Source organism: Apium graveolens, chromosome 5 (assembly GCF_009905375.1).
Source record: "Apium graveolens cultivar Ventura chromosome 5, ASM990537v1, whole genome shotgun sequence".
Lineage (NCBI taxonomy): Eukaryota > Viridiplantae > Streptophyta > Magnoliopsida > Apiales > Apiaceae > Apium > Apium graveolens.
In genome coordinates this window covers 44,240,479-44,312,567 of record NC_133651.1, presented here as the reverse complement: position 1 = coordinate 44,312,567, position 72,089 = coordinate 44,240,479, and the positions used below count along the sequence as shown (strand labels likewise).

General features: G+C 35.6%; 1 non-coding gene across 1 annotated transcript; it reads left to right on the top strand.

Moving 5' to 3' along the window:
• Positions 1-49,798: 49,798 nt before the first annotated feature.
• Positions 49,799-49,905, top strand: LOC141663451 (small nucleolar RNA R71). Its single transcript, XR_012551521.1, has one exon. It is a non-coding gene; the product is annotated as a small nucleolar RNA R71 (small nucleolar RNA).
• Positions 49,906-72,089: the final 22,184 nt, after the last annotated feature.

The following is a 72,089-nucleotide window of genomic DNA, read 5'->3' as shown; positions in this document are numbered from 1 at the left end:
GGTAAGTCACGTACCAAATTTAAATCTCATCCATGAAGGTTTCAATTTTATAAAAATGTTTGAAGTTGAGGATAAATAGTAACTCCGAAAATCACCAACTTATTTTCTTGATTTTTCATGGAAGTTTAAGGCTCCTAAAGCTAGACCAAGGCTTCATCAAGGATATTAGGACTTTATTAAGTATTAAAAATATTCAAGGAAGGTATAACATCATCCACCCTTTGAATTACTTGAGTTATAAAATTGAGTTTGAGTTATGTTTAAGTACATGTTGATTCATTGAGTTTGGATTGTAAAAAGTTAGGTTTTGATGGTTGATTGTTATGGATTGATGTTGGTGATGATTTCATATAGTTTAGGGACTGATCTTTCAAAAAAAATGAAGGAATGGGTGTTTGATTTGTTGCCAGAAAAATTAACATAGTTAAAACCGGTAATCGTTACGCGTATAGTCGTCGTAATGTCCGTTTATATTTAGGACTGTTTTAATCAATTAATACAAACTGTAAATTTAATATCTTTATACACCACTATACATGGATGTAAATTTATCATTTTCTATTTTGTAATCATATAAAGATCGTGCCGAGAAAATTTACGGATTAGGAGAAAAGTTCATTTTAGTGAACGTAGTCGGGAAAACCAAACGACTACCTAGTTTTGACTTTCAGGGTATAATTGAGGCCTTTAAACATTGTTTAAAATCATACAACTTTGTCTGTAGATTAATTATACAATGAGGAAGCCCTCTTTAAATTTCAGCTAAAGATGTTATTCGATTTTATAAAAATGTCGGAGCTGAGGTCGTATAAGGAGTCATCACCAAGAACAGCTATTGTCATTAAACTGTTCCTTCAGGATTTTCACCCCTTTTACCAGAAAACCATTCTCAAATAATGTGTTCTAAAGTTTTTCTAGATCACGCACGTGAAAATGATGCGTCAATTGAGTTAATGGTTTGAGAGAAAAAAACGTTTTAGTGAAAGTCGTATGAATAGTAAAACTCCGAAATTTACCGAACTTTTAAAATGCTTTTCACCTATTTTAATTCATAATTTCAAAATGAAAATTTTATGATAAATATTAAAAACACTCAAGAAGGTCGTCGAAGTGATTTCGTATTAAAATATTAATTTTTCGATTTATTAAAAATGCTAGAGTGCGAGTCGCGTAATAGTAACATTCTGTAAAGTCAACTCTAGAAGACCACTTTGACCGTCCGTTTCGACCAAGGATTGATACTTATTTCGAGTCGGTCGGATATTGAAAATTATGAAGTATTATACTTATTAGAAATATAAGTCAGTGACGGGATTACGAATACTGATTAAGATTTTGATATTTGTTAAATACAAAACCCGGAACGAGAGGAAGTCGGAAAATGTTTCTTGGACTCCAGGCAAGTTTTCAAACCCTACCTTTTGTTTTCAAATAAATACTATATATACATGATGTTGTATTAAGATATTTTACGAATTGTGATATATAATATCATACGATTTGTTAATAATTTTGGTATATGAATATTACCAAATTTCAATCGATAATGCTAGAGAGTAGCTTTGTATATATATGAAGTGTATATTTTAGACCGAGGATCGGTCAGTATAATTGATAAAAATCGGAAGTATTCCGGAGGTGTTTTATTTAAGAATATTAACGCTACAGTAGAGCGTGATGTACAATTGTAAGACCGAGAGGAGGTCAGCTTTTATAAAGTATAAACCCGGGAATCATCCCGGAGACGTTTTGGACGATTAAAAGTCCGTATCTATTTTATTTCAAGGGACTCGATTCCTCTTACGATTTATTAAATACCTCAAATTTTATTTAAAAATGATTTCTAAAGATCGTATTCCCTCAACTCTATTTAATTACCCAGCAATGAATATTATTTCAGATATTATTTAAAAATTGAGAAGTATTCTCCTACGTTTATTTATTTTAAAACCAATTATTTTATATTATTAAAGATTAATTTTATTATCTAAACATAAATTATTTGAGAAATATAATTTCAATTATTCTTTTAAAATATAATTATTCGAGATTTGATTATTTAATAATCATTATTAATTATTAAAATATTTATTAAATGATTTAATATCATTTAAAAATCATAAAACCTATTCTAAAATATTTTCTGAGTTTCAGAAAATCATATAAATACTTTCAGAACGTCGAAGAATATTATCTCGACATACTTTAAATAATTTGACTATAGTTTCAAAAGGAACTCCCATTTAAATAATTATTTGTTGAAACCGGTCAACTCACATTATCTTAGTGCTTCCTCCGAAAATTCTCGGAAGTACACATATATATATATAAACAAGAAGAGTTGTGCCTATCAACAAGAAAAACGCTTGGAGAACTTCGATGTGGTTTGAGTTCTCGGGATATGTTAGGAATCTTCCAAGGACAAGGAGGGGTACACCCTAGTACTATGAGTACTAGGAAGACTACCAAAAGTACCATAGGCAAAGGTACTCATACTCAGGAACCTATGAAAAGGTACCGCAGGCGAAGGTACTTTGTGTACTCAGGAACCTGTGAAGTGTGTGCATACCCGAAATGGGATACATAGCCCGAATGCGAAAAGGGTGATAACCGGGATACAAAGGTGTTGCCATTCTACTAGTATAAAAGGTTACAGATTTCCGCATTATGGCTGATCATCGTATGCGGTGGCTCCGATGAATGTCCTATTCTTCCAATTGGAATTGAGATGCAATACCGTAACTCAAGCCTAGGCGTTGGGTTTGCCATTAATGTATTTGCATACTAATAAGTCAATCAAAGAATTGTTTTGAAAAGAGGTGTGTATCACCAAGAAAACTACTTTGAATAAATACATATCCTTATATGGATTAATATAATTTTTTAACAGTCTTTTCATAATGTTGATTATTATGGCTGAGTATTATTGCTCACTCTTCCTTTCTTTTAAATGTCACAACACAACAGATTACCAGTATGCCGGCGTGGGACTTAGTCACTTGAAATCGTGGGGAGAATCCCTTACAACTTTGTATCAGGGGAGAATCCCTTACTTGCCGGCGTGGGACTTACAAATAATTGTTTAAGATCCTGTAAGGTACATTTGAGTTGTAATAAATGAAGATTACATTGTGTACATCGTTTCTAAGGATATAACTTATGTGTGTGTGTGTGTGTGTGTTTGTGTTAGATTGGGGGTGTATGATATAGAGTTATTGGATTATTAAGTTAATACAGGTTACACATGAATGAAGGATTACGTGACGACCCAGATTCCTGACCCCGGATTTAAGGGAGTTATAGAAATAGTATCAGAGCATTAAGTAATATTACTTAGAGACGTGAGTGTTAAGAGTTTTTCTAGATGCGAGATTGTGTAAGAGCTCATATAGAGTTCATCATTGGACTACCGGATGTAGCCCCAATGTGTGGGTTAGGATATGTGTATATTTGAGGTATTAGAGTATGACTAATAGAACTATTGGAGATTATCAGCATGATGAGAAGAAAAATTAGAATCATATATGATTTGGCAAGGGTGTGGATATAGAACTCGGACCTGTGTCTCTAGGTCATTTGGGGTAAATATGGTATTATCAACACCATATGTTCATTTGGATAACACGAGCTTTGTTACTCACAGTTCTTTATAGGTTACCCATGAAGGGGCATCATATGTGAGAACCATGAAGTCTAATTATTAATATACAGTTGAGGTTACTACCCAAACTAGTTGAAGGTATTATTTTACCAATGAGGATATGAATGCAGAGATAGTGTCCAATATACCCTTGAGGATTTTATTTCCATTAAGGAAGATTTGAACGTAATATACGAATGTTATCGTAAGACGTGTACACTACATATTATTATTAGTGAGCCTAACATATAAGGTTATAATGGTTCAACTCAGAGATGAAGAGCGTCGAAAATTGATGGCATGTCTACAATTAAATGGCGTAATATTACAATGAGCGATGATTCAATCTTAGAACCTTCTAAAAGGATAGACCAGTGAGTCTAGAGAGGAATTATTTGGTAGAAATGATGTCAAAGACTACGTATATATACTCGTAGACCTCTAATATATTAAGTAACTTATGTTCAATTATACACACATGCCACCGAACTTATGGACTGCATTGAGATCCCTGAGAGATCTCTTTGATATGTTCCCATGGGGAACTGGCCACTTGTAATTAGTAATGGATGCGTGTAGCAGGTCGATATCACCTTAACAGATGCTTTTGGAATAATTCTGAGTAAGGACTTCGAGGTAAAACACCGGAATGACAGATATACTTGTAAAAGTCAAGTTAGTAAGCAACTTTAAAATGATGTTAAGGGAGACACACTAGTTGAAATATGAAATTACGAAAACGAAGAGATGGGATCATCCTCGGACGGATAATGACGAGGGTTAGGATAATCAGTGAATTATTTTGGCATCTACGCATCGTCGCACTACTCCCTCCAAATTGTTTATCATTCACATTGCCTTGATAAGTCATATCAGGCAATCCTTTTAGTTCTCTACTTTGAACTTTTGATATGACCAATAAATTAAATAGTCTTTCTCCACATCAGGACTTGTTCAGTTCTTTATTTGAGTTATGAACTTCTATTTAAAGTTTATGATTATCTTGTTCAGGCTCAGACCTGTTATACATTCTTTTAAATTATCCAAGGAATTTCTTTAATTAACTTCTTGAGTTATCGCCGAATATTCTTTTGAGAATATTAAATTTTGATTTCCCTCATACTTACACTCTTCACTTGAGCGGTATTTATTATTTATTTAGGGGAATTGACCATCTAATATCCATAGACTCCTCGGGAATCCTTTTCTTCTATTCGGGATGAGATTGTATATTGAACTTTAAAATCATAGTAAGGGTATCAATTTGATATTGGTATTCCGAACTCAATTTGATTTGAGAATCTGATAAAGTATGTGAACGAGGGCACCTCTGAGTGTACCATTTTATTGGCAAGAAATATTTGATGAGGGGCTATCGATTATTCCGATGACCAAGACCACTCGATTCAGAGTTATAATTTCCTTTCTCGGCCCAAATTTGAAAACTCTTTATTTTGAAATCGTCATCTAGGTAGCCACAAATTCTTTAGTGGTTATGATGTTGAGATTTTCTTCTTTTTTTCGAACAAATTGAAATATGGTTAGTTGCGTATGTTCTCATAAATGACTAGTTAATTGTGCTAACTAGTCAAAAATATAATTATTATGATGGAAACCTAGCTAATCGTTCTAGCTAGTTGTTATGTGCCAAACCAATTGAGTTGGCCATTTTCTTAGCCGGTTGATAATATTGTTTGATATGGACTAGTTATTATTTGCTAGTTCCACTTCCAATCAAATCTTTATTATTACACAATGCTTTATATATGCAAAATTAATTATTGATTAAATTTTCAAATAATGATTTAATTGAGACCTAACTAGGTCGCCCACTCGAACGTGGATTCATATCTAGTTTTATGAAATATTTTGTTCATGAAATGTTCTATTCTTTCATTTATATAACGAATATCCATTAAAATCATAAAGTGATTACAGAACTATATACTTCCTTATTTGTTAATCATTGGATAAAACATCATTTTGAAACCTCAATGGTTAATCTTTGGTTGAGGATGTTATTCAAAATTTATTTCATTATTCGAAAAGAAAAGTATTCTTTCAATGGGGAAATCTTACAAGTATCATTCGTATGATATTATTATTCAGCAATCATTGCTATCAAGGGATATTCTCTATAATATCATAATATAAAATTCTAAGGACATGGAATGATAATCCTTGTTGTATTCTTTCTTCCAAGTTATAAATATTTTGAGTGTTGCGACTCTTTTATTCAGAGCTCATTATTTCTTCAGATATTAGATTTTGAAATCTTGTAAAGATTGTTTAAATTACATCGATATCATAAAAATCATTCTTCCAAGGCTGAATTCCTTCCGAACAAAGAGGGTTATAGTTGAGAACCGATTGTTGTAATATGAGACTGAAAACTCAAAGCTATGATGGTGCAATCGGAACATCATGATGAGTAAATTGTTTTAAAAAGGGAATACCATTTTAGTTATTATCATAAGGATCTTTAACATGGTTATAGAAGAATGATAATAGAGATACCAACGTGATTATTTTAGTGAGGTACGCTTCTATGAAACATTATCGGGATAGGTACTAATGAATTCGGGAAAGACCAAACATATATGAATTCGTGGAATAAATTTTTCAAAAAGTGAAGGTAAGATTAGTAACAACCCCGTGTTGGCAATACTCAACGATAAAAATAGGACTTTGTGTGAAGTGTAATGATACGTCTACGTAGCTTAAGGACCATGACATAAGGTGTCCTAATAATGATCTAGAATAAGCGCGATAAGGTTCGCACTGAAAGGGACAAATAGTTTAAATTATGAGGAAATTTGGAATTTTTATTTTAATTTTTTAGTGTATACCTACACTAGACACGAGGTAGAAGTTTTAGTCAAATTGATCAAGGTGTATGATTGAGAGATCTATTATCATCAAGGAAAGGCCAATACGGTGTCCGGAACTTTAAGTAGGAAAAGATATATTGAGGATGACAAATTTCAGAACAACTGATGAGAAGGATTGCATGAATGAATTTTGAAGTTGAGATAATGTGAAGAGACCCCTTTATTATGTAAAATAAACACTTAAAGATGCCTAAAAATGTAAGTGGATATTAGTCATGACCAAATATGAAAGGGATGTCATTGACTAGGAAAGTAAGTACTCGATATGGTTGAAAATAAAAACGGGACGGTGATCGAGGATTAAAATTTCGATGATTGCGACTTGTAAACGACCTGGATGGGAGTAAGAGTTTATTATAATAAAATTGTGAAGGAGGATTATCAAGAACTAAATTATCCATCATGCTATTTGGGGATTATGAGTTATAGGTTAAATAAAACTGCTTATTTTATTATGCAAACAATAGATTTCCACTCGACGAAATTGTTACAAACACTAAAAAAATAACTGATGACAGAGAGAGACCCCGTGGCAATTATGCCAGGAAAGAACCCAAGATTTAGTTTCACAAATGTATTTTTTTCCCAAAAATATTTTTTGAAAAAGAACGAACAGAGGCACGACTTAGAGTTCTCAAATTGACAAGAAAGGCGAGAGAACTATCTAGACCATTGAAGATATGTCTAGCGGCTTGCCTTTTATTTGGAACGGTTAGGAGAATTTCCTATCGTTGACAGAAAATTCGTGTAGCTATACTTACCACGCGAGTATACGAAAAATAGCCGTCGATATCCCTTATAAAGGACAACGTGGAAGAATGAAGGATGTCATTATTATAGCTGACAGAAGGCAAAGAAGATCGTACACGCCCTTTAAAGGCCACTGGTAGCAGTTCCCAATAAACGCGAATACGTCTAAAGCGCTAGCGAGAATAACAAATACGTCATAGTACTATAAATATTATACGGGAAATAATTAAGGAAGTCTGACCGATAGCGGAAGCTGAGCGTTCCACGATTCTAAAACGTATCAATCAATTGCGTATGAAATGGTCCTTCCTTCAAGATGGCAACAGGACCACGATGTGCTTTACATTACTACAGGAAGAAATGTTAAATATGGAGTTAAGCGTGTAACAGGAGAAGAGCGTGTAAAAATGCAACAAGAACTTCTTACATAAAGTAATTGACAGAGATAATGCACCGAAATGAGAAAACATTAAGAAAAGAAACTCTAGCACTAGTAAGAGTGATGGACGGCAACGAATAAGTTGAAGGACCATTCCAAACACTAGAAGATGCGCTAATGGTCCACATTTTAGATTTTTAAGGAAGATAAAATGACCAGCGACGTTAATTAAATCCCCGACAACAATGAGTTATCATGCGGGCATTGGAATGGCTATAAAGCTTTGTACGAAAGAAAGAATCATTCTCCCTTAGGTTGGGAAGAAGTTGGTAAGCGTAGGATACTTGGACCATTGTTGAGTCAACAAACCAAAGAAATTCCTAGAATTTATCAGAACCTGAATATTGGTAGCCCGGAATGAACAATAGATATTCGAACCAGAACTATAAGGACAGAGAGTACGAAGTAACATACCAAGTATTGTTGAAAGTGTTTTCCTAGGAGGGAGTGATGAGATTTGAGAGGATGGCAAGGTTAAGAACAACGATTATTGGACCAGTTGAAATCTTTAAAGGACTAAGAAAATTTGCTTATAAATTAGCACCATCTTCGAACAGTCGCCAAGTTTATAACAAGTACCACGAATCGGCGTTAGGAAGTTTAACCGTCAATGCCAGACATATGATTGAAAATGAGCTAATAAACTTGCAGCTAGACTTAGCGTGTGTGGAGTAACGTGTAGAGATCATAGGTCTACAAGATCGAGTACTCTGAAATATATTTGACAGACGAGTGGAAATTTTATGAAGAGATCAAATACTGTGAAGTCAACATGAGAACTCCAGTTTGTCATGTGAGAAGCGTATCCCCGCCTGTTTCCAAACTGATTCCGGGATGGAATCATTTTAAGGGGGAAGACTATAAAAACCGGAATTTTTAACATCGGTAAAAGACCTTTATGTATAGTAACCTTGCGGTTTAATAAAAACTTTACGACCACATCATATACGAGTTTTTAATTTAAGATTCAGAGTTGATATTATGATTATAGGTACCAAATAAGTGTATGTAAAAGCCATTCGTTTTCGGAGAAAATGAACTTTGTAAAATGACCTTATCTTACGAACTATCGAGGAATACGAGAATCACATTACGATTAAGAATTTAGAATTCTAAAAATTAAAATCCAAGTACAATGTTTCAAAGCATAAAGGATTCATAAGAAAGGATTTACCCCATGAATAGCTGAGAAAGATTTACCACGAAAACGAATAAGCGACTAAGCGAATACGTAAGCGAATAAATAAATGAACCAAGGCCATGCAAATCCAATGTAGATTAATTAGAAATAAATTATACTAGCTAGCTAATTAAATTAAGAATTAAATGAAAGTAAACATTCCTTAAATAAAGAATTCATGTTTTATAATTTAAATGCCTAGTCAAGTGTGGTGTGCAAGCTAACACATAGGCTTGAATTCGAATCATATTATTGAACACATCTTATACATACACAATACATATCATAAATATCATCCAATACTTTCAAAGGAATCCAAGACAAGCAACTCTCTCTCTCTCTCTCTCTCTCTCTCTTCAAGAATACAATGCTGATTTTTAAGAACAAGGAGGAAAGAAAAATTCAAAACTCGCATTCTACTCATTCAAAAAATTACCAAATTTTTATTAAACCTCCTTCATATCATGGGTAATTCAAGTACCAAATTTGAATCCGATTCATAAAGTTTTCAAGTTTAGAAAAATGTTTGAAGTTGAGGGTGAATAGTAACTCCGAAAATCACTAACTTGTTTTCTTGATTTTTCATGAGAGTTTAAGGCTCCTAAAGCTATACCAAAGCTTCATCAAGGATCTTAGGACTCAATAAGTATTAAAAATCTTTAAGGAATGTATAAACATCATCCACCCTTTGATTTACTTGAGTTATAAGATTGAGTTTGAGTTATGTTTAAGTAAATGTTGATTCATTGAGTTTGGATTCTAAAAAGTTAGGTTTTGATGGTTGATTGTTATGGATTGATGTTGGTGATGATTTTATATATTTTAGGGAATGATATTTCAAAAAATATGAAGGAATGGGTGTTTGAGTTGTTTCCAGTGAAATTAACATAGTTAAAACTGGGAATCGTTACGCGTATAGCCGTCGTAATATCCGTTTATATTTAGGATTGTTTTAAGCAATAAATACAAACAGTAACTTTAATATTTTTATACACCAATTTACATGGATGTAAATTTATTGTTTTCTATTTTGTAACCATATAAAGATCGTGCCGAGATGATTTACGGATTAGGAGAAAAGTTCGTTTTAGTGAACGTAGTCGAGAAAACCAAAACTACTACCTAGTTCTGACTTTGAGGGTATAATTGAGGCCTTTAAACATTGTTTAAAATCATTAAACTTTGTATGTATATTAATTATACAATGAGGAAGCCATATTTAAAATTTCAAATAAAGATGTTAATTATTCAATTTTATAAATATGTCGGAGTCGAGGTCGCATAAGGAGTGATCACCAAGAACACCTACTGCCATTAAACTGCCACTTCGGGATTTTCACCCATTTTAATATAAAATCATTTTATAAAATGTGTTCTAAACGTTTTTTATATCGCGCACGCGAAAATGGTGTGTCAATTGAGTTAACGGTTTGAGAGAAATCAACGTTTTAGTGAAAACGGTATGAATAATAAAACTCCGTAGTTGACCGAAATTTTAAAATGCTTTTCACCTATTTATATTAATAATTTCAAAATGAAACTTTTATGATAAATATTAAAAATACTCAAGAAGGTCTTCAAAGTGGTTTCGTATTAAAATATTAATTTTTTGATTTATTAAAAATGCTAGAGTGCGAGTCGCTTAATAGTAACATTCGTAAAAGTCAACTCTAGAAGACCACTTTGACCGTCTGTTTCGACCAAGGATTGATACTTATTTCGAGTCAGTCAAATATTGAAAATTACGAAGTATTGTACTTATTAGAAATATAAGTCGGTGATGGAATTAGGAATATTGATTAAGATTATGATATTTGTTAAATAAATAACCCGGAACGAGAGGAAGTCAAAAAACGTATCTTGGACTCCAGGCAAGTTTTCAAACCCTACCCTTTTAAAACTGTTATGTTGTGTTTGTTTTCAAATAAATGCTATATATACATAATGTTGTATTACGATATTTTAAGAATTGTGATATATAATATCATACGATAAGTTAATAATTTTGGTATATGAATATTACCGAATTTCAATCGATAACGCTAGAGAGTAGCGTTGTATGTATATGAAGTGTATATTTTAGACCGAGGATCGATCAGTATAATTTGATGAAAACCGGAAGTATTCCGGAGGTGTTTTACTTAAGAATATTAACGGTATAGTAGAGCATGATGTACAATTGTAAGACCGAGGCTCACTCAGATTTTATAAAGTATAAACCCGGGGATCATCCCGGAGACGTTTTGGACGATTAAAAGTCTGTAACTATTTTTTTCCAAGGGACTCGATGTCCTCTTAGGATTTATTAAATACCTCAAATTTTATTTAAAAATGATTTCTAAAGATCGTATTCCCTCAACTCTATTTAATTACCCGAGCAATGAATATTATTTCAGATATTCATTTAAAAAGGAAGAAGTATTCTCCAACGTTTATTTATTTTAAAATCAAATATTTTATATTATTAAAGATTAATTTAATTATCTAAACATAAATTAGTTGAGGAATATAATTTTAATTATACTTTTAAAATATAATTATTCGAGGATTAATTATTTAATAATCATTATTAATTATTACAATATTTATTAAATGATTTAATATCATTTAAAAATCATAAAACCTATTCTAAAATATTTTGAGTTTCAGAAAATCATATTAATACTTTAAGAACATCGAAGAATATTATCTCGACATACTTTAAATAATTTGACTATAGTTTCGAAAGAAACTTCCCTTTAAATACTTATTTGTTGACAACGGTCAACTCACATTATCTTAGTGCTTCCTCCGAAAATTCTCGTAACTACATATATATATATATATAAACAAGATGAGTTGTGCAGATCAACAAGAAAAACGCTTGGAGAACTTCGATGTGGTTCGAGTTCTCGAGATATGTTAGGAATCTTCCAAGGACAAGGAGGGGTAGACCCTAGTACTATGAGTACTAGGGAGACTACCGAAAGTACCAAAGGGGAATGTACTCTATGTACTCAGGAACCTATGAAAAGGTACTGCAGGCGAAGGTACTATATATACTCAGGAACCTGTGAAGTGTGTGCATACCCGAAATGGGACACATAGCCCAAATGCGGTAAGGGTGATAACCGGGATACGAAGGTGTCGTCCTTCTACTAGTAGAAAAGGTTACAGATTTACGCATTATGACTGATCATCGTATGGGGTGGTTCTGGTGAATGTCTTATTCTTTCAATTGGAATTGAGATGCAATACCGTAACCCAAGCCTAGGTGTTGGGTTTACCATTAAGGTATTTGCGGACTATTAAGTCAATAAAAGAATTGCTTTGAAAAGGGGTGTATATCACCAAGAAAACTACTTTGAATAAATACATATCCTTATATGGATTAATATAATTTCTTTAACAGCCTTTTCATAATGTTGATTATTATGGCTGAGCATTATTGCTCACTCTTCCTTTCTTTTAAATGTCACAACACAACAGATTACCTGTATGCCGGCGTGGGACTTAGTCACTTGAAATCGTGGGAAGAATCCCTTACAGCTTTGTCTCAGGTGGATCAGAGTGTTCAGATAGGTATAAGATGTTAGTAGTAATTATTATAACTTCATGTAGAGGTTACGAATAATTGTTTAAGATCCTGTAAAGTACATTTGAGTTGTAATAAAAGAAGATTATATTGTGTACGCCATTTCTAAGGATATTACTTGTGTGTGTGTATGTATGTATGAGATTGGGGGTCTGTGATATAGAGTTATTGGATTATTGAGTTAATACAGGTTACATATGATTGAAGGATTGCGTGACGACCAAGATTCTTGACCCCGAATTTAAGGGCGTTACATATTTTAACCCCGTAACAGAGCCCAATCAATGAAATAACTGAAATAACCCAGCTCCAACTAACAGATTCACATAGAATTGACGGAAAGGGGTAACTTGTAAGTATCATAGGATTTCAGTATTTCAAGTGGTGATTTTCGAATGTGAGTATCCCAAGTGGTTTGATAGTCCAAGTGTAAGTACATAAAGTGCGGTTTACTCTCCCTTTAATGCTGATCTTATTTTTGGCACGTATATTAAAATATATAAATATATTTATTTCATAATATTTTATAAAAAAATTCTGAATAAAAGTTTTTGATATTTTTAAAAAATAATATTTAAAAAGTGTTATTTCTAGAGAACTAACAATGAGATTTACAGAAGGGGGGTTAAATGTAAATCTCAAAACTTTTTCAAGTTTTGAGCAGTTTATAAAGACTGTGTGTTCAATATGAACAAGTGTGTGAATTGCTTTAAGCTGATACAGACAGATATATATTCAAACACAAATGTAAAGAACACAATAAACCTTTAAAAACTTTTCTGGTGGATTTGTTGTTCCACTAGAGATGGTATTTCAGAAATTCTGTGATCTAAGAATTTGATCACAGCTGCATCCTAGTACAAACTAGATAATTTTTCTCTCAAGATTTTTCTAAACAGCTCTGGAAAAATTCTTATCTAATTACTAGCTACTACTTGGTTTATATATTACCAAGTTTACAAGTGAAGACAAGGATATATAAAATAATAAAGTAAGATCTCCACTTGTTTCTTCTCCAGTTCACTCCAGTACTTTGTTGACTTAATGTCTCTTTATACTAGAGTAGAACGGCTGCTTTTTCTGATGTTCCTGAAATTAGGCTGCCACATTTCAGTTATCTCTGTTCACCCACGTGCCTCTGTTTGTAGGTACAACTACCACTTATCAACGGTTAATCAACAGAACATCCGTTGAAGCTTTCATCCATTGATGCACTCATCCGTTGAAGGATGTTATCCGTTGAAGCTTTAGAGACATCCGTTGAAGCTTAGCTTCTCATCCGTTGAAGGTCTTTAGGTCATCCGTTGATACCACTTCATTTATACAAAATTACAAGGCATGAAATATCTACAATTGGCCTTCCTATCTGCATATCTTCTAGTAGTCAACATGACTCATAGTTTCTCTCAACTTCTAAGAATTATATCTTAAATACAGAGACTGAAATATGCTACAACACTAGACTTATTTCTAAGTAAAGCTACACCATCAACGGATAGCCAAAGTGGTCTTATCCGTTGAGGCTACAGACACTGAATTTCTACTTAAGTGTTTTGTTAAACATATCATCAAACTAATGCACATATATTCCTAACAATCTCCCACTATTTATGTCTATAAGAATTGTAGGCATAAATTCAGGGTTAACTTGATGATAACAAAACACTTAACAGATATATGAATTGAAACTAAGTAGAAATTTGAAAATGCTGCAAAAATGTATGTACTAGGAGGAAATTGAAGATTTACAGTATTTCCAGGGATACTCCTTTAGCCTGAGCAAATCATCTTTTTCTTCTTTGTTCCCTGGTTTTCTTTCCTAGCCCTTTGTCATTTTCCTCAATTTGGAGTTGGAGTTGTCTGAAGAATTCAGCTTCATCTTCAACACTGATATCCAACTTAGATTGCATTTCCTTGAGAGTTTCATTGCTGGCAATCTTGAGTTGGTCTTCAAGTCTGAAAAATCTTCTGACTCCTTTATCATCTCTAAATTCCATCAACCAATGAGGTGATTTGTGAATTGTAATTCCCCTTTCTTGAATGAGTAAAGTCCTGGGTAAAGCATTGGGCTCCCTCCAAGTTTTCCTTATATTGGCAATCTTGTTGAGAATTTCAGTCTTGGCAGTTCTGGTAAAGCCAGAATCCTTTTGTATAGCTGAAAAGACTCTAATCAAGGTAGAGTAGCCTTCATTCAGAATCCTGTGGAGAGGCCATGTTCTTTCCCCAGCTCCTTTGTATCTGAACACTAATCTCTCTGGTAGCTGTCTGTAAGCAGCTATTCCTCTTACATCCTCCAGCTCATCCAGATAGAGTTCAATGTCTGAAATTTCTTTTATGTCACAAATGTGAACATAATCATCTTTAGAAATGGATGGCTTAGGCTTAGGCTTTTGTTTTTGAGTGAATTTCTTAGAGGTTATGGGAGGTGTAGATTTGGGTTTTCTTTTCTGTTTCTTTGGTAGTGGAAGAGTGGTTAGAAAGGTAGGCAATTTGATGGTGTCCCAATCAATAGGTTCCTCTTTTGGAATGATTGGTTCACCATGGATGTTTATAGTGGGATTAGCAACAAGAGGTTCAGGTATGGAAGGTAGTGGTTTAGATATAGATTTGGTTACTTCAGTATTATCTTCACTCCTTCTATGTGCCTTGGCCTTTCTTCTGTTTCCCTTCTGCCATTCCTCTCTTTCTTCCATACTCTCACCAAATATACTCCCAAAAACCTCATCTAGGTTTGCAATCTTGTCTTCACCCCTGACTTCAATTCCTTTCTCTTCTTCAACTTGACTTGACTTTAGCTGTTGTTCAAGCTTTGCTTGTACTCTTTTGTCAGCCTTTAGTTGCTTGACTTCTTCCTTCTTGGCTATTGAGAATTTGGGATGTCCTTGCATCACACATATGCTATTTCCCTCTCTAGAGATAATAGCCCTATTTCTCCTTACAGCCTCATCCATGGTCTCTTTGAGATAAGCAATACTCCTACCTAAAAGCTTGTTCTCATCAGCTTTTGGAGGAGGAAAGTCCACTTCTTTTAAAGGATTCTTTGTAGAGTCCTTATTGGATCTTTTATTGGGCTTGAGAATTATAGCTTGTAGTTCTTTGGAAGAAGCTTCTCCATCCTTATGTCTCCCTACTAGCTTGAGCTCCATGTTGATTGGTTCAATCTTTATGCTATATTTCATAGATGTTGATTTATCTTGTGTAGAGCCAAACAACAGTTGCAACCTTTCATCAATTCTCCTCCTTTGCTCTTTCACTTGAATTTCAGCTGCTGCTAGCTGAATCAAATCAATTCCATCAGGCTTTCCTTTGATTTGAATGATTGGAGAAGTAGTGATGGCAGGAACTAGCACTTTAGATATTTTGATTTTTGTAGATGGCTCTCCTTCCCCTTCCCTTTTACTCTCCCCCTTTTTGTTATCATCAAGGAGAGGGGTCAAGCCTTGTGCTTTTGCCAGCTGCATTAGGAGACTGGTTTGAGATTGTTGGTTGTGAAGAATGGTGGCCACAGAATCTTCAATAACTTGAACTCTGTCTTCCAACTTGGCCAGCCTTTTCTCAGTAACTGATTCCTTTTTCAATCTCAAAACCAAGTCCTGCAATGTACCATAGGGCATGACTGAATCCAATTTTTCAGAACTGTAGGATTTCAAGTCAGCAATATCCTTCCTGAGATCATCCATACTCAGATTCTGCTTTACTTGCTGCAACTTCATGAGATGCAGTGAGTCCAGGTGAGCTTGAAGGATAGCCTTGATACTTGCATGTGAAGTGTTCTGAATGGCCTGTTGAATAGTGTTGATTTGTTTGACTAAGGAGACATTGAATTCCCCTGATCTATACTCCTTTGTCAAAGCCCATTCAGGTAGATTTGGAATTGAACTAGGGCCTTCATCTCCCCCTAAGTTCATGCTTCCATCAAAAGAAACAGAGTCATCATCATCAGAATTTACTCCAAATTCCTCAGATGGCTCACCAGCTGTAGGAGGCATCTTGTTAATAGCAGCTTTATCCCTTTGAAGAGATTCTGTTGTGTGTACTAGATGTAGTGTCTTTTCTGCCTCCTCATTGCCCTGAGCAGCCAACATTTGATAGGCTGACACAGGATGAGTAAAAGTGTCAGCATCCAAGGAAATGTTATCAATTACAGCTTTGTAATGTTGCTGAAATTGTCTTTCCTTTTCAGCATCATCCACAATCATTGACTCACTAGCAATGGCTGGTTCCACCCTTATATCTACTGTACCTGCCTTTCTCTCTTTTTCTCTATTTTCTTGCATCAGGGGCTCCCCCTGGCTCACACAACTCACTCCCTCACCTTCACCTACTAAGGTGGTACTCCTCTCACTTACTTTTGCCATGCTGGAAGAAATAGCATGCATTTTTGAGCTCTCAATCTCTCCTTTTGCCTGGGAGTAACCCAGCCTCTCACTCAAATTTTCACTCCCTTCCCTCAATCCTAAGAGTGATTGCACAGTATTCATGTCTTCTACACTTGGAATTGATTCAGTTATGTGTGGAGAGACTATCAACGGATGTGGAATATCCGTTGAAGGTGAAACTGATGTTATCAACGGATAACTGCTGTTAAGCTTATCCGTTGAAGAGCAACCACTTGTCAACGGATGAGTGATATCCGTTGAAGAAGGAAAAGAAGTTGAAATTGAAAGTGATATAACTGTTGAATCTGTGTAGATTGATTTGAGATGTGGTGACACAGATCCTTCAATTATATCTGAAAGAATTTGCGGGTGATCCAATAAATCATCTAAGAGATGATGATCACCTGTATTTGAGTGGGGCTTCTCCCTAAGTTGTAAAGAGGGAGAATCAGGAATTGATGGGAATAACATATCCACATCCAGAGATGGTGATGAAGTGTTTGGTGATTGATGTGTGATTATTGTGAGAGAATGGGGCTGTGACTCCACATTTATTGGAGCCACATCAAACTGAGTTTGAGAAGGCATAGATACAGATGGATGTATCTGTGCAGTGTGTGCACCCTGTGTAGAAGATTGGGTTCTAGCCTTCTTTCTTCTAATAAAAGCTTTTGTTGGTGAGTGTTTGGCTTCAGTGTCCCTCCCTCGTTTGTTCTGTGTTCCTGGTTGGGAACTATTTTCAATAGTAACATCCTTTTGGGAGGATGCAACTAGGGATGTGCTAGATACCTTTTCAACCACCACAGCTTTTTGAGAAACTGTGGCTTGGCTAGCTTGGGAAGCACTTAACTCTCCTTCCTTATCCTGGGGATTTCTTTGATGTTCACCCCTCCCCTCACCACTCACACCCTGTTCACTCCCCTCAGGGTTAATGGTTGGTGTTACAACTGTTGTCTTTTGAGAAACAACAGAGGTGGTTTTCTTTGTCTTTAATTTTGAAAGTTTAGTTTTGGTGACCTTGGTAGAAGTCTGTTGGGGCATTGTCACAGATTTCATGGCCACACTAGAAGATAAAGAAATAGAGGGGTTGGAAGAAGTAGGAGTTGTAGAAGCAATTACCTCACCTACCTGAGGTGCATTCATGATTGGTAAATATACCAATGGCACACTGCTGTTGAGATCCATTCTCAATAAATCTGCAAGAACTCTTTTCTCTTGTGCCCAGCACTTGAGTTTATTATTCTCATTGATTATGACCAAACCTTCAGCAACATGGTTAGCCAATAACATAAAGAATCTAGCATAATAGATGTTATTAGGTCTATTAGCTTTGTTACCTAATCTAGTACCCAATTCTAGCATCACATAGTTGCTAAGGTTAAAATACCTATCAGAAACAAGCATATAGAGCATATTAACAAGAGATGAAGTTATGGCATCAAAATTACTAATTTTCCCAGAGAAAACCTTTATAAAGGCATCCCCAAGAAAACTCCATTCTTTCCTAAGGCCTTTTCTTCTAATACTCCCTAAACTAGCAGAGTTAAGAGAATAACCTATGGAATCTAACATGCTGGATACATCATTATCAGTGTGTGGTGTCATGGCATTGTTCTCAGGTAATTTAAAACATGCTTGTAAATCATCACAGTTAATACAGTGATTTTTACCTTTGAGAGTGAAGGAGATAGTCATATCTTTGGAGTTGAACTCAGCAGTTGTCCAAATCTCCTCAACTACTTCACAGTAAATCGTTGGGGCTTCCAGCATTGCATAGCTAAGTTTACAGTTTTTGATGAAGTCCATCATTTGTGATAGTCTGAATGGGCTTCATTCTTTTCTACCAAAGCTATGAAATTGTTCTTCTCATAGATGAACCCAGATTGAGACATAATTTTCACGACTGGTGCCATTGTTGTGAGTAGAAATTGCAGAGAATAACTTGAAGGTTTTGCAGAGAGAAAATGGTAAATGCTTGAAATTTTAAGAAAGCGTAAAGTAAAAATGAAAAATCAGAAGGGCTTATATGCTTTCAAAAAAAAAAAATTAGTAAAAGATTAATCAATAAGTATATGTTAGTGAATTTCGGCCGTTTAAGAATAAACTGTAAGTATTCTAACAACTACCTTTAAAACCAATACATACAGATGTATGTATGAGTATCAACGGTTAAGAAAATAGAATCAACGGCTGTGAAACACCTGAATCGACTGATGTGACATTTCAACGGATAAGGCAAATTGTCATCCGTTGAAAGGTACTTCAGTTTTATCCGTTGACGGATAAAAATTCCAGAAATGTATTTGTCTTTCAACGGATAATGAATATCCGTTGATAGAGCAATTTTGACTTTCAACGGATAGGAAACATCCGTTGATGGTATAAACTTTGTTAAAAGTCAAATTTGTTCTAGCAACTAATATATTTCAGGCTTCAATTCAAATTACAATAAGGACATGAATTTTAAGAGTAATTAAGCATACCTAGCTCACTTACTAATCTTGTGAATGTTGATTCATCAAGTGGCTTGGTAAATATGTCTGCAATTTGTTGTTCACTTGGAACAAAATGTAGTTCCACTGTACCATTCATGACATGCTCCCTAATGAAGTGGTACTTGATATCAATGTGCTTGGTTCTTGAGTGCTGTACAGGATTCTCTGTTATGGCTATGGCACTTGTGTTGTCACAAAAGATAGGAATTCTATCAACATGAAGTCCATAGTCAAGGAGTTGATTTCTCATCCATAACACTTGAGAGCAGCAACTTCCAGCAGCAATGTATTCAGCCTCAGCTGTAGAAGTAGAGACTGAATTTTGCTTTTTGCTAAACCATGATACAAGCTTGTTTCCCAGGAATTGGCAGGAGCCTGTTGTACTTTTCCTGTCTATTTTGCAACCTGCATAGTCTGCATCTGAATAACCAATTAGATCAAAGCCAGATTCTCTAGGATACCAAATACCTAAATTTGGTGTACCCTTGAGATATCTGAAAATCCTTTTGATAGCTATTAAGTGAGACTCCCTAGGATCAGCTTGAAATCTAGCACACAGACATGTAGCAAACATTATATCTGGTCTGCTAGCAGTTAAATATAAAAGTGAACCAACCATGCCTCTATAACTTGTAATGTCCACAGACCTTTCAGTCTTATTTAATTCAAGTTTGGTGGCAGTGGCCATGGGAGTTTTTGCAGATGAACATTCCATTAAGTCAAACTTCTTTAAAAGATCATGAATATATTTAGTTTGACTAATGAAAATTCCATTACTAACTTGTTTAATTTGTAAACCAAGAAAATAGGTTAGTTCTCCCATAAGGCTCATTTCATAATTACTTTGCATTAGCTTAGCAAACTTTTTACAAAGTTTATCATCTTTAGAACCAAATATTATGTCGTCTACATAAATTTGAACAAGTATACTAGAGCCATTAACATTCCTAAAGAAGAGAGTTTTATCAACAGTACCTCTAGTGAAGTGATTCTCCAAAAGAAATTTTGATAAGGTTTCATACCAGGCTCTAGGTGCTTGCTTCAGTCCATAGAGTGCTTTCAACAGATAATATACATAGTCTGGAAAATTTGGATCTTCAAATCCTGGAGGTTGACTTACATAGACTTCTTCCTCTAATTTCCCATTTAGAAATGCACTCTTGACATCCATTTGATAGACTTTGAAATTGGCATGAGCTGCATAGGCTAGAAAAATTCTGATGGCTTCAAGTCTTGCAACAGGAGCATATGTCTCATCAAAATCTATTCCCTCTTGCTGAGAATAGCCTTTAGCAACCAATCTGGCTTTATTCCTTATGATAATGCCATTTTCATCCATCTTGTTTCTGAATACCCATTTTGTGTCAATAGGACTCTTGTTCTTTGGTTTGGGTACCAGCTTCCAAACTTGGTTTCTCTCAAATTGGTTTAGCTCTTCCTGCATAGCTAATATCCAATCTGGATCCAATAAGGCTTCTTCCACTTTCTTAGGTTCCTCCTGAGATAGAAAACTACTATACAGACATTCATCTTGAGTAGCTCTTCTTGTTTGCACTTTAGATGATGCATCACCAATGATCAGTTCAAAGGGATGATTCTTGGTCCATTTCCTTTGAAGTGGAAGATGTGCTCTAGATGAGATGGCCTCAGTATTGTCATGATGTGAGACAGAGTGTTGACTAGTTGAAACTCCCCCTGAGTTGTTGGTCCTTTACAGGGAACTTGGAGTTCTATCAACTGATGATGTAAATCGATTATCCGTTGATAAACTATGATCAACGGATGCTTCATTTAGTACTTCAACGGATGATACACCATGTCTTTCAACGGATACTGCATTGCCTCTATCAACGGATGCAGAATTCTGACTTTCAACGGATGCAGTATTTTGTGCATTATCCAAGGGCATGTTTTGAATCCCTTTTGAAGTGTTATCTCCATCAGTCTCCTCTTCACTATCATCACAATATATCTCAATGTTGTCAAATTTGAGTCTCTCATATTGTCCCTCATCTGTTAGTCCATCAATCTTTTTATCATCAAACACAACATGCACAGATTCCGTAACAATGTTGGTTCTTAGATTGTAGACCCTATAAGATTTTCCAGCTGAATAACCAACAAATATCCCTTCATCAGCCTTTGCATCAAACTTCCCTTTATGGTCAGATTGATTCCTTAGTATAAAGCATTTACATCCAAAGACATGAAGAAAGTTTAGAGTTGGTTTTCTTCTCTTGAACAACTGATAAGGAGTCATGCCTTTAGCTTGATTGATCAAAGAGATATTTTGAGTGAAACAGGCACAATTAACAGCTTCAGCCCAGAAATATGTTGGTAACTTTGATTCTTCAAGCATTGTTCTGGCAGCCTCAATTAAAGATCTGTTCTTTCTTTCAACTACCCCATTTTGCTGAGGTGTTCTTGGAGCTGAGAACTCATGCATGATTCCATTTTCTTCACAGAACAGCCTCATTGATAAATTCTTGAACTCAGTTCCATTATCACTCCTGATATTCCTAACCTTCAGGTCAGGATGATTATTGACTTGCCTGATGTGATTGATAATGATTTCACTTGCTTCATTCTTTGATCCAAGAAAATAGACCCATGAAAACTTTGAGAAATCATCTACAATCACTAAGCAATATCTTTTTCTTGCAATTGACAATACATTGACTGGTCCAAACAAATCCATATGTAGCAGCTGTAATGGTTCATCAATTGTTGTTTCAAGCTTCTTTTTGAATGATGCTTTCCTTTGTTTGCCTTTCTGACAAGCATCACACAAACCATCCCTTGAGAATTCAACAAGAGGAATTCCTCTTACTAGGTCCTTTTTGACTAGATCATTCATTGTCTTGAAATTCAAATGGGATAGCTTCTTGTGCCATAGCCAACTCTCAACTGAACTTGCTTTGCTGAAGAGACAAGTAATAGATTCTGCATTTGCAGAGTTGAAGTCAGCTAAGTACACATTTCCTTTTCTAACTCCAGTTAGAACCACTTTGTTGTCTTTCTTATTAGTGACAACACAGGCTTCAGAATTGAAGGAAACTGTATTCCCTTTATCACATAGTTGACTGATGCTCAGTAAGTTATGTTTGAGACCATCAACTAATGCAACTTCATCAATGATGACATTCCTTGTTGAAATCAAGCCATATCCCATAGTAAACCCTTTGCTGTCATCTCCAAAGGTTATGCTAGGGCCAGCTCTTTCTTTAAACTCTGTGAGCAGGGAGAAATCTCCTGTCATGTGTCTTGAACAACCACTGTCCAAGTACCATAGATTTCTTCTATTTCCCTGCACACCATAAAATCAATCAATTTGATTTTGGTACCCAAGTTTCCTTGGGTCCATTCTTGTTAGCCTTTCTCCTAGACTTCATTCCTCCTGCATCTCTAGACTTAGGTAACTTTGAGTCAACCTTGGTCTTGGATGTAGTTGGTTGAGGTGTAGGGTTAGTCACAGAATCATTTAGCACATTTGGAATATGATGAGGCATGGATTGTGCATACATGTTATTCCACATAGGCATATTGTATGGCATTTGAGGCATACTAAATGCAACAAGATAAGGATTGTTAAAATATGGCATGTTTGCAAAATGTGCATAAGGATTCTGTTGAGACATAGTAGGCATAGCATGTAGAGATGATGCAGACATGTTAGGCATGGAAGAGGGTACAGTTATGGGGGTTTTCTTAATAGATTTGCAATTAGCAGATAGATGATTAACACTACTACAATGCACACAGCTTTTTCTAGGAGCATACCTATCAGGTGTGTAATTGTTATGTTTGTTAACACCTACCTTCCCATTTCTGTTAGATTTTCTTTTAGTTTCCTTTTTATCCTCAACCATCTTGAGCCTATTATTTAACTGTTCTAAGGTCATGTGCCCTATATTCACCTTACTAACATCTTTGGATGTGCTTGCTTCTTCTTTAACAAAGTTCTTGGAAGTTGAACCAAACTTTTTGTTGAGTTTCTTTAGATTTTCACTAATAGAAACATCTGCCTGTTTTAATTGAGGAACCTTCAACGGATGCTCATTTTCTTCCTTCAACGGATAACCTTCATCATCCGTTGATTCCACATCCGTTGACAGCCCATCAATTAATTCCAGTTTCTTTTTGTTTTTATCCCAGGCAGTTTCACAGAATGATTCAATTCCTTGGACCTTGGCAATTTGAGCACTAACATCCCTAGATATTTTCCAGGCTTTAATCACCTCTTGCTCTCTCTTTAATTGATTAGAAAGTATTTCTACTTTCTTAATAGATTCAGCTAGTTCATTCTCAACAGATATACAATGCAGCTTGGTTTTCTCTAGGTCAATCAACTTATCTTCTAACATAGCATTTCTATTACTTAAAAACAGATTGTTCTCTTTAATCCTACTATTTTCTTTAGCAAGAGATTTAAGAGACACACGCAAATGATACAATTCAGTAGACATGTCATTAAAAGCATCATTGCACTCTTCTTTAGTAAGTTGTGTTACATCAGTAGTGATTACTTGAGTTGTTACCTGATTGCTTGATGAACTAACTTCATTTTCCTCAGAATCAGCCATGAGAGCTAAGTTGACATACTCCACATCTTCATTCTCTTCCTCTCCATCAGCTGCCCAATCTTTTTCTTGAGTAATGAAAGCCCTTTCCTTTTGCTTGAGCAGATCAAAATATTTCTTCTTGTAATCTACTTGGTCAAATTTCTTCTTTTCAGAAGTTGGCTTTCTGCACTCACTTGCAAAGTGTCCACTTATACCACAATTGAAACACTTGAACTTTGATTTGTCCACCATGTTCTTATGAGGTTTAGTGGCTCTAGTGTTTTTCTTAAACTTCATCTTTGCAAATCTCCTGGACAGAAATGCAAGATGCTCATCAACACTATCAGAGTCATCTTGACTGGAGTTGTCTTCATTCTCAGCAACTTGCTCTTTTCCTTTGCTTGATTCCTGTTATCTTGTACCATCTTTGGAGTTTGATGTAGATCTCACAGTTTCTTGTCTGCATTCCCTCTCATTTTCAGCTACCAATGCAACTGAACTTCCTTTCTTTCTCCCCTTCTCCAATACCTCATCCTGTTCCAACTCTAGTTCATAAGTCTTCAAGATTCCATATAATCTTTTAAGAGTGAAGTCCTTATAATCCTGAGAGTTTCTTAAGGAGACAGTCATGGGTTTCCATTCCTTTGGCAAGGATCTTAAGAATTTAAGATTTGAATCCTTCACCTGGTACACTCTACCATACAGCTTCAATCCATTCAACAGCTTTTGGAATCTGTTAAATGTGTCATTTAAAGATTCATTTTCTTCAAAATGAAAATACTCATACTGTTGAATGAGAAGCTGCATCTTGTTCTCTTTTACTTGTTCTGTACCTTCACACAGCAGCGGAACTGTGTCCCAAACCTCTTTGGCAGTTGAGCAATTTATCACATTATCAAACATATCCTTGTCAAGACCATTAAACAAAATGTTCATAGCCTTCTTATCCTTGTGGACTTCTTCTGTGTCTTCCATTGTCCATTCTGCTCTAGGTTTTGGAATGGATTGACCAACAGCAATTGTGGCCGTAGCAACTGTGGCTACTTTGTGGGGAATGTGAGGACCATTCTCAATACAGTTTACATAACCTTCATCTTGGGAGAGTAGATGAAGGTGCATTTTCACCTTCCAGTGGTGATAACTGTCTCTGTCAAGAACTGGGATTTTTACTCCAATATCCTTCTTACTCATCTTTGTTAGATTCCAAGATCTTTAAACTCTTTGTTTGTCAAGAGTCTGCTCTGATACCAATTGTTATTTCTAGAGAACTAACAATGAGATTTACAGAAGGGGGGTTGAATGTAAATCTCAAAACTTTTTCAAGTTTTGAGCAGTTTATAAAGACTGTGTGTTCAAGATGAACAAGTGTGTGAATTGCTTTAAGCTGATACAGACAGATATATATTCAAACACAAATGTAAAGAACACAATAAACCTTTAAAAACTTTTCTGGTGGATTTGTTGTTCCACCAGAGATGGTATTTCAGAAATTCTGTGATCTAAGAATTTGATCACAGCTGCATCCTAGTACAAACTAGATAATTTTTCTCTCAAGATTTTTCTAAACAGCTCTGGAAAAATTCTTATCTAATTACTAGCTACTACTTGGTTTATATATTACCAAGTTTACAAGTGAAGACAAGGATATATGCTACAACACTAGACTTATTTCTAAGTAAAGCTACACCATCAACGGATAGCCAAAGTGGTCTTATCCGTTGAGGCTACAGACACTGAATTTCTACTTAAGTGTTTTGTTAAACATATCATCAAACTAATGCACATATATTCCTAACAAAAAGTTATGTCAAAATAACGTAAAAACACATAAATGAGATAGAATGGGTTGATAGTAATTCAGGTAGTAAAACAATTATTTTTTCCCTCCAAGTTGTTCGGTTCGATTCTCGCATATATCGATTATTTATATGAATAATAGTGGAGGTCCCAAATTTATACCCAAAATAGATCTCAAATGCAACGTGTTTTGATCTGATTGGATACAAATCCAATTAATAATAGTAGACTCACCTACATTAATATAAATTTGACCAATAAAAATATTTCAAACTTTAAATCACCAATGACACATCATTTGATACCAAATTTTTGTATCTAATTTTCTATTTTTATTAAAGAGATATTAGTGTGACTATAAAAAAACATTAATTTTTTAAAATATGCCCAAGGTCATATATTAATAAGTTAGTTGGAAAAATATGATTGGATCTTTTTCATTAATAACATTGGACCCCCTCATACAAAAAATCTCTACCAAACACAATAAATAAAATTTTCAAAATATATAAAATTTAGTAATTAGAGTGTTCATACGCAACAAACTCAAAAATCATATGGAATAATGCCAAAGAAAACATGTTTTTTACTCCCAAATTAGAAAAACGTCTTCTCAGACTCAAAAAATATGATTTAAAATATATATTTTATGTTTTTTTTCAAAGAAGATGATTTTACATCTCGAAAAATAGAGTAGAGTGTTATTTTTTTATAGGATAAATAGAAAATGAATTTGATTTAGCCCCATAAAAGTAGTCTCCGACTTGCTGATACAAGACCATGCAAGATTATAGGTGAACAAGATGGTGAACAAGATTTGCGTCGATGAACCCTTACACTTAAAAGTTCAAAAATATCAACTTACTTATATATATATATATATGAAATCGCATGATCTATATATTTTTGGGCCCATAAACAATTTTAACTATTTCATGAATTAATTAAAATTTAAACCAATTTTAAATAAATGTATATATAATTTAATGATCTACATATTGCTCCGGAGCCAAAAAGTAGGCTCAAATAAACAGAGCCCCTCATGAACAAAACTCGGGATCGGCTCGTTTAAGTTTAGTGAACCCGGGGTGGCTTGTTTTCTTAAACGAGCCGGTCTTCAACATGAAAATAAGCTCGAATAAATAAACGAGGCGAGCCGAGCCAAGATTTTAATATGTTCGGCTCGGACTCGGCTCGTTTAGCTCGAACTAGGCTCGAATTCGGCTTGAACTCGGTACTTCGACACGGCTCGGATAAAGTTTGTATATAGTACAAATAATAAATATAACTAATTATTAAAATATTTTAATTATTACATTTTCATCATTTATTAAAAATTTAATTATTTCAGAATTTTAGTTTATTTTTCTAAATTTAACACTTAACTTTTTCGTAAGTAACTATCAAATATTGTTTTCATTATATATTCATCTCCAGTTATTCACATTTTCATAAACACCATTTGTTAGGAATATGTTATGTACTTGATGATAAACTAAACAAAACACCTTAGTAGATTTAACTTAGTGAATTTTGTAGCACCCGACGGATGATCAATTATAGTCCCGAATGATGATTCAATATAGTCCCGACGGATGACTAATTGGTATCCACCGGGTGAGTAGCTTATGTAACAATAAGTACTATAGCACATTTCTGCAAACAACTTTGTATAAATTCTGTAGTAGCTAATGAATCATGTAAACTGCTAGTAGATGTGCAGAATAGGTTGATTAAATGTAAATATAAGATGTCTTGTAATTCTGCATAAATGAAATGGAGTCAGGTGATAAATGGCTACCCGGCAGATGATCAACAAAGCTACCCGACGGATGATCAACAAGGCTACCCGACAGATAACAAGCATGTACCCGACGGATGATAAATTCAAATATCTGTTGACAGTGACAATACAGTCACATACGTCGAGTGTTTGTAAAAGGAATGTGGCAGCCTGTTTAGCAGTGTTTTGAGAATAAAGAAGCATTACCATTTCCATGCTATTTTGAAGATATTCAAAGATGCTGGAATAGAGTAGTGAAGCTGCATGGAGTTAGACTTGATAGGTTTTGTTTTATTATCCTGTCTTATTACAATGTAAACTTGGTGATATATAAACCAAGTGTAGCTAGTAGAATAAACAACTAAGCAAACAAATTTTTAGCAGAGAAACATTTATAAGTTGTATTTTGTAGAATTTCTCTGTAGTTTGTTTGTTAACTTGTAAAGCAACTGTGAGCTATTCAAGCTTCACAGGGTTCTCTTGATATATATATATATATATATATATATATATATATGGTGGATACATTCAAATCCACCAGAAAGTTTTAAAGACCTGTGTTTTTATTATTTTATGTTTGATTAACTTAACTCTGAATTCCGCACTTTGCAAATCAAACAGTTAGATATAAACTGAGTTAGAATCATTTTTCATAAATCTCATAAAGATCCAGAATTACATTCAAACCCCCCCCCCCCTTCTGTAATTCTTGTTGTATTGTTAGGGAATAACAATTGGTATCAGAGCAAGCTCTTGAAGAACAAAGAGTTTAAAGATCACAACAAAACAGCAAGATGAACAAGAAGGATGTTGGAGTGAAGATTCCATTTCTGGACAAAGATAATTATCACCACTGGAAGGTGAAGATGCACCTACATCTTCTTTCTCAAGATGAGGCCTATGTGGATTGCATAGAGAGAGGTCCTCATGTTCCAATGAGAGCTGCTACTGGAAATGAGCCTTCAGTCCCCAAGCCTAGGCATGAATGGTCAGATCCTGATATTGAACAAGTCAGGTAGGACAAAAAGACCATGAATATTTTATTCAATGGAGTTAATGGTGACATGTTTGACAACATCATCAATTGAAAGATAGCCAAGGAGGTTTGGGACACCATCCAAATTATCTGTGATGGTACTGAGCAACTTAGAGAAAATAAGATGCAGCTACTAATTCAGCAATATGAGCACTTTCATTATGAAGACAGTGAAACTTTCACTGACATATTTAGTAGGTTTCAAAATCTACTAAATGCTCTGAAGTTGCATGGAAGAGTCTATCAGACAAAATACTCCAATCTCAAGTTCCTTAGATCTCTTCCAAAGGAATGGAAACCAATGATAGTCTCACTGAGAAATTCTCAGGATTACAAGGAGTTTACCTTGGAGAGACTGTATGGCATCCTGAAAACTTATGAGCTTGAAATAGAGCAAGATGAGAGGATGGAGAAAGAAAAGAAGAAAGGAGGGTCCATAGCACTGGTTGCTGAGTTGGGAAAGGAGGAGGTGAAGGTAGAAACTGTTGAGTCTACTACAAAGGTCTGTGAAAACAAGGGCAAGGGGCTGGTAGCTGAAAATGAAGATTATTTGAGCCAAGATGATATGGATGATATTGATGAACATCTTGCATTCCTTTCCAGAAGATTTTCCAAGCTCAAGTTAAAGAAGAACTTTGGAGCAGCTAGGCCAAATAGAAACATGGTGGATAAATCAAAATTCAAATGTTTCAAATGTGGCTTGGTAGGGCATTTTTCCAGTGAGTGTAGAAAGTCAGATTCCAGCAAGAAGAAATTTGAGCATGTGGATTATAAACAGAAGTATTTTGAGTTGCTCAAACAAAAGGAAAGGGCTTTTATTACACAAGAAAATGACTGGGCAGAAGATGGTTTGGATGAGGATGAAGATGTCATCTATGTGAATCTAGCCCTAATGGCCAAATATGATGAAACAGAAACAAGTTCTTCAAGTAATCAGGTAATCGCCACTAACCTAGCACATTTATCTAATGCTGAGTGTAATGATGCAATTAATGACATATATACAGAATTATATCATTTGCGTGTTACACTTAAGTCTCTCACTAAGGAAAATGCTAAAATCTAAGAATATAATCTGTTTTTAAATGAGGGGAATAATGTGCTAGAGTCTCAGTTTATTGAATTTGAGAAATTAAAAATAGAATGTAAGATTTCTAAGGAGTATTTAACTGAGTCTTTGAAATAAGAAGAGATTTTAAAGAAGCAACTTGAACGAGAACATGAGGTGATTAAGGCATGGAAATCATCTAGAGATGTTCATGCTCAAATCACCAAAGTTCAAGGTATTGAGTCCTTCTGTGATGCAGACTGGAAAAAGAGTAAGGAGAAGCTGGAATCCAATTTGGTTGAAAGATTGCTAACAGATGTGGACTTGACGGATGATGAGAGTCATCCGTCGGATAATCAGAAGGATTATCCATCGAGTGACACAAATCCTCATTCGTCGGCTGTGAGCAAACTTGTGAGCAAAGACAAACTTGCCAGGTTAAATGAAAAGTATGGATCAGTTTCCAAAAACTTTGTTCCAGGAGAATCAAGTCAAGTGAAGAAGGAGAAGAAAGTGAATGTTGGTCATCTGTCTATCAAGCAATTGAATGACAGATTAGAAAAGATTGAGGTTAAAACAAAAACTAAAAAGAAAAACAATAGAAATGGGAAATTAGGGATTAACAAATATAACAACTACACACCTGACAAGTATGCTCCTATCAAAATATGTGTTAAGTGTGGTAGTGTTAATCATTTGTCTGTTAATTGCAAACTTGCCATGTCTACTCCTATATCTGTACCATCTTCTTTTCCCAATATGAATGCCATGCCTTCTATGCCTATGAATGCTATGTCTACACAGAATATAAATGCACAATTTGCTAATATGCCATTTGTACCTAATCCTTATTATGTTGTATTTAGTATGCCTCAAATTCCATTTAGCATGCCTTACTGGAATAACATGTTTGCAAACAGCATACCTTTTCTTGTTAATCAAAATATGCATGATAATTCTGTTTTAATGACTGGTTTTAAAGGTCCAACTCAGATGACTAAGGATGAATCTGATATCCCCAAGTCAAATGAGATTAAACCTAAGAAACAAAAGAAGAAAGCTAACAAGGCAGGACCCAAGGAAACTTGGGTACCAAAATCAACTTGATTTGGTTTTGATGTGTGCAGAGAAACAGAAAGAATCTTTGGTACTTGGATAGTGGTTTTTCAAGACACATGACTAGAGATTCTACCCTGCTCACAGAGTTCAAGGAAAGAGCTGGACCAAGTATTACTTTTGGAGATGACAACAAAGGTTATATTGTGGGATATGGCTTGATTTCTAAAGATAATGTCATAGTTGAGGAGGTTGCCGTAATGGATGGTCTCAAGCATAATCTGTTTAGTATCAGCCAGCTTTGTGATAAGGGAAATTCGGTAACCTTCAATTCAGAAGCCTGTGTTGTGACTAACAAAAGAAGCAACAAAGTGGTTCTCACTGGTGTGAGAAGAGGAAATGTGTATCTAGCTGACTTCAACTCATCAAATGCAGAATCTGTTACTTTTCTTCTCAGTAAAGCAAGCCAAGATGAAAGTTGGTTATGGCACAAGAAGCTATCCCATCTAAACTTCAAGACCATGAATGAGCTTGTCAAGAAAGAATTGGTTAGAGGAATTCTTCAAGTGGAGTTTTCTAAGGATGGACTGTGTGATGCCTTCCAGAAAGGAAAGCAAATTAAAGCATCATTCAGGAAGAAGCTTGATTCAACAATTGAAGAACCTCTGCAATTGCTACACATGAATTTGTTTGGACCAGTCAATCTGTTATCCATCTCAAGGAAAAGATTTTGCCTAGTAATTGTAGATGATTTCTCAAAGTTCTCTTGGACATATTTCCTAAAGTCTAAAGATGAGGCTAGTAAAATCATCATCAATCACAAAAGGCAAGTCAACAATCATCCTGATTTCAAAGTTAGAAGAATCAGGAGTGACAATGGAACTGAGTTCAAGAATTTTGTTATGAGAGCATTTTGTGAAGAGAATGGGATTATGCATGAGTTTTTAGCAGCAAGAACTCCATAACAAAATGGAGTAGTGGAAAGAAAGAACAGATCACTTATTGAAGCTGCAAGGACAATGCTTGAAGAGTCAAAATTACCAACATACTTCTGGGATGAAGCTGTAAATACTGTATGCTATACTCAGAATATTTCTTTGGTTAATCAAGCAAAGTGTATGACACCCTATCAATTGGTCAAGAACAAGAATCCAACTCTAAATTTTCTTCATGTCTTTGGCTGTAAATGTTATATCTTAAGAAATCAAATTGATCAAAATGGAAAGTTTGATGCTAAAGCAGATGAAGGAATTTATGTTTGATATGTTGTTGGTAAAGCATATAGAGTCTACAATCTAAGAACCAACATTGTTATGGAATCAATACATGTTGTGTTTGATGATAAGAAGATTGAAGGACTGCAAGATGGAGATTACCATGAGAGCCTTAAATTTGATAATGTGGAGATGATTAGTGATGAAAGTGATCAAGAAACAGTAGAAAAGTATAATGCAGAAAAATCTACTACTAATGAAGCACAGAATTCAACATCTGTCGAGTTATAAAATGCTTCATCCGTCGGGAGACAATCTGCTTTCTCCTTCAGGAGACAATCAGCTTCATCCGTCGGAACTCAAAATGCACCATCCGTCGGGTCATCAAAAGAAGCTAAAAGTCAGAATAGATCACTTACAGAAAGTTCCCCTTTATCAAATCAAAGTCCATAAACTTAGGGGGAGTTTCTAATAATCAAAACTCAGTTACACATCAAGACAATAATGAGGCCTCTTCATCTAGAGCTATTCTACCTCAACAAAGAAAATGGACAAAAGATCACCCCTTTGAGCTCATAATTGATGTATCTTCTAGAGTTGAAACTAGGAGAGCAACTCAAGAAGAATGTCTATATAGCAGCTTCTTATCTAAGGAAGAACCAAAGAAGGTAGAAGAAGCTTTATTGGATCCTGATTGGATTTTAGCTATGCGGGAGGAGCTAAACCAATTTAAAAGGAATAAAGAATGGAAGCTGTTACCCAAGCCTAAAGGAAAGAATCCAATTGACACCAAATGGGTATTCAAAAACAAGATGGATGGAAATGGCATAGTGGTCAGGAACAAAGCTAGATTGGTTGTTGAGGGCTATTTTCAACAAGAAGGAATAGATTTTGATGAAACTTTTGCTCCTGTTGCAAAACTTGAAGCCATCAGAATTTTCTTAGCCTATGCAGCCCATGCCAATTTTAAGGTCTATGAAATGGATGTCAAGAGTGCTTTTCTAAATGGAGATTTGGAGGAGGAAGTCTATGCCAGTCAGCCTCCTGGTTTTAAAGATCCAAATTTCCAAAATCATGTCTACTATCTTTTGAAAGCACTTTATGGACTGAAGCAAGCACCTAGAGCCTGGTATGACACTTTATCAAAGTTCCTCATGGAAAATCACTTCACAAGAGGTATTGTGGATAAAACTTTATTCTTTAGAAATGTTAATGGTTCTAGTATACTTGTTCAAATTTATGTAGATGATATTATAATTGGCTCTACAGATGAAAAACTTTGCAAAAAGTTTGCCAAATTGATGCAAAGTAAGTATGAAATGAGCATGATGGGAGAACTAACTTATTTTCTTGGCTTATAAGTTAAGCAAGTTAGTAATGGAATATTCATTAGTCAAACTAAATACATTCATGATCTTTTAAAGAAGTTTGATCTAATGGATTGCACATCTGCAAAAACTCCCATGGCCACTGCAACTAAGCTTGAATTAAACAATACTGAAAAGTCTGTGGATATTTCAAGTTATAAGGCAATGGTTGATCACTTCTGTACTTAACAGTTAGTAGGCCAGGTATAATGTTTGCTACTTATCTTTGTGCTAGATTTCAGGCTGATCCTAGAGAATCTCATTTAGTAGCTATTAAGAGAATTTTCAGATATCTCAAGGGAACACCAAAACTTGGCATTTGGTACCCTAGAGATTCTGGTTTTAATCTAACTGGTTATTCAGATGCAAATTATGCAGGTTGTAAAATAGACAGAAAAAAGTACAACAGGAACCTGTCAATTTCTAGGGAACAAGATTGTGTCCTGGTTCAGTTAAAAGCAAAATTCAATTTCTACTTCTACAGCTGAAGCTGAATATATTGTTGCTGGTAGTTGCTGTGCATAAATTTTATGGATGAAAAATCAATTGTTGGACTATAGTCTACAAGTGGATAGGATTCCTATTTTCTGTGATAACACAAGTACAATTGCCATCACTGAAAATCTAGTACAGCATTCAAGAACAAAGCACATAGATATCAAGTACCAATTCATAAGGGAATATGTGATGAATGGTACTGTGGAACTGCATTTTATTCCAAGTGAAAAGCAACTTGCAGATATATTTACCAAACCAATTGATGAATCCACCTTTTCAAGGTTGGTAAGTGAATTAGGTATGCTTAATTTCTCTTGAATTATTTCAGATATTTTTGCAAGTAGTTATGTAGCCAGAAATTTAATTAATTTTTTTGTTTTAGATGAAATTTTGGCTAAGTTAAATTTTACATCCCGACGGATGATCAATATCCATCGAGTTTGATCATCCGTCGGAATACAATTTGTCAATAAAATCAATTACTTTTCTGAAATATTTTATAACTCAACGGATAACTAATTTATCCTCATCCGTCGAATTGTCTCAATCCTAGCCGTTAATTCCCTGAACATTATCCATCGAGAATACTTACAGCTTGTAAGCATGACACGATGGATAAGTGACGGAATTTTTACAGTTTATTTATTTTTAAATGGCTATTTTGGGAAATTTTTATTGGTTACTTTATTTTACTTTATTATTTTTGACAGTTAATTTTTGAGATAGTATAAAAGCAAATTCACTTTTATTCATTTCTTTTATCATTCTCAAAATTTAATTGCTCTAATTTCTTTCTTCTCAAAAGCAAACTCTCTCTCTCTGCAAATTCCAAACCTCTAACAATGGCACCTGTAGTGAAAATCATGTCTCAAACCGGTTATATCTATGAGAAAAACAACTTCACAGCTTTGGTGAACAAGGAGATTCAACAGTCTAGTGACTATCACAAAATGTTGGGTTGTGTGAAGAACTGCAAACTCAATTATGCCATGCTGGAATCACCCACCATTTACTGTGAGGTTGTTGAAGAAATATGGACAACTGCAGTGTACAACTCGACAGACAAGACCATCACATTCACCCAGAAAGGTAAGCAATATTGCATAAATAGTGATATTGTTAAAGCATGCTTCAAGATTCCTGATAATACTATAACTGCTCCACACATAGACACTGACATTGTTAATATGCTTAATTCCATGGGCTATGCACTCATCACTTCTAAATTAAGTGAAATTAGGAGGTTGGGTCTTAGGAAAGAATGTAGTTATCTGTGTGATGTAGTAACTAAGGTGTTTTCTGGTAAAATTAGTAACTTTGACTCTATAAACATTTCTATGCTTTACATGCTAGTTACTGATAAGTACTTTAATTTCAGTGATTTGGTTTTGTTTGAGTTAGGCTTTAAGTTAGGAGAGATCAATAAGAGAGGTAAAAGTTTCTATTATGTTAGATTCTTTATGATGCTTGCTAACCATTTTATTGAAGATATTGGGATTGAGAACCCAACCAACAAGTTAAATTGTTGGGTTCAAGAAAGAAGGATCATTGCAGATTGAAACAGAGCAAATCATCACAAGGAGGTCCCCTTATACTACTTTCCAGTAATTGAGAGACTTCAGGTAAGTGAGGTAATTTCTTCTGTCTCCATTCTTTCAACCTCACAAATTTCTTTGTTTTCTAGTGTAGCTATGACAACTGTGTCAATGACCTAACAGTTGCCTACCCAAGCTACCAAACCAACAAAAGTTCCTAAATCCAAAGCTAAGAAAGCCCCCTCTGATTTCTTTCAAAAGAAATCAGTTGTAAAATCCACCAAACCTAATGAGGGGAGTGTGAAGGAGGGTAAGAAAGGTGAGGGACAGGGTGAAAATCAAAGAATCCCTAAGGATAAGGCTGGTGAGAAGAGTGTACCCAAACCTAACCACACCACAGTTTCCCAACAAACTGTGGATGTTAATAAGGATATTAGCTCATTACTGGTTTCATCCTCCCAAAAGGATGTTACCATTGAAACAAGCTCCCAACCAGGAGCACAGGCCAAGAGGGGTAGGGATATTAGCTCACCACAAACTTATGCTAGAAAAAAGAAACCAAAAACCCTTGGGGATGCACAGGGATCACACACTGTGCAAATTGGTGCTAAAGACCTAGTCACTGCACCTTCTCAAAGTCAGGTTGATGTGGCTCCAATAAATGTGGAGTCATAGCCAAAATCTCTCATAATTGAAGCACCTCAAACACCGAATTCTCCCATACACTCATTAGATGTTGATATGATTCATACATCTTAACCAAATTCTCCATCTTTAACTCTGTTGGAGAAGCCAAAAATCCATGCAAGTGAGCATCATCTTCTAGATGATTTGTTGGCTCACTTGCCATTTCTTTCTGAGACTGTTGAAACATCTGTGCCAAAATTTTCATCAATCTGCACAGATATTGTTCATTCATTTGTATGGATATTGTTCATCCGTCGACTGCTATATTAAACATCCGTTGATAGCCATTTGATCATCCGTCGATAGCTTTGTCAATCATCCGTCGGTAGCTATTTTGGCACTTGACTTCAATTCATTTATGCAGAATTACAAAACATCATCTATGTACAATTGATCAACCTATTCTGCATATCTAGTTAAAGTTAACATGACTTATATGCTACTACAAAATCTATACAAAGGTGTATGCAGAAATGTGCTACAAACTCATTATTACATAAGCTACTCACTCGATGGATAATAAGTCATCATCCGTCGGGACTATAATGAGTTATCCGTCGGGACTAAAATTCTTATCCGTCGAGTGCTACATTATTTCACTAAGTAAAATCTACTTAGGTGTTTTGTCTATGAAATCATCAAGTACACAACATATGCACAACAAGCCTGTTTAGCAGTATTTTGAGAACAAATAATCATTACCATTTCCATGTCATTTTGAAGATATTCAAAGATGCTGGAATAGAATAGTGAAGCAGCATGGAGTTAGACTTGATAGGTTTTATTTTATTATCCTGTCTTATTACCATGTAAACTTGGTGATATATAAACCAAGTGTAGCTAGTAGAACAAACAACTAAGCAAACACATTTTTAGCAGAGAAACATTTGTAAGCTGTATTCTGTACAATTTCTATGTAGTTTGTTTGTTCACTTGTAAAGCATCTGTGAGCTATTCAAGCTTCATATGGTTCTCTTGATATATATAAATATATATATATATATATATCTGGTGGATACATTCAAATCCACCAGAAAGTTTTAAAGACCTGATTTTTTATTACTTTATGTTTGATTAACTTAACTCTGAATTCCGCACTTTGCAAATCAAACAGTTAGATATAAATTGAGTTAGAACCATTTTTCATAAATCTCAAAAAGAAGCCAGAATTACATTCAACCCCCTTCTGTAATTCTTGTTGTATTGTTAGGGAATAACACCATTAAATAACTTGTAATTTTCATAAATCAAATTTAAGTAACACATCAAAATATAATAAAATTTTGACATTGACGGTTTAAAAATAGTATATGATTTCTAAAGTAACGAATGTCTCAATAATTTAAAATAAAATTGAACATATTATTAAAACTTGTCACGAAAAATAAAATCATACTATCTCTGTCCCATTCATTTATATAGGTCTTCCTTTTTGGATGTCTTAATCAATTCTATATATTTGAAAACTTATCAAAAATAGTGAAATTTTAAAATATAAAAATTAACTACACCCGCAACTTTCTTCCACTACACGCATTTAATACATTAAATATTAATTGGTCTTATCACTTTACTTACTTTTCTTACTTTTCCATTCTAAATTACACTTTTTCTTAACCTCCGTGCCAATTTCATTTGTATAGAACTCAATGGGATGGAGGGAGTATATATTAAGAAATAAGTGTAGGTGAGTGTGCGTATATAATTTCAAGATAAAACTAGTATTTGATCTTGATGTAACTTATAAAACTATAAATTATACTTTATGGTTGGTCGGTTGAAAAATATATGTAAACTATAAGTGGGCAACTCGATTCGGCTCGAGTTCGACTCATCTAGGTTGTTCATGAACAAACTCTTGTTCGACTCGGGCTCGACTCGGTTATAAATGAGCCGAGCTTGAACAAAATTTTTGGCTCGATTATTAAACCCGGGTCAGCTCGGTTCATTTTATAAAAAAATTAAGCTCATCTCAAATAGGACAAAATTTATCTTAGCTCTATTCGTTTGCAGCTCTAACAAAAAGAGTAAAGTTTATTCATGGGGAAATACAAAGGGAATAGTGCCACCGCCACCTATTGGCTAAAAACCTTCCACATACCAGGAAATAATAAGCCAAGACTCCTCAGCCTGCTAAACTTATTTAGCACTAATTTAAGTTTACTAGTTGATAAAGGTACATATTATCCAAATTTAATTATCTCTCATAAACTATGATCATACACATCGCCTATAATAATGATGCATAATACTTAGAATATTGATGCTAGATGTATCGGGCTCAACGATAAAGTTGGTGATTATATTTTTAATCTTAATTGTCATTTATTATTTTTAGAAATTTAGTATAGATTTTACTTTTACTTGCTTCAGTTTCATATAATTTGAAATTATGAAACGGTCACTCTTATTATATGGGAACGTTTGGCATTTTTACTGCAGCAGGTTCTCATACTTTTGAAAAAAATTATATTTAACAGTATTTTTCTCCATTAAATCTCAAATGCACATATTGTTAAACTTATCATGTACAAACTGTAGATAAGGATGATCATATCATATTTGTATTACTTGGATTAGTTTTATAGTAGATATGCATAAATCATAGTTATTGGAATCGGTTGCATATTATTATTATCTTTCATAATTTTTAGTTGTAATCTTCATCGTGTAACCCTTATCATCGGGGACTTGTACTTTATATATACATTGCAAAATCAATCAATAAAACACAAGTTCATCATATATTTTTTTTTCTTTCATTATGGTATCAGAGCTATAACAAAATATATGAGTCAATTACTAGTCTCATTTTATTATGTAAGGCGGCCAAATCTCAACCAATGGTTAGGTCATCACTCCCACTTCGGCAATTTATATCACTCTGTAAGTTGCGGAAACTCCGTTGGTTTCATCCAACCCATATGTTATTCATCATTCTGACAGTCCATCAAATTTCTTTATTACTCCTTTGCTTATAAATGATAATTATAGCTAATGGTGTCGTGCAATTATTATGGCCCAGCGAGCTAAAATCAAGTATTGGTTTTGTTGACGGTTCCTTGCCAAAGCCTACATCAGCTGCTGAGATAGCAAAATGGGAACGCTGCAACGATCTTGTTAGCAGTTGGATTCTTAACTCAGTCGCACCGCAAATCAGACCAAATCACTCACGAGAAATACAATAAACTACTTGCTCTCCTTGTAAAAGACTTGATGAAAAGTAAATCACACACTTTTTATATGATATCACATTTTTTAATCAAATTACACGCTAATTCAAGTTCCCAGTGTCTCAAATTAAAACTCAAAATGGAGGTATTTTCATTCCACAACTCCAAACTATTCAATCCGATAATGGTACAGAGTTTTTTTCAAGTGCTTTTAATTATGCTCAGTACCCATGGTATCATTTATCAACGAAGTTGTGTATATACTCATCAACAAAATGGCATTGTTGAGCGTAAGCATCACCATTTACTTGATGTTGCTTGAGTTTTACATTTTCAAGCTCATCTCCGGGGAGAATGTGTCCTCACTGTTGCCTTCATAATCAATAAATTACCGACTTTTTTACTCAGTTTAAAGTCGTTGCATGAGATTTTATTTAAAAAAACTTTTCTCATACTCATCTCTGCGAGTTTTTGATTGCTCATATTTTGCTAAAAACATGAACATTTAACATTAATTTGATGCTCGATTCAAACCTTACATTTTTGTTGGCTATCCTTATGGACAAAAAGGATATTGAATATATGATCCTTTCACTCGTCTTATACATGTCTCGCGTGATGTAATTTTTCATAAATCAATTTTTTATTTCATAATATTACCACTGGTCTGCAATCAAAAGATATTGTTATTACATCTATGGATGATGAGCCTTCTGAAAGGAATATGTCCTAAGTCCAATCAGGTATTAGGATTTAGGAATAACCTTTTATGTAATCTGTTTTGATTCCATTGATATTAATAAAAGACTTGTTTTGTTTTTATTACGGGCTTTATCTATTTAAGTGTTTAAATAAGATATACCATAGTTTAGAGTAAAGCTTTTTATGGATTATGATGAGATCATAATAGTGAGACCTAAAAGATGATAACTCTAAACTTAAATAGTTTCTGGTCGTAGGATTACTAACTGGTAATTTATAATCCGCAAAGGTCGGTACATACTATGCTTGCTTCATTATGAAGGATGTATGTTCTCATAGACATTTGTGTGGTGACACTATAGCTAGTATGTAGGTGCTTATTATAGAATAAGTTCACTGAACATGACTCGCACAGCTGAACAACTGATGGAGTTCACTCACGTGTCAGCAGTTGTTCACATAGTGATAGTTGTACAAGTATCCTTAGACTTGAGGTCATCATAGTCATCTTGTGTACACTGAACTATGCTTTGGTTTAGTTCTTAGTCTCCAGGGACAATTATTAGGGCTCTACTGGGTATAGGAATTTGTACACGAAGATAGTGTATGATCAATAAAGGATCTACCCCTTCCAGTGAAGGAAGCGAATGTTCAAGGCTGATCCACTTATGCTAGTGCAGGAATCTCTGGCCAGAGTGAATGAAATTAGAAAGGAGTTTCTAATTTGCATAGAACTACGCATAGTAAATGGTAAGCAAGTGATTAAATTAGATAGGCTTGACACGAGATCCATGCCTTGTATTTAATCGGGACATTGTAGGGTAGAAGGAGTTTATTGTACGGTAACTATTCACTGAATAGGTTCTTGGTATTCTAAGCAGTGAATTCGTATTATCCGGATAGTCGCGATATGCTGAGAAGTATCCCTCACGATGTAGAATAAATGTGATTAATTAATTAATCATATTTAATAAATTAGAGAATTTATATAAATAATGATAAAATAGTTTTATTATTATTTATTTCTACTACCGGCTTAATATTGAACCTACAGGGTCACACCATAAAAAGAGAATGATTTAATGGTGGAGGAATTAATTAATAATGGCTGATAATTATTTATTTATGAAATAAATAATTAATTGGCAAATTTAATAATTGATTAAATGAGATTTAATTGATTATAAATTAATTAAGAAAAGTTCTTAATATTATTAATTAAAGGATTTAATTTTTGAAAATTAAATCAAGAGAAAGAATTATTTCTAAAGTGTTTAGAAAAAGGATTAATAATTAAAAGGTGTTTTAATTATTAATGAGAATAATAAATGGGATAATAATAATAATATTTATGGGAAAATTTCAGCTGAAAATTTTGCCTATAAATATACTATTATAGACCCTATTTTCATTCGAACCCAAAAACCCAAAAGTTTTAGAAAAACAAATTCTCTCCACCTCCTCCTCCTCCGTAACGTCATTTTCTTGGTGGATACCGGTGGAGTGCTTCACGTTTGAGGAGCAGCTACTAAGGATCTCCGATCGTTGCTTTTGGATCGCATATTAAAGGTTAGTAATCGATCCCTATGTTTTTACCACGATTTATATGCTTTTATTTGGATTGTATATGTGTAAAAGTGTTTTACCATGTCCCCGCTGCGTTTAAAATCCAACACCTTCATCCTCTTTTCCAATGCATTCCACATATATGCCTAGTCACGCGTCCTCACCGGGATCTCCATTACCTAACTCTTATTCTTCAGATGTTAATAAGGATACATAATTATGTTTAGATCGTACTAGTCCCTCTCCCACCGTCAGAGTGGCACTCGAACGCTCTCAAAGGATGCGACGTCCACCATCTCATATGAGTCAGAACGTTTGTAATGTCCAGAAATCCTCAACTCTTTTTCCATTAGCTTATTATATTTCTTGGACATGGTTTGTTAGTCGCTAAACACGCGTTAATAATACACGCAAATATACAAGTTCGCAAGTAGTATAGAATCTTTTCTAGTTCGATCCCACAGAGACTGTATTAGTTAATTAATTAATTCACGCACTTAAACAACAATGTATGGTTATTATTCAATGGTAAGACGATAACAAATTGAGGTTGTTTATAACTAAGAATTAAACTAACAATTATAACTAAGAGAATAAGATTGATTAAATTAATATATATGACAAACATGGGATTCTAACTTCATCAAATACTTCATTCAATAGCCTTATTGTTCTTAACCTTAGCATGCAATGGTGATGACACTAATCAGATAACACGAAATTGATAAACGCCAACCTTCGTTACACGAGTATCATACTACCAGACATTCACAAAAGAGATAGAAGCTGAATAGACACTAGTTATATTGAGACCCTATATGTCTATAGAATTTGACAACATAACGGTTTAAGCACAATTTATCTATCTTGATTACACAGGGCAAGTAAGATGGTTAAAATTTTCTACGCATTATGCATAACAAATACATGAACCTATGCTAGCATGGCAAGCATGGCAAGTTCAAAATCCTTAAATTCATTTTTGCTTCATTAAGAATTAACACACTATCTTATAAGTTTGCGACGCTCATAAGACAAATACGCACAACCAATACTAGGATATCATACAATAACCACATATTAAGGCATCAAACAATTTAACTAAAGAAATCCATAAATAAATCCGCTAGAACCCCACGATAACGATTAGCCCATAATCGGACTCATCATCAACGTGGGTTCCGATAAAAACATGACATAACAAACATAGTCTTTATAACGAATAAATAAAACCAAGTACAAAGCAAGAGTAAGGTTCACAAGCAAGAAAACTAGCATCCAAATACAACTTAAAACAAAGGTTCACAAGTAAAAACAAGATCTTCTTCGTCTTGGTTGAATCGTGCTAATACGGTCTTCTCACGGCTCTCCTTGATATGTCTCTGGCTTGATATATATTTTTTTCTTATTAAAAATGACCTAAAGATGTTTGTATAGCAGCCCCATCCAGTGTAGAATTGTTTCTCTCAGAAACCAAGTAGAAATAATAATATGTGATCCCGACACAGCGCGGCCGTGCGCTTGATCAGCGCGGGCGCGCTGGCTTTCTGTACTTCGGCATGGCTGCGCGCTTGATCAGCGCAGGCGCGCTGGGCTTCTTCCAGAACTTATTTCCTTCATTTTTCTTGCAGCTTCGATTCGGCTTCCACGAGCTTTTATTCCAACACCACCTTGACACCAAATTAGCACCAAAATAATGCTAATTCACCTGATTACCTACATAATGCCTGAAATGCAAAAACACTTGAAAACACGTTAAAACACTTAATAACTTGAGTACAAATGCATCAATTCAAAGCTTATTAGAGCATTATAAAGTGTCATAAATGCCACTCAACATACCCCAAAACTTGAATCAATGCTTGTCCTCAAGCATAAACAGACTCAAAGAACAAGAAACAAAAATGCATGAATACAACTATATGAATGCATCGATCCCCATAGAATAACTAAACGAATCGACAAGAAATACCTCAGCAAATGCAATTATTCCCATAAAGATCAGTCAAATCTCACAAATCAACTTACAAACTAGAGACGTGTGTGTGTGTGTGTGTGCAAATGCTTACAGATGTACTATCACAACTAGATCGACAATCATGACTCACTACTTATCAAAACAATCGCAAGCTTATAAATAGAATAAAAGCTAGACTCAAAATAACTTATAACACTTCAATTCTTATATCGGAGTTTAACAAGGATTCATGCTTTTATTCACAATAAAACAACACAAGTATGCTTATTTGATCGTGCAATGAGTGAGGTCCACATAAGACTTATACAATAGTACCCATGTAGCGAGCGTTAGGTTAGCGGATCCCAGACTATAAAAACCTTAGGTCACTAGGCACAAAGTCCCCTAAGAACTTAATAACTCGAGTACTAAAGAGCCCCCTCGTGATCAATTATGCATAACACATATTTTTTTCTTTTTCTTTCTTTTTTTTTCTTTTTTTTCAATGAATTTATGAATGAGTGCGTTTCGCTCCATCTCATTCAACCCTAGACTACTCATATAAATATGGGTCAGCTACTAGCCATTTGACACCTAGCCACACAATTAGCAATGAAATCCAATTTTCTTCAATTTTTAAATATCCATGTCTTTTATTATTAAGAGAATATCATAAATTATAAATATAAGCAAGCAATTACACCTCGACAAATAATCAAACCATGACTATGATCTAGCACTCTAGCAACCTCTAAGACTTAGTGAAATACAAGTGTCTCTAGCATGCAAATCAATTCGATAAGACTCAACATCACTAAACACGACATTTCTACACTCACATCAAGATCACCAATTAATCGGGAAATTATCTAAGGGATCATGTTATAATGCAAATACATCAAACTACATGAACAAAATATCATAAAATTACTAAAAATAAAAATAAATAAAAAACTACATGGCAAAATATGCAACTATATGAACTAAACTATCATGAAATATGCAACTATATGAGACTCACACAAAACTATATTCTTTCAACTACTACCCCTAAACTTAAAATATTCACTGTCCTCAGAGAAGGTAATAGTAAGGAATCAGACATACCTACTGTGAATCAGAATCCTCACCCTCAACGGGTGGAGTGTCAGGCGTGTCCAAAGGCGGATACACAGAATCCTCACTAAATACTGGCCACTGGATGTCAACACCGGTGGCTCTGAAAGCTGTCCCAAGTGCCTGGGTGAGATCTTGTGCAAACTGACTATGGATGTCGTGCATAGCATCCATCCTCCTCGCAAGATGCCTATACTGCGTCGAACTCAAACCAATTCTCATCTCTGCTCCTGCTGCTACTGCTGTGACGAACCAACCTCCTCTCCCTACTGAGCTCACTCTTGATAACTTGAGTATTAAAGAGCTCACTCTTGATCAATTAGGGACCCGGCGCGGCCGCGCGCTAGGACAGCGTGGGCGCGCTCACTCTCTGGAAAATCGACGCGGCCGCGCGCTAGATCAGCGCGGGCGCGCTTGGTTACTGGAAAACGGCGCGGCCGCGCGCTTGGTCAGCGCGGGCGCACCCAGCTTCTGTAGTTGGCCCTGAATTTTTTTCTTTTTCTGATTTTTTTGTGTTTTTCTCCTTTTTTCTTGCTTCTTCTACCTACTAATTTACAACAAACTTGGGTTGCCTCCCAAGAAGCGCTTCTTTTACGTCGCTAGCTCGACGTATAATCTCGAGATCAAATGGACAATAAAACGGCACTAACCACCTCACGAGTTGCTGTATCACCATAATAATGCTTCAACCTTTGACCATTTACCTTGAATGCTTGGCCCGGATCATTCTCAAAAATTTCCACCGCTCCATGTGGAAATACAGTTTTGATTATGAAGGGCCCTGACCACATTGACTTCAACTTTCCAGGAAAAAGACGGAGACAAGAGTTGAATAAAAGAACTTGTTGTCCCGGCAAAAATGACTTGAGCACTAGACCCCGATCGTGCCACCTCTTGACTTTTTCCTTGTACATTTTGTTGTTCTCATAAGCTTGAAGTCGAAACTCATCGAGTCCATTCAATTGAAGCATCCTCTTTTTTTCAGCCGCATCCAAGTCAAGATTCAACTTCTTTAAAGCCCAATATACCTTATGCTCAAGCTCCACAGGCAAATGACACCCCTTACCATAAACCAACCGAAACGGCGACATTCCCAATGGAGTTTTATATGATGTTCTATACACCCAAACAGCCTCATCAAGCTTCAAAGACCAATCTTTCCTCGATGGACACACCACTTTCTTTAAAATGCGCTTGATCTCTCTGTTAGATACCTCAGCTTGACCATTTGTCTAAGGATGATGAGCTGTAGCAATGCGATGATTCACATTATACCTTTTTATCATAGCAGTGAACTTGCGATTGCAAAAATGCGACCCCTCATCACTGATTATGACTCTTGGAGTTCCAAACCTTGTGAATATCTGCTTGTGAAGAAAATTGAGCACCACTTTTACATCGTTTGTTGGCAACGCCTTAACTTCAACCCATTTCGACACGTAGTCAACTGCCAACAAGATATACTTATTGTTACAAGATGAGACAAATAGCCCCATGAAGTCAATTCCCCAAACATCGAAGACCTTAACCTCAAGAAGTACATTAAGAGACATTTCATCCCTTTTGGACATATTAGCCACACGTTGACATCGATCACATTTCAAAACGAACTGATGAGCATCTTTAAACAAGGTTGGCCAAAAGAAACCTGCTTGAAGAACACGAGTCGTTGTCTTTTCTCCACCATAATGTCCTCCATAAGTCGTTGAGTGGCAATCTCGCAAGATCCCCCCCCCCACCGTTTCGCTATAAGGAATAATTCTCCTGATGATTTGGTCAGCTCCTTGTCGAAAAAGAAACATCTCATCCCACATATACCACTTCACTTCATGAGGAAACTTCTTCTTTTGAGCATATGGTAAGTCGGGAGGCATGATATTACTCACAAGGTAGTTCACAATGTCTGCAAACCACGGTTCTTCTTCTTGCACTCCAAACAGCTGCTCGTCGAGAAAAGATTCATTTATCAATGTCTTATCCAATGAAGTAGCATTAGGATTCTCTAAACGCGAGAGATGATCAGCAACTTGATTTTCCATTCCCTTTATGTCCTTGATCTCTAGTTCAAATTCTTGAAGCAAAAGAACCCATGTAATCAATCTAGGCTTCGAGTCCTTCTTTGAGACGAGATATCGAATTGCAGTGTGATCAGTGAAAACTGTCACCTTAGTCCTAAGTAGATAAGATTGAAATTTCTCAAAACCATAGACAATAGCCAAAAGTTCTTTCTCCGTAGTAGTATAATTCAGTTGAGCACCATTTAAGGTCTTACTAGCATATTAGACCACATGAAATATGTTGTTCTTCCTCTGCCTAAGAACTGCTTCAACTGCATAGTCACTTGCGTCGCACATCATCTCAAAAGGTTCATTCCAATCAGGTACAGTTATGACCGATTATGTTATTAAACTCTTCTTTAATGTCTCAAAAGCTACAAGGCACTCGTCATCAAACTTGAAAGGAACATCTTTCTCTAGCAGACTGCACAATGGCTTCGAAATCTTAGAGAAGTCTTTGATGAAACGCATGTAGAAACCCGCATGTCCAAGAAAATTGCGAATTCCCTTAACAGAAATGGGTGAAGGGAGATTCTCAATGACCCCCACCTTGGCCTTATCCACCTTAAGACCCTTACTGGAAACTTTGTGCCCAAGTATAATGCCCTGACGCACCATAAAGTGACATTTCTCCCAATTGAGAACCAGATTGGTCTCAACACACCTCTTGAGAACATGCCTAAGATTTTGCAAGCATTCATCAAAAGAATCGTCAAAGACTGAGAAGTCATCCATGAACACCTCCACATTCTGGCCAATCATGTCAGAAAAGATGGCCATCATACATCTCTGAAATGTGGTTGGTGTACCACACAGACCAAAAGAAACTCGTCTGAAGGTGAAAGTACCAAATGGACAAGTGAAGGTAGTTTTCTCCTGATCTTCTGGAGCGATACAAATATGATTGTAACCCGAATAGCCATCCAGAAGATAATAGTAATCATGACCAGCCATCCTGTCAAGCATCTGATCAATAAAGGGCAAAGGGAAGTGATCCTTCCTGATGGCTTTGTTTAGCTTCCTGTAGTCCATGCAAAATCTCCACCCCGTGACTGTTCTAGTAGGAATAAGCTCATTCTTCTCATTTACTACCACAGCAATACCACATTTCTTTGGCACACATTGAACCGGGCTTACCCATGAACTGTTAGATATAGGGTAGATGATCCCTGCATCTAGCCACTTAAGAATTTCCTTCTTCACTACTTTCTTCATGATTGGATTAAGTCTTCTTTGCTGCTCAACCGTAGGCTTGATACCTTCCTCTAATAGAATTTTATGCATGCAGTAAAAAGGGCTGATTCCCTTGAAATCTACTATAGTCCATCCGAGTGCCGATTTGAACTCTCTCGGAATCCTCAGAAGCTTTTCCTTATCTCTACCTGAAAGGTCAGATGCAATAATAACTGGCAGAGTAGATGCATCACCTAAAAATGCATACCTCAAATGTTCAGGTAAAGGATTAAACTCAATAGTAGGTGCTTCCTCAATAGATGGCTTGAGGCGTTTAGGAGCCTTGTTCAATTCCTCCATTCCAAGAGATTTAAAAGATATATCTATCTTCCTCTTCCAGGGAGAAGCATTCAAATACTACAATTGTTCTTCACCTTCATCATCTTCACTATCTAAATTCCCCAACAAGGCTTTTCCTAAGGCATCAGACCTTAGCAATTGTTTAATTTTTGAGGTGACCACCGAATCGACCAACTCCACTTTTAAGCACTCCTCATTATCCGTAGGAAATTTCTAGCATTGAATACATTAAAAGTAATATCCTGATCCAGATTTCACATTGTGAGCTCACCCTTCTGCACATCTATCAAGGTTCGGCCAGTCTCCAAGAAAGGTCTTCCCAAGATTATGGGAATTTTCTTATCTTCCTCGAAATCAAGAATTACGAAATCAGAAGGGAAGATAAGTTTATCAACCTTGACCAAGACATCCTCCATAATACCTCGTAGATATATAATAAAACGGTCGGCCAACTGCAAGGTCATATAAGTCAATTTTGGATCAGGAAAGTCTAACTGCTTGAAGATTGACAAAGGCATCAGATTGATGCTAGCTCCCAAGTCGCATAAGCATCTGTCAAAAGACACTTTTCCAATAGTACACGGAATAGTAAAGTTTCCTGGATCTTTAAGCTTCAGAGGTAATTTCTATTGCAGCACATCACTGCATTCCTCCGTAAGAGCGACTGTCTCTAAATCATCTAGATTCACTTTCCGAGAGAGAATACCTTTCATAAACTTTACATAACTAGGCATCTGCTCAAGAGCCTCGGCGAAAGGTATGTTGATATGAAGTTTCTTGAACACCTTCAGAAACTTCTCAAATTGTTTGTCCAGCTTTATCTTCTGTAGCCTCTTAGGAAAAGGCGGTGGAGGATAGATCTGTTCTCCCCTATATTACCCTCAGGCGGAATGTGCTCAACAGGAGTCTTCCTTGTATCTACTTCTTCATCCTGCTGCTCTACTTCTTTCTCAGCCCCGACTTCTTCAGTCAACTCTTGAGTTTGTTCGGGATTCGCCACCTTTCCAGACCTTAAAGTAATTGCCTTTACCTGCTCCTTAGCTTCCCTCTTTCCTGGAACTTCGGTGTCACTAGGTAGTGTACCAAGCTGACGATTTAGCAAGACATTGGCAATTTGCCCAATTTGATTTTCCAAGGTCTTTATAGAAATAGCTTAACTCTTGCACATAAGCTTCAACTCCTCTAATTCTGATTTTTCATTGGCTTGTTGCAGCTGGAGTTGTTGTCTTGGTGCATAATACGGTTGCTGAAAACCAGGGGGGTTGTACTACTTAGCTGGATATTGCTGATAAGGTTGTTGAACCGCATTCTGAGTGTTGCTCCATCTGAAATTAGGATAATTGCGGTTGTTGGGATGATAGGTGGTTGGCACTGGTTGCTGTGATCGCTGGAAGTTGCTCACAAACTGAGTCGATTCACTGGAAATTATGCACTGATTAGTCTCATGGGCACCATCACAAAGCTCACAGACACTAGCGATTTGATTAACTCCATAATTAGCCAAAATGTCCACCTTCATCGTCAAAGCCTTAAGTTGGGCAGCGATAGCAGTTGCTGCGTCCAATTCCAGAATTCCTGCAACTTTTCCCTGAGTCAGTCTCTGGGAAGGATTCTGGTACTCATTAGCAGCCATCAGTTTAATAAGTTCATAAGCTTCATCATAGCTTTTAGCCCACAAGGCTCCTCTTGATGCTGCATCAAGCTTGGGTCTAGAAGTAGCACCCAATCCATTATAAAAATAGTTGATAATCATCCAATCAGGCATGCCATGGTGTGGGCACTTCCTTAGCATCTCCTTATATCGATCACAAGCCTCACACAGAGATTCTCCTATTTGCTGAGCAAACTGGGTAAGAGCATTCCTGATTGCAGTCTTCACCATGGGGAAGAATTTAGTGAGAAAATTTTGCGCAAGATCCTCCCAAGTGGTGATAGATCCTGCTGGTAGAGAGTGTAACCAGCACTTAGCCTTGTCCCTCAGAGAGAATGGGAAGAGGCGTAGCTTGATAGCATCTTCAGTCACATCGTTGAATTTGAAAGTGTCGCAGATCTTGATGAAATCTCTGATATGCATATTGGGGTCTTCAGTAGGAGAACCCCCAAACTGAACTGAGTTCTGTATCATCTGAATTGTGATTGACTTGATTTCAAAAGTGTTAGCCTTAATGGTTGGTCTGATGATGCTTGACTGAATGTCATTAATCTTAGGCTGAGAATAGTCCATCAAAGCCTTAGGATTTTCCGCTTGATCTCCCATCGCTACTCAACTGGTTCTTCGACTTTCTCTTCTTCTTCTACCTTCTTTTCTTCTTCGAAAACTTCCTTACGAACTACCACAACTTCTTCCTCGGCTTTATCCAGTGTTCTCTTACGAGTACGCGAACGCGTATGCATACACCCTCACTAGAGTACCTGAAATAAGACAAGGAAACAGATAAGTAACAATGTTCGAGTGAATGAACTTTAATGACCACTGATGGAAAGCACATAAACTATAAATTAACATTGCAGTCCCCGGAAGCGGCGCCAAAAATTTGTTAGTCGCTAAACACGCGCTAATAATACACGCAAGTGTACGAGTTCGCAAGTAGTATAGAATCTTTTCTAGTTCGTTCCAACAGAGACTGTACTGATTAACTAATTAATTCACGCACTTAAGCAGCAATGTATGGTTATTATTCAACGCTAAGATGATAACAAATTGAGGTTGTTTATAACTAAGAATTAAACTAACAATTATAACTAAGAGAATAAGATTGATTAAATTAATATATATGACAAACACGGGATTCTAACTTCATCAAATACTTCATTCAGTAGCCTTATTGTTCTTAACCTTAGCATGCAATGGTGATGACACTAATCAGATAACACGAAACTGATAAACGCAACTTTCATTGCACGAGTACCATACAACCAGACATCCACAAAAGAGATAGAAGCTGAATAGACACCAATTATATTGAGACCCTATATGTCTATAGAATTTGACAACATAACGGTTTAAGCACAAGTTATCTATCTTGATTACACAGGGAAAGTAAGATGGTTAAAATTACCTACACATCATGCATAAAAAATACATGAACCTATGCTAGCATGGCAAGTTCTAAATCCTTAAATTCACTTTCGCTTCATTAAGAATTAACACACTATCTTATAAGTTCACGATGCTCATAAGACGAATACGCACAATCAATACTAGGATATCATACAATCACCACATACTAAGGCATCAATCAATTTAACTAAAGAAATCCATAAATAAATCCGCAAGAACCCCACGATAACGATTAGCCCATAATCGGACTCATCATCAACGTGGGTTCCGATGAAAACATGATATAACAAACGTGTTCTTTATAACGAATAAATAAAACCAAGTACGAAACAAGATTAAGGTTCACAGGCAAGAAAACTAGCATCCAAATACAACTTAAAACAAAGGTTCACAAGTAAAAACAAGATCTTCTTCGTCTTCATTGAATCATACTAATACGGTCTTCTCACGCCTCTCCTTGATATGTCTCTGGCTTGATATATATTTTTTTCTTATTAAAAATGACCTAAAGATGTTTATATAGCAGCCCCATGCAGTGTAGAATTCTTTCTCTCAGAAACCAAATAGAAACAGGAATTTATCATCCCGAAACACGCGGCCGCGCGCTTGATCAGCCTGGGCGCGCTGGCTTTCTGTACTTTGGCGCGGCTGCGCGCTTGATCAGCGCGGGCGCGCTGGCTTTCTGTACCTCGGCGCGGTTGCGCGCTTGATCAACGCGGGCGCGCTGGGCTTCTGCCAGAACTTATTTTCTTCATTTTTCTTACAGCTTCGAGCCGGATTCAACGAGCTTTTATTCCAACACCACCACCTTGACACCAAATTAGCACCAAAATAATGCTAATTCACCTGATTACCTAGATAATGCCTGAAATGCAAAAACACTTAAAAACACGTTAAAACACTTAACAACTTGAGTATAAATGCATCAATTCAAAGCTTATTAGAGCATTATAAAGTGTCATAAATGTCACTCAACACGGTTCAGTCCTTCATATCGCTTCTTCCTTATCAAGGTCTTTGATCATAATGAACCTCGCACTTATTCTCAAGTTGTCAAGTCTTCTTTATGGCGTGATGCTATGTTTGCAGAAATTAATGCTCTTACATCAAACAACACGTGGTCTCTTTATTCATTTCCATCTGATAAACCCCCGATTGGATGTAAATGGGGTTATAAAATTAAACATCACTGAATTATAGCCCTTTCACTTATTCTTTGTTCCTCCACTCTCATTGTTAGTGTGTGTGCCATAGATACAACACTATTGTGTTTATATTATGAAATATTTGGATAATTAATTATGATTTTATGGATTATTATTTAGTAATTTATTTTATCTTTATTTTTTGCGATAAAATATTAGATTAATAAATATCCTTGGAATATAATATGTAAATCTATATCTCTAAGTACGTGACTTAGAAATGAGATTATGAGAATAATATTATTATTCCTAAAGGTCCCTAGTCGAGTATTATTATTAAGGGACGATAATAAATTCATTAAGACTAGTGTATTTGTTGACTGATGATCACATCTCATTGATCATAGGTATGGTGATACTAAAGTCAAAACAAAGGCACATGTATTAAATACATGGTGCTGGATTGACCCGTTATGAGATACTACATGTTTATTGTGTCATAAGTTAATCTCACAGTGATAATGATGTATTGGTCCTTAGACCTGAAATCATTATATTTCTATACGAGAATTAATATATTTTGATACTATTGAAAGTTATCCTTGACCGGATAATCATAAAAGTAGTCATTGTGTATATTATGAATCGTATGAGAAATATGAATGATCTAGATGTGATTTAGCCCTCCTTTATTAAAGGAGTGATATTATTGGCTTCTTCATTGAGTAAGACTATAAAATGCATGGTTGTGCTCAAATAGTGATTTGTTTAATAGTTTACTCATTGATCAAGGAAAAAAGGATTAAACGCTTGCAGAGGATGACACAATGCATGCCTCGAGTTTGATCTATAATATAAGGCTAAAGGGATTATATTATATTGTACATTATTCACGAAAGGTTTAATTGAATCACCAATTATTATTACTTGGGTAGCAATGATGTATTACTAGATGCCACTCATTGTTTATAATTTTATTATTGGAAAATAAAATTATTGCCAACGTAATAATAACCTAAAGGGTCACACAAAGAACGTTTAAACGGAGTATTATTTAAAATATGAATTTTAATATTTTATTATTATAAATCGAATTTAATTATTAAATTAATTAGGTGAGACTTGATTAATTGTATATTAGAATTCGAATTTAATAATAATATAAATCCAAATCAGAATGGGTCTTTAGAAACCCATTAAGTTTAGAGTTAGGCCTTAATCCTCTCGCTCCCCTATATATAAATTAAGATGTATAATTTTAAGGTTAGTCGTTGCATCACGTTTTTGGAGAAAAACCCTAGCAGCTCTACATCATAGAAAGGCTAGAGAGAGAGAGAGAGAGAGAGGGGCAATCAAATTGACTAGTACCGGCTCCGGTGATCGTTGGACGATCGGACGTTCGTGTGGATACCTTTGGAGAGCAGATCTTCGCAAGGAGGGCTATTGTGGTTCATCAATATAAGAACGTTCATTATATTCAGAAAGAAAGCTTTATTAAGGTACATGATCCTATTCTCCATAATTATCCGTTCATTATACATAGATCCTGAGGTAGGGATTCAAAATTTTTGATTTTGCGCTGCGTTTATATGCTCGAATCCCTAACAATGGTATCAGAGCTATGTGTATAATGGGATGATTTGGTTACGTGTTTAACAGTTTTTCAATATATTAAGCATGAATCAGATCTTCCATGTATATATATGATATGGTTTATGTGTGAGCTTTAATACGCATGTTGTTATGTTGATTTATGATCGAACTGTTATGAAGAGCTTTCTGTATATTCACGTGATGTTTACGTGTATGATGATACTAGCACGTAATATTATGCCATGACTGATCAGTACGTGATTTGTATGTTATACATGATATCTGGTTTAAGATAATGATCTAAACTGTTGGACAGATGGTGTATTGACATGATCTGTTCTAGGGGAATGATTAGTGTGTATAGGATACATATTTCTGTAACTACGTATGATGTAGTAGGGGTAGAGACTGGTTCAGATGTGATCTGTATTTCTGAAATTTGATTTCTGTACTAGACTGGTCATCCGTTGATGGTTTTATCCGTTGATGGATTTATCCGTCGATGGTTTTATCCATTGATGGAGTTATCCGTTGATGGTTTTATCCGTTGATGGATTTATCCGTTGATGGAGTTATCCGTCGATGGTTTTATTCGTTGATCGAGTTATCCGTCGATGGTTTTATCCGTTGATGGATTTATCCGTTGATGGAGTTATCCATCGATGGTTTTATCCGTTGATGGATTTATCCGTTATTGGTTTTATCCGTTGATGGATTTGTGAAGTATCCGTTGAAACTGCATTTGATGCAGTAGTGGCAGAGGATGGTTAAGATATGATCTTTAGTCCCGAAGTTGAGATTTATGTACTAGACCGGTCTTCCAAAATTAAAAATTTCTCTTTCGAGCCCAGTCGGGGTCTGCCGCCCCCGGACCCCGCCCGGGGCTACCGCCCCGGACCCCCGCTATATTTTGTTTTTCTCATTTCTTTATTTGTTTACTTGAGCATAGTGTTGGTTATAGCCTTAAGACCTTTAGATTAAAGTTTATGGTTTTGGTTTTATAAATACGACTTGCATGTCTTTTCATTATTCTTATAATTATTTAACCTCGAATATAACTCGAGTTTTCTTATGTAAGTACATTAGTATAGGTTGTTTTAATGTAATATACTTCAAGATGGGATGATCCAAAAGGAGTATCAACAATCGAGACAAGAAGAATGAAGACTTGTAATTATAATTTTATTTATATTATTAACCATAGATTGACCTTGATCCTTTCATTAGCTTGGAAGGATCACATAGGATAAAGGCCATAACCAAGCACGTTTATATACCGCACTTTACATATTGATGTATGATTGTATGTTTAGAATAGTTAATGATGCATGCTTTAATTAGATTAATCATGCATGAATGTATGTATTAGATAAGTCACCCATGTCATGCCTGCTAAACAAGTTAAAAACTGTAACGACTCAAGATTTTAAAATTTACAAACGATTATAAGATCTCGTGTTTATGAAACACGGAATGAAATACGAATCTTCTTTTTTCCGATATGGGGCAATTTTTTCAACAACGGGTTCATTGAACTTGTAAGGTTGTGGGTTTTAAGAGAGACCGGTGTGACTCCTCCACTACCTGGAAATCAAACCATTGACGAGTATTGATTTGAAGTATTTTATTCAAGGAAAAATTGGGAATCTCTTTATGATGGGATCATGATCATTATAATACTAACAAAACCCTAATGTTTATATTAAGTTATTTAGATGCCTTCCAATATGTCCAACACGTCGCGTGTTGAAGTTTATGATATTTTTTAGACTTTTGGGTTTGACTTAACAAAGTTACCACAATAGGATTGTGAACTTAGAGGCATAGAGTTTAGTGAGATTTATTGGATAAATATGAATAAATGTTGTTCCGCTGAACTATCCAAGAGTTATATAGTTGATATAATTGACAAATGTTGTCTACCTTATTGAATCATGTTTTAGGAGTAAAGCCAAAGTTGAACTAAAATGTTGTAAAATTTGGATCTTGGCTCACTAGAAAGTATATAGAAGATATTCTTTCCGAATTAATAGTTAGGGCTATTAATTTGATAAAAATAGTGGAAGATATATATTTTGAATATATATGAATAATCACTTGAACATAATTTAATAATCATATGTAGACTAATTTATCTTATGCACTTAAACATTGTAGATAACAAATGGCAAAAATTCAAACAACTTCTCTGTGCGATCAGTCCTTGAAAAGGACAAGCTGACAGGAACAAACTTCCTTGACTGACAGAGGAACTTGAGGATTGTCCTCAAAGAAGAGCGCAAGCTCTATGTAATTGATATCCCTCGCCCTGCACCTCTCCCTGAAGGAGCATCCCGTGCTCAATATAATGTTTATCAGAAACATATCGATGATGACACGAATGTTCAATGTCTCATGTTAGCGACCATGAGTGCTGAACTTCAGAAACAACATGAGAATATGGATTCTTATGATATGATTGAGCACCTTAAACATATGTTTGAAGGACAGGCTCGTCAGGAGAGGTTTGATACTTTCAAATCGTTGCATGCATGTAAGCAGGGAGAACGTTATCCGGCTGGACCGCATGTTCTAAGAATGATAGGGTATATGGAGTACCTTGCCAAGTTGGGTGCCCCAATTGCTATGGAGCACCAGACTGATCTTATTTTACAATCTTTAAACATAAACTATTCTCAATTTGTGATGAATTACAATATGAATGAGATAGACCAGAACCCCACCGAATTGTTGGCCATGTTGAAAACTGCTGAGACCAATATTCAAAAGGCATCCCATGCTCCCATGCTGATGGTGAATAAGGGGAAGGCCAAAGGAAAGGGTAAATGAAAAGGCAAGAGGAAGATGGGATCTAAATCTAATGCCAATCTGAAAGCTAATCTGACCAAGGCTTTGAAGCCTAAAGGTGGTGTTCCAAAGGTTGCTGATTGTCACTATTGCAAGAAACCAGGTCGTTGGAAGAGGAACTGTCATGCTTATTTGGAGGATCTGAAGAAGAAGAAGGCTGCTATTGCTGTTTCTGATTCGGATATTTATGGTATAGAAGTCAACTTGTCTATTTCTACATCTTGGGTATTGGATACTGGATGTGGTTCTCACATTTGTATAAATGTGCAGGAACTGCAGGGAAGTAGGGCATTGACGAAGGGAGAAGTCGACCTACGAGTTGGCAATGGAGAAAAGGTTGATGCTTTAGTTGTAGGGACTTATCATTTATCTTTGCCCACTAGGCTTGTTTTAGAACTAGATAACTGGTTTTACGTGCCTGCGATTTGCAGAAACATTATTTCGGTTTCTTGTTTGGACAAGAAAGGTTTTTCGTTTTTGATTCAGAACAATAGTTATTCCTTTTCATTCAATAATGTTACCTATGGGTTGCACGTTTATTTAATGGTTTGTGTGATCTTGATTTAGATACTCTTATCTATAATTTAAATAATGATAATAAATGTATTAAGATGAAAGACTCAAATCAAACATACCTTTGGCATTGTCGTTTAGGTCACATAAATGAGAAATGCATTTCCAAATTACATATAGATGGTTACTTGGATAAGTTTGATTTTGAATCATACGAAGAATGCAAATCTTGTCTCATTGGCAAAATGGCTAAAGCTCCTTTTACCGGACAAGGTGAAAGGGCCACCGAACGATTAGGACTTATACATAGTGATGTATATGGTCCAATGCGTACGATGGCAAGAGGTGGTTGTTACTACTTCATTACATTTACTAATGATTTCAGTAGATATGGATATGTGTATCTTTTGAAGAACCTATCCGATTATTTTGAAAAGTTCAAAGAATACAAGGATGAAGTGGAAAAGCAAACAGGGGAAAGTATAAAAGTTCTACGATCAGATCGTGGAGGAGAATACTTAAGCCTCGAGTTTAAAGGTTTCTTGAAGGAGTGTGGTATCGTATCACAGCTTACTCCTCATGGAATGCCTCAATGGAATGGAATTTCTGAGAGGAGAAATCGTACCTTGTTGGACATGGTGTGATCGATGATGAGTCTAGCAGATCTTCCAATAAGTTTCTGGGGTTATGCTCTAGAAATCGCTGCATATTGTTAGGTCGAAGACACGCGCTAATATTCACGCTAGTATACGCGTTCGCAAGTAGTATAAGATATAAATCAGATTCGTTCCCACAGAGACTGGTTTAGGTTAAGTTCAATTTATGCACCTATGCAACAATGTATAGTTATCGCTCAATGCTAAGACAAATAACAAATTGGGTTTTTATTAAACTAAGAGATTATACTAAATAACATTAACTAAGAGAATTGAGATTGAATTACTATATATGACAAACATGGGATTCTAACTTCATTACTACTTCATTCAATAGCCTTTTCATTCTTAACCTTAGTGTTAGGTCACACACACACACTGTAGAGGGGGTGAATACAGTGTAAAGTACAATCAAATCAAACTTTAATAACTCAAGTAACAGAAAACAAACTTTATTGAAACAATAAACTCTGTTACAGTATGGAACTGTTACCTCTCAGTGATGAACAAATATCACGAGAGCTGCTAGGGTTACAATGAATAATCTTCTCGAATATGATAACACTTATAGTGTAAACCCTATGTCTGTGTTTATATACTAAACAGTTACAAGATAATTGCTAATTGATATGGAATATAATTCTGCTTCCTAAAATATATCAATCAGATATCTTTTCTTCCAAATATTCTATTCTTCATAGAATTCCTTCTTCATGCATATCTCTTCTTATGTTTGTCTCGATCTTCTTTCCTTTAATCAGCTGCTGTCCTTTTCTGAACGTCCTTCAGTACTTAAGTTCTGATATCCATCTTCTGATGATTATCTCCTGATAATATAAGTACTGATATCCTTAAGTCCTGACTTCCAGTAAGTACTGAATTATCCTGTTTAAGTAAGATCTGAAAACTAAACATAAATCATATTAGCCATGACATTATCAAATATATATAACAATCTCCCCCAACTTGTAAATTAGCATAATATACAAGTTTAACAGATATTTGATGATGTCAAAAACATTAAGTACAAATGCATGAGAATTAGACTAGATAACTACAACTTACAGTCCTTAAAGCTTTACCAATCTTTAACTTCTGATAACAACTTCAGTCTGTACAAATATCAGAATTTAAGCAGTTGTAGATCTTGACTTGGCTTCATCTTCTGATCTCTCTGATGTCAGGAGTTGTTCTGAGATAGTTCTTCAATAAACATCTTTCAGCATATCCGAGTTCATCAATCATCCTCCTTTTAGCATCTTTAAGTTCTGCAGAATCTTCACCAGTTTGAAAGATTGCAGCCCTGAGATCATTAATCTTAGCTTTTCTTATATCCTGATCCAGTCTGATCAAATATGCCTTATCAAACTCAAGATTGAATTCCACAGCCCTGTAACCCAGAAAGGTAGTTATAATCTTAGCAGTGTTGGGCTTCATTTCAACTATATCACCCTTGTGATCTCTGTACTTTGGAAGATATGTGCTGTCAGACTTAACAGAATAAAGCCTTTTCTGTCTCTGAATCTGATTCTTCAAATAGTTTGCAGCACTTTCAGTTATTATGTCATTCACTTGAAGTAAGAATAATACATGCTCCAGTTCTTCAAAATACTTCAATGGAATGGCATTTTCCCTTATATGATAAACCCTACCATCTCTCATGAAGTACAACAAGATGTGTTCTTTCAAGTAGGTATGGTAAACCATTTGTACAGATTCCAGTTGATTCAATCTCTCAGGAGTTGCTCCAATACCTGGTTCACTCAAGGAAGTTGGATCATTGGTAGTGTTCTGTATTCTTCTTTCATCAGCACTTCCCAATCCAGTTTTATCTCTTGCTTCTTTTCCAGTAACCACTCTTCCTTCAAAACCACTTGCAACAGTCTTCAAAGGTTGAGTCTGTTTTGCTTTAGTGAATCCTGGTAGGAGTTTCTTTGATTTATCTTCTGATATCAAGTTAACTTGAGCTATATCAGAGGTTACTTGCTTCTTCAAAATATCAGAACTTACTGTCTCTTGACTCTGAACAACTTGAGCCATGTCAGAGGTTGTCTTAAATACTTTTCTTGAAATCAGAGCAAGATCATCATTTTCATCAGTAATTTCTTCATTTACAGGAGGCACATAAACCTTGATAGGTTCACCAACTTTTTCTTTACCCTTGGACCTTGGATCTATCTGCGGTTGTGATTTAGCCATGGTTGCTTCAGTATTTGTCCTTTCTTTTATCACAATGCCTTTGAGTTTTGGAAGTTTCTTTTTACCAGAAGCTTCAGATTTAGACTTGACTTTTTCTGATTTAAGTCTGGCTTCTTCTTCCATTAAACTCTCCAAGTCCATTCCTGGATTTTCTTGAAGAAATAACTGTCTTGACATTTCTTCATCAAGATCTAAAAGTTCATCAGAACTTATCCTTTTACCAGTAGCAGAAGTGATTCTTTTTCCAGTATCAGTACTTGTCCTGTGACTTGTGATTTCAGCTTTTCTTGATGAGAAACCTCTACCTTGACTATGACCCCTACCCATTCCAGGGTTTCCTTGATCATCCTTTTCATCATCCTTCCCCTTCAGTGTCTTATCAGTTTTGCATTTGGACTTAATTACTTTCTCCCCCTTTTTGGCATCAGTAGGTAAGAGAAGAGAGACAAGCAATTCCACTGAGGCTTGGATTTCATTAAGTTGAGATTGCTGAGAAGCTTGATTTTTCAGAATATCATCAATCTGAGCTTGTTGTTTCTTTTGAATCTTCTCAATATAAGCAACTCTGTCAAAGGTAGGTTGGAAGAATTTTTTCTTATCAATCTTCTGAATTTGTTCTTGCTTCATTAATTCTTCCCGTAAGTGATGTAACTCTGCATGAGTAGTTGAATGGAGACCTTGTAAATGTTTAGTACTCAATGCAGTGACTCTAAGCTGTGTTTTGAAATCATCAGTATTTAACATCTCATCAGCTTTTGTCAAGTGCTCAGCCAGATGATGTGCAGTTGGAGCACAGGTAACTGAGTTCCATTCCTTAGTCCACTCCTGCCGTGCAGGAGTTTCACTCCAAGGCACTGGTGCTTCTCTTGTAACAAACTTCTTAACAAGTTTAGATTTAAGAACAGTTTGTTGAGATGCATGTCCTGAAGGACCTGCTTCATCAACATCTGCATTTGGAGCAGCATCACCAGTATCTCCAGCATTTACAGCATCAGAACTTACAGAATCAGTATCTTCTGATAAAACAACAGTATGAGTAGCAATGGAGGCTTCAGCATCATCCTCTAATTGCTGATTTGGTTCCAAGTTCTGATCAACAGCCATATCCTGATGCTCACCTATACTCTTATCATCAACATCTAGATGCAGAGAAGGTGTAGTAGAGAATTCTGGAGTTTGAGCAGCATCAGTAACAGGTGTTGTTGATGGATTAGTTGTTGTTGGAGCTTCTAAGTAAAGTACGTCAGGCACAACCAAGTTCTGGATATCAATATGAGCACTTGTGCCTGAATCAACAGGAGATACACTCTTAGGAGACACAGATGGTGTGTTGGCATTTTCAGTAGCAGCTTCCTTAGTTGGAGTTAATGGAGAAGCAGTGGCTTTAGCAGATTCTTGTTCCTATGAGATTAGAGATTCCTGATCTCCTTCCTTAGCTGTTGCTTCCTCATCATCTGAAACTGGCCTTTTTGCCCTCTGTTTCTTGTATCTCTTTGAAGGTATGGATTCCTTCGGAGTTTCATCAACAGTCATTCTTCTAAGCCTTTTGAGAAGCTTAGATCCCCCAATTGCAGAATCCTTCTGAGAAGGAACTTTCCCAGCTTCTTTAACAACAGGTTCTGATGTAGAAACATGTTCCTCACTGTCAGATTCATCTCTCAAAACAATCTTCCTTCTCTTCTGAGGTGTTTGGGGAACAGTCTTTGGCCTCTTAGGCTTGGAAGATGAAGGCTTCACAGGAGGTGCTGAGGATGAGGGTTGAGCTGTCTGTGAAGTGGAGAGATATGATTTGAGATATGTTCTGAGGGATGGTTGAATAGTATGAGTGGTATGTTATGATGGTTGTTGTGGTGTTTGGGATGTGGTGGTAGGTTGGACATCAGAATAAACAAATCTATAGGTTTCAGGATCAGCATTTACCAAGATCTGTTTTACAGACTGAGGAATCTGTAAAGGTCTAACCACCCTTTTTTTAAGATCAGCATTTACCAGGTCATTAAAGGCTCGTTTTGCAATTTTGAATGGTGAAATTAAGGTACTGGCTAGTTGAGGGGGATTAGTACAACAAAAGTTATATATAAGCTGACAGAATCTAGCAAAATAAACTACATTTCTATCTTCTATCATCCTATCCCCTATGAAACCTATCACAGCATTTGCAAAATCAAAATGAGTTTGGTTAATGATAGCATACCCGATGTGCTGACTCATTACAGGGATAACATCAAAGTTTGAACACTTATTCCCAAAAGCTTTAGTGATGCAGTCAAAGAAGAAGCTCCATTCCTTTCTAATATGAGCCCGTTTCAACTGCCCAAGCTTTGCCAAACTCTGCTCATACCCCAAACTGGCCATTAACTCTTGAAGAGCTGATTCCTCCGGGGTTGAAAAAGTACATCCTTCTGGTAAATGGAGGGCCTTGCGAATTGTACCAGGAGTTACCACATGTGTAGAGTCATCCACTTCGAAAACAATACTGGGAGTTCCATGTGTACCACCATTATCAAAGTGTCCAGTCCACCAAAACGTCAGAACTTGTTGGCTCGAAAAAACTGAAGGCTGGGTCAATGCATACCCAATTTCACTGTGTGCAAGAAGATCTTGCATAAAATGCAACTCAGATGGAGCTTCAGCATGATCGAGAATTGCAGCATAGTTGTTTGGAACAAATTTAGCTCCATCAATGATCAAATCCTTAGGTGCCATGAGAAAAATCGAGATTTAAGAGTGCCTGTTAGGTGTTTGATAAAATGTCTATATGAAAAACCAACGCCAGGAGAAGAAAGAGAGTAAAAGCAAATAGAGAGATAAAGTATAAAAGTGAATAAAAGATTAGAAAATCCTCTCTCTGTCTTACTTATACTTTGAAAAAAAATGTAACTGTTGGACACCTGTCAGACATGCAGTAATAATGAATAGTTAATGGGCACGGGAAAACAGTAATCATTACGTACCCACTTGCAGTTTTTCAAGGAAAAATCGTTCCACTTACCCATTAATTCCATTAATCAAGGTAAATCAGTTTTAATTCAAAATTGAAATTGTTCCCACTTATTCAATTATTTGTCACTGCAACACCAATATTCTGAAAAAAAATTCGAGTGTGAATGACCAAAATAAATCAAGTGAACAAGTACTGATAACGTAAAATCAGAACTTAATTTAAATCAAAAGTATGAAATGGTCATCAGAATATGAATATTTATCAGGATTTATCAATGCATTACAGAACATCTCAGAGACAAGAACTTGCAAAAAAAAGAAGGAAATTTCATTAATATATCAAGAGAATACATTCATGAAATTTAAATTACATCAGAACTTTTACAAGATTGTCCTAAGCTGTTAAACCTAACGTCAACAGCCTTTGTCCTAGCTCAAGAAGCAGGGCAAGGCTGATGATGAAGAAAAACAGGAAGAAGAAAATAAATCATTTCTTCTTCCTACTCTCGACAAACAGAATAGCGAGTCTGATGATTCGCTCTTGCTGGCGGAGAGCTTCCAGCCTTTCCTCCTCCAATCGCTCCAGATGGCGATGGTAATCCATGTAGAAGAACAAGAGGTGGGTGAGTACCTCCTGGGGAACTGAGTCCCATATCTCATCAAGAATAGCAGTGACGTGTCATTCCTGCTGCCAGGCTTCACAGCTCAGCTCCATGTTGAATGTTTCATAGTTCAAAAACATATTGTAATTGACCATGGTGTTTTTGATATAAAGAGAATGAAGGTGAGTTTGTGATAAAAGAGTTGATGTGAAGGCTGATGTGAAGAGGTTGTTTATATAGGCAAAAGAATTCCAGGAGATGCAAGGGAATTTAATGCTGACAGGTAGAATTAATTCTACCTCGTCTCCCTAGACTGGGAAGATGAAAAACAGTCATTGGAAGTGTAAGTCAGGGTTTAATGCGCACAAGTATTAAGTAAATATTATTGTACATGTACGTGAACCATTATCCCTAATGATATTGATTGTTAATATTCTACCCAAACATATTCTGATTTAAAAATGAGACTGTTTTTAGATTTTATCCACAAATAAGTCAAGTAAAGGATCAGATTTTAATATCAGAACCTAGACTTATATCAGAACTTAACAGTTATCAGAACATGATTTCTTAACTCAAAAAATGAATGCCTATCTTAGTAAGTCCTCACACAAATTCTGATATAGATTCTTCAGAACTTAATCATCAGAACGTGCAATCAGAACTTGTCCTCAGAATTTGTGCAATGTGACACAGAAACTGTTCATCTAAAATAACATAGATCACCACAGTAATTTTCATCATTCATATGGAGTGTTTAGTGTGTGCATTAAGCTAAATATCAGACAAAGAGTAAAGTCTAATTCACTTCAGTACATCTTAGAAATAATGCATAACTAAAACTTTACTAAAAACCTGTCATTATTCTGAAACCTACTATTGAATGAGTTCATGCTTGAGTCCATCTCAACTATTTTGTGCTAATTTTGTGCATCTTTTTAAATTCCATTTTACAGTGGCTTCTCAGTGTAAGTGAGTCACGACTGCTTATCAAAATTTATGCTATTATCAGAGTATTTCTCCAGTAATCATAGAGTATGAAAAGTCACCAAGAAAATATTTTGCTTTTCTGATGCATATTTACTGAATACCAGCAATACACTTGGGTCGTCCCTTCCACATTTGTACTCTAGATCTCAAAGGAGTACCTGATTTTAATCCTTGATTCGTTTCTTTTTCTTTTGACAAGAGAGGTTTATCAGCACTTAGTACATTCAACAGATTTACTAGCATCAGAACTTATCAGATGAGAAGCAATATTCTAGTTTGTAACTTAGTAATAAGATGGACAAAGTAAACTCAACTAAGCTCAATATCAGAATTTGCTTGTGTCAATAGATTTCCACAGAAATAATTACTTCTAACATGGGATCCATAATTTATTAAAGACTACTAGGTCAGCATCTAGCACAGGTATTCTCATAAGATTGAATAGTTACATAAAAAGACATATCACTATCAGAGTTTAGAAAGTTACATCAGACAACAGTCAGTACTTAAGCAAGTTTTTAATTAAGCACAGAATACACAAAGAGAGTAATGTCTGTTAATACTGATCATAAAGTCTGATGCATCAGAACAAAACTAAGCAGATTTAGAGAAAGAACCTGAAACCATTCCAAGTTCATTTACCAATCTTGTAAAAGTAGCTTCACATAGTGGTTTTGTGAAGATATCTGCTAGTTGTTGATCTGTTGGAACAAAGTGCAATTCCACTGTACCTTCATCCACATGTTCCCTTATGAAGTGGTACCTGATGCTGATGTGCTTTGTCATTGAGTGTTGAACTGGATTACCTGTCATAGCAATAGCACTTTGATTATCACAGTAAATAGGGATTTTGAAATATGTTAACCCATAATCCAGTAACTGATTCTTCATCCAAAGAATCTGTGCACAACAGCTTCCTGCAGCAATGTACTCTGCTTCTGCAGTTGATGTGGAAATTGACTTTTGTTTCTTGCTAAACCAAGAAACCAATCTGCCTCCAAGAAATTGGCAGCTTCCATTTGTGCTTTTCCTGTCAATTTTGCAACCTGCAAAATCTGCATCTGAGTAACCTATTAGTTTAAAATCTGATTCTCTGGAATACCACAATCCCAGATCAGCTGTTCCCTTAAGATACTTGAAATTCTTTTCACATCTGTTAAGTGAGGTTCTCTTGGATCTGCTTGAAATCTTGCACAAAGACAGGTAGCATACATGATATCAGGTCTACTAGCAGTTAGATAGAGTAGAGAGCCAATCATACCTCTGTAATCAGTAATATCTACTGATTTACCAATATCCTTGTCCAGTTTTATTGTAGTGGCCATGGGAGTGGATGCACTTGAACAATCTTGCATTCCAAATTTCTTCAGCAAGTTTCTGGTGTACTTAGTTTGACAAATAAAAGTGCCTTCTTCATTCTGCTTGACTTGAAGACCCAGAAAATAGCTAAGTTCCCCCATCATACTCATCTGATACCTTGACTGCATTAATTTGGCAAACTTCTTGCAAAGTCTGTCATTTGTAGACCCAAAAATGATATCATCAACATAAATCTGGACCAGAAGTAAGTCATTTCCATGGTTGAGGTAGAACAGTGTTTTGTCTATAGTTCCTCTGTTAAATCCACTTTCCAGAAGAAACTGAGCCAAAGTCTCATACCATGTTCTAGGAGCTTGCTTATGACCATAAAGTGTTTTATCAAGCCTGTAGACATAATCTGGATATTTGGAATCTACAAAGCCTGGAGGTTGTTCAACATATACTTCTTCCTCCAATTCTCCATTAAGAAAAGCACTTTTCACATCCATTTGAAAGACAGTAAACTTTTTGTGAGCAACATAAGCCAAAAATATCCTTATGATTTCCAATCTAGCAACTGGTGCAAATGTTTCATCATAATCAATTCCCTCATGTTGAGAATATCCTTTTACAACCAGCCTTGCCTTATTCCTTGTAATTATGCCATCACTATCAGTTTTGTTTCTGAATACCCATTTTGTACCAACAACAGATCTGTTCTTTGGTCTTGGCACAAGAGTCCAGACTTTGTTTCTTTCAAATTCATTTAACTCTTCCTGTATTGCTTGCACCCAATCAGCATCTTGAAGAGCTTCTTCCATTTTCTTTGGCTCAGTCTGAGAAAGAAAAGAATCGTAAAGACATTCGTTTGAAGTACCTGTTCTACTTCTGACACCTGCATCAGGATTTCCAATTATCAAATCAGGTGTATGTGATTTAGTCCACTTCCTTGCAGATGGATGGTTTTCTCTAGAACTGGATGCTCCCCTATGATCCATGTTGTCTTCATTTTCATTTTCTGATGCTCCCCCTGAAACTATGCTCTCTGAGTTGGATTCTTCAGAATTTAGATTTTCAGTATTATCCGAACTTGGCTTATCAGAACTTGATGAATCAGAACTTGAAGAGCCAGATGTATGTTCTGATGCTTCTTGAGATGTGGTGATATCTTGAGTATTGTCCCCCTGCATAGGTGCATCTTCCTTTGGCGTAGTCACCACAGTTTCAATAACATCAGAGTTTAATCCATCAGAGTTTGCATTATCAGTACTTATATCGTCAGGATTTGCAGTATCAGAATTTGAGTCTTCATTTTCAAATCTCAGCTGATCATGATCAATAAAATCTTCAAGTTCAGTAATCTTTTTATCATCAAAAGAGACATTAATAGATTCCATGACCACTCTTGTTCTCAAGTTATAGACTCTGAAGGCTTTTGTGGAAAGTGGATATCCAACAAAGATTCCTTCATCAACTTTTAGATCAAATTTAGATAGTTGTTCAGGATGAGTCTTAAGAACAAAATACTTGCATCCAAATACATGAAAATACTTCAGGTTTGGCTTCTTTTTCTTCACCATCTCATATGGTATTTTTCCTTGCTTGTTAATGAGTGTTGCATTTTGAGTAAAATAAGCAGTCTGCACAGCTTCAGCCCAGAAATAGGTTGGAAGCTTTGCTTCTTCAAGCATTGTACGTGCAGCTTCAATGAGAGTTCTATTCTTCCTTTCAACAACTCCATTTTGCTGTGGAGTTCCAGGAGCAGAGAATTCCTACTTGATTCCATGGTTTTTGCAGAACTCTTCCATTATCAAATTCTTGAACTCAGTGCCATTATTACTCCTTATTGTCTTCACAAAATCTTTGACCAATTTATCCAGTTGTTTGACATGATCAATCAAGATAGATACAATTTCACTTTTTGTGTGCAAGAAATACACCCATGTGTATCTTGTGAACTCATCCACTATGACCAAAGCATATTTCTTCTTTGCAATAGACATGACATTTACTGGACCAACTAGATCAACATGTAGTAGGTGATAAGGCTCAAGAATTGATGATTCAGTCTTGCTCTTGAATGAAGATTTCCTTTGTTTGGCATTCTGATAAGAATGACAAAGGCCATCAGGAGCAAATACTGACTTTGACAGTCCTCTCACAAGATCTTTCTTGACTAACTCATTTATATTGTTGAAATTTAAATGAGAGAGTTTCTTGTGCCAATTCCAGCTTTCTTCAATTGATGCTCTACTCATCAGACAGATTGCAGAACCATTAGTACTTGTTGAAAGCTTGGCTTCATAAATGTTACCACGCCTGTATCCTTTCAGAACAACTTTGCCTGTAGATTTACTCACAACTTCACAGTGTTCTTCAAAAAAATCAACATGATAACCTCTGTCACAGATTTGACTTATACTCAGCAGATTATGTTTTAGTCATGAGACCATAGCTACTTCATTAATGATGACATTCCCAAGATTGATATTGCCATATCCCAATGTTTTTCCAAGGTTGCCGTCTCCATAAGAAACACTTGGGCCAGCTTTCTCCACAAAGTCTGATAGCAGGGCTTTACTTCCAGTCATATGTCCTGAACATCCACTATCCAGAACTAGGATGTTTTTCCTGTTGCCCTACAATCACAAAGACCACTAATTATTAGTTTTAAGGACCCAGACTTGCTTGGATCCTTTAGCCTTATCAATTTTGTTAACATTTGCAGCGGATTTAGCATCAGAATTTATGTTAACATTTTTCTTATCAGAATTTACACTATCAGACTTTGAATCAGAATTTACACTAGAAGGAACAATGGAAACTTTCTTTAAAGAAGGTTTTATTTGATAATAATCATAGTACAAACTATGATATTCCTTACAAGTATAAATGGAATGCCATAAACTACCACAATGAAAACAAGGATTTTGTTGCTTATATCTAATAGACTGATTCTTAACTCCTGACTTTGAAGGTAAGGAGTTTATGTTCTTATTCTTCCTGCAAAAAGAAGCCAGATGGTTAGAACTTCCACAATTATGACACATTTTCCTAGGAGCATCATGAACAGGCTTATAATCATTGATTTTATTCACTCCTTCCTTTCCATTCCTATTTTTCCTAGGTGATTTTACCTTGTTTGCATTCTTAACATCTTTCCGCTTATACTTAAGCTGCTTCTTAGTCATTAAGCCTATGTTTACTTCAGCTGTCTTTTCCTGTTTTAGTTTGTCAGAAGTTAATCCTTTTTTAACTTCTGATTTCTCATTTTCAGACTTTACAGCTACAAACTTAACAGGTTTTAACTTTGGCTTTTGCTTAACAATAACAGGCTTAATTTCTACAGTTCCTTTATCATTCTTATCCTCTCCATAACCTAAGCCCTCTTTCCAGTTTTCACTACTTAACAAATTCTGAGTTGTTCTGCCAGAGTTAGTCCAAGTCCTGATAACCTCTCTTTCCTTTTCTAACTCAGTTTTTAGAGATTCATTCATTTTTAGCACTTCATCCCTTACATAAAAGGCATCATCTCTATCTTTCTGAGTTTGATGGAACATAACTAACTCTTTTTCTAAGAAATCATTTCTTTTCTTAAAAGCAAGATTTTCAGAAGTTAATCTTTCACATGTTAAGGTTTGATCTCTATAACTAACAAACATGGTTTTAAGATATCTTTTCAACTCATTAATATCATCAGTATGAAAAGCATAAGTAGTTTGAGGTACCTTTGATTCAGCAGCTTCAGAACTGCTTTCAGCACTTGCCTTATCAACATTTGCCATCAAGGCATAATTCTCCTCACTTTCAGAATCTGAGGTGTCTGTCCAGCTTTTCTTCTTTGTGACAAGAGACTTGCCTTTGTCACTCTTTACTTTCTTGCAATCAGGAGATATGTGGCCTTTCTCACCACAGTTATAGCATTTGACATTGGTATAATCTCCTCTGTCAGACTTTCCTCCTCTGCCCTCAGATCTTTTGAAATTCTTCTTATCAGAACTTGTGCCTTTCCTGGAAAACTTCTTTCCCTTCCTGAACTTTTTGTATGCAATCTTTGTGATCCCTTTCACCATAAGAGCACACAGCTTCATCATCTCTTCATCAGCATCCGTCTCAGGCAGGCTTTCAGATTCCGAGTCATCATCACTTTCAGAACTTGATGACTCAGTATCAGACTTTGTGAAAAGAGCTTTACCCTTCTCTTTCCTTGAGGTAGGTGCTTTGGGGGATTCTTCTTCAGCTTTAAGAGCAACTGTCCTTGACTTTCCTCATATCCTCTTGCTTCTTTGTTCCATCTCAAGTTCATGAGTCTTGAGCATTCCATAGATTTCATCAAGATTGTAGTTGTCTCTTATTTTTGTTGCCTTCAAATCCCAACATTCAGGAAGAGCTAACAGGAATTTAAGGTTTGAATCTTCAAGATCATACTCCTTATCAACCAGTGACAGATCATTCAAGAGTTTGACAAATCTATCATATAAGTCAGTCAATGACTCATTAGCCTTTGAGTCAAAGTGTTCATACTCTTGAGTGAGTATTGTCTTCCTGTTCTTCTTAATCGTATCAGTTCCCTGACACCTTGTTTCCAGGCCATCCCATATCTCTTTTGCAGTCTTGCAGTTTATTACCCTGTTTGACATTACATTATCAATGGCACTATGCAGTAAGTGTCGTACCTTAGCATCCTTAGCAATTGATGCGATATCTTCAGCAGTATAATCACTCTTCTCCTTTGGTACCGTCTTTGCTGCTTCACCTGCAACTGCAACCGCGAGCTTGGTTGGTTTGTGAGGCCCTTCCTTGATTCTATCAAGATATTCTGGATCTGTTGCTTCCAGAAACATGGTCATCCTCACCTTCCATATGGGATATTCAGATGGTCTCAATATGGGAACTCTGATGGTCTCATATCGACTTTGAATTTGTGTCTTTGGAGGTTCTTCAGTTTTGGTGGGCTTAGTTGGAGTTTCTGTGTCAGACATGATTGTGTTTGGATCTTAAACTGTTTGTGTGTTAACAGACAGGCTCTGATACCACTTGTTAGGTCACACACACACTGTAGAGGGGGTGAATACAGTGTAAAGTACAATCAAATCGAACTTTAATAACTCAAGTAACAGAAAACAAACTTTATTGAAACAATAAACTCTGTTACAGTATGGAACTGTTACCTCTCAGTGATGAACAAATATCACGAGAGCTGCTAGGGTTACAATGAATAATCTTCTCGAATATGATAACACTTATAGTGTAAACCCTATGTCTGTGTTTATATATTACACAGTTACAAGATTATTGCTAATTGATATGGAATATAATTCTGCTTCCTAAAATATATCAATCAGATATCTTTTCTTCCAAGTATTCTATTCTTCATAGAATTCCTTCTTCATGCATATCTCTTCTTATGTTTGTCTCGATCTTCTTTCCTTTAATCAGTTGCTGTCCTTATCTGAACGTCCTTCAGTACTTAAGTTCTGATATCCATCTTCTGATGATTATCTCCTGATAATATAAGTACTGATATCCTTAAGTCCTGACTTCCAGTAAGTACTGATTTATCCTGTTTAAGTAAGATCTGAAAACTAAACATAAATCATATTAGCCATGACATTATCAAATATATCTAACACTTAGCATGTGATGGTGATGACACTAATCAGATAACACGAAACTGATAAATGCCAACTTTCGTTGCACGAGTACTATTCTACCAGACATCCAAAAAGAGATAGAAGTTGAATAGGCACCAATTATATTGAGACCCTATATGTTAGTGTATACTGAAAATATTTATTTGAAGTATGTACATTTATTTCTGGCCAGTTTATTTGAGAATCATTTGAATGTTTACATGTTGTCTAATATTATATATTGTGAACAATCTAGTATCAAATGGGATACAGAATATTAGATTTTTAAATACGGTTATATAATATAATAAGGTTCACAGCACAGGTGGTGTTGGACAATCCACTGGTATGGCTGTAGTATTATTTAGATTAGTTTATATTGACTAATAAATAATACTAGTATACTTTGTGTATATTGAACAGGATCAAATTTAGAATTGTTCCCTTAATACTGATTAAGAAGGAGAACTAAGATTCTATGTTATTATTAATGCTTAGGTTCTTAATCCGGAAATAGTAATTGACACGTGTATATTATTTACATACTTTGATTTATATATGAAATAATTCTTT